This window comes from Somniosus microcephalus, chromosome 15, assembly GCF_052327205.1.
Source record: "Somniosus microcephalus isolate GS21.2 chromosome 15, FLI_Smic_1.0, whole genome shotgun sequence".
NCBI classification, from domain to species: Eukaryota; Metazoa; Chordata; class Chondrichthyes; order Squaliformes; family Somniosidae; genus Somniosus; species Somniosus microcephalus.
The window spans coordinates 103,625,457-103,697,545 of record NC_141001.1 but is presented as its reverse complement, the minus strand read 5'-3'; the positions used below and the strand labels follow the sequence as shown (position 1 = coordinate 103,697,545).

The 72,089-nt window shown below is 46.0% G+C and overlaps 1 protein-coding gene across 1 annotated transcript; it reads left to right on the top strand.

Annotated features, from left to right (window-relative positions):
• The first annotated feature begins 20,985 nt into the window (after positions 1 to 20,985).
• LOC147107124 (apoptosis regulator BAX) lies at positions 20,986 to 45,751 on the top strand. The gene is made up of 6 exons (XM_086008193.1): positions 20,986 to 21,273; positions 29,611 to 29,659; positions 30,835 to 30,996; positions 33,841 to 33,976; positions 40,336 to 40,437; positions 45,322 to 45,751. Exons 1-6 carry the CDS (start codon positions 21,207 to 21,209, stop codon positions 45,421 to 45,423), a joined length of 618 nt encoding a protein of 205 aa, XP_085864319.1. The 5' UTR covers positions 20,986 to 21,206; the 3' UTR covers positions 45,424 to 45,751.
• Positions 45,752 to 72,089: the final 26,338 nt, after the last annotated feature.

Sequence of the window (72,089 nt, the reverse complement as noted above, 5' to 3'; positions counted from 1 at the left end):
TGTCGAAAGGTAAAAAAAAATGCCTTTCCAAAATGTTGATTGTATAAACACTATCTTATGTTGGCGGTAGGTTAAAAAGTCAAGTAGTCTCTTGGCATTTTTTAGTATTCGAGTACTTGTTAGAAAAGCTTTATTTTCCACGAGTGACCCGTTAGGTTTTTTAATCCCCCTCCAGTTTTTCTCCCTCCCCTTCAATTCAGGTGGGGGTTTGGCTCCATTGTTAACACATGTGAATGATCATTATTCATGTGTGAGTGCTGGCAGGCTACTCGACTGAGGGATACATCTGAGCCTCGTGTAATCCTGTCCAACAAAAGTCACTGGGATAGTGATCAGGAGTGGGAAACCCCTCGCTGATTTTTCTCTTTCCCTGCCCGTGGGGTGCTGTTTTCAACTATGATGTCTCTGTCACCTTGACTGATTCTGCAGGGACTGATGATGAAATTTATGGCCTTGCTGGTCTCTCTGGCTCAGTTCCGCCTACCGACTGTCATCAGGACAGCCTAGGAGCCATTAGTTTCGATTCCATGTCACATTCACATCCAGCTACAGATAACTAAACACTTCCTAATCCAGGCAGGAATGTATGTGCAACCCTTTCTAAAATATTACGTGGTTAACCCAATAAAACATCCTATACAGGGTGAATTTATCCTCTGCGGGGTAGAATTTCTGACTGGTTAACCTCATTATTTGGACCTAACTGTAGAGAAAAATTTCATTGAACAGGTTTAGTACTGGTGCAAGAATTGCTCACCCGTTTGCAGTGTATCATATTAAAATTAGCTTCAATGCATGTTTATGGTGGTATGGTGCTTGGTCATCTGCCCACCCATATAAAATGAATGCCCAGGGTTGTTTGGTTGTGCTGTTTATGAAAGTGAATGTAAAGAGCCTTATACTATATATAATAACACAGTGAGTACTGACACCATTGTGTCAGCCAATGAGATGGAGGCGGGGCGGGAGTTACAGTCAACAGAATCTATTTTACAGCAAACAGTCTATTTACTCAGCAAACAGGTTTTTTTTTAAACAGAGTCTCTACAAACTACTGCAAACAGAATTCATGACCGAAACTACAGCAAAGTCTCCCGATAATAGCAGGATTATATCTCCAGCACAATGCAGTGAGTGGAGGATAGTTACATGATACAAATTATGTGCGTAAAATCAATCCCAGTCACTTACAGCAGTGCGGTGTCCAGGCATGATTGGGGGGGGGGGGTGGAAATTAACCAATCATCTCCATTTTGGCCGGGTTATGTGGTCTCACTGTATGCAGCCATATACTAATTAGACTCAGGCCAAGTGGGTAGGCTATTTGAGCTAGATAGTTTAGGAAGAACCAGGGACATAAGTATGAGTCAAAGAAGCATAGACCTAGGTTAGATGTTAGGAGGTACTTCTTTTTACAAAGAGCCGTTGACCTCTGAATAAGTTGCTGGTGGTTAAAGTGGTTAGCACAGTGGCATAGTGGTTAGCACTGTTGCCTCACAGTGCCAGGGACCCGGGTTCAAATCTGGCCTCGGGTGACTGTCTGTGTGGAGTTTGCACATTCTCCCTGTGTCTGCGTGGGTTTCCTCCGGGTGCTCCGGTTTCCTCCCACAATCCAAAGATGTGCGGGTTAGGTTGATTTGGCTATGATAAATTGACCCTTAGTGTTAGGGGATTAAATACGTGGGGTTACGGGGATAGGGTGGGATATGTGTCGGTGCAGGCTCGATGGGCCGAAATGGCCTCTATCTGCACTGTGGGGATTCTGTGTGATTCTGTGTGTGAAAGTCAGTGCCAATTCACTGTGGGCATTCAACAGGGAGCTGGACAAGTTCCTGTGAATGGCAAACACATCTACGTTTAAAGGGTACGTGGATCAGTGGGGGTTGTTTCACTTATCTTACACAAACATGCAAAGGTGATTGATAAGAAAAGACCAGCTGGTCCATCAAGACTTTCCCATACAGTCATGCTGCAATTAAGCATTATGACCCCCCCAATGTTCCTCACCTGCCATCAGCCATGTAATCTCCCGGGAGAGGCAAAAAAAACCTCGTCTCCTGGATCATCTTCAAGGGTTAGAAAGGATTGTTCCAATGTTTCTTTCCTAAATTGGGTTAAGGTTTTTTTCCCTGTTGCCTTTTTCTCTAATCCCGGGAGATTCCGTGACTGCGTGGGGGTGATGGTGTGTGGAAGTTACACCATGCCAGGTGGAACAGGCTTGATGGGCCAGCAGGTCATTTCCTGTCCCTTTTACTTATGTTTGTGTATTAAGATTTGTAGCAGCATTCTGAGGTTATTTTTGTACCTTGTTTCTTGCATCTATTGTCTCTATTCCAACACTCTCCTGGCCTCCCCCCCACTTTGCACCCTTCGTAAACTTGAGTTCATCCAAAACTCTGCTGTCTGTATCCTTATCTGCACCAAGTCCCGTTCACCCATCACCCCTGTGCTCGTTAACCCGCACTGGTTCCCAGTCCAACGACGCCTCAATTTTAAAATTCTCATCCTTTTGTTCAAATCCCTCCATGGCATTGCCCTGCCCTATCTCTGTAACCTCCTCCAGCTCTACAACCCTCCTAGATCGCTGCACTCCTCCAATTACATAAGAACATAAGAACATAAGAATTAGAAGGAGGAGTAGGGCATATGACCCCTCAAGCCTGCTCTGCCATTCAATAAGATCATGGCTGATCTTCGACCTCAACTCCACTTTCCTGCCCGATCCCCATATCCCTTGATTCCCCGAGAGCCCAAAAATCTATCAATCTCAGCCTTGAATATACTCAATGACTCAGCATCCACAGCCCCTCGGGGTAGAGAATTCCAAAGATTCACAACCCTCTGAGTGAGGAAATTCCTCTTCATCTCAGTCTTCTGGCTTCTTGCGCATCCCCGATTGTCGGCCATGTCTTTAGCTACCTAGGTTCTAGGCTCTCGAATTCCCTCCCTAAACTTCTCCCTGCCTCGCTACCATTCTCTCCTCCTTCAAGATGCTTCTTAAAAACTACCTCTTTGACCAAAATATCACCTTAAGCGGCTCTGTGTCAAATTCTGTTTGATAACGCTCCTGTGAAGCGCCTTGGCACATTTTGCTGCGTTAAAGGTACTATATAAATGCAATTTGTATTTATAAAGCGCCTTTCACGACCTCAAGACACCCCAAAGCTTCTTACAGCCAATAAGGTACTTTTTGAAGTGTAGTCACTGTTGTAATGCAGGAAAAGCGGCAGCCAATTTAAGCACAGCAATGTGATAATGACCAGACACTCTGCTTTAGTGATGTTGGTTAAAGGATAAATATTGGCCAGGATACCAGGGAGAACTCTCCAACTCTTCTTCAAAATAGTGCCATGGGATCTTTAATGCACTCCCTCAGTACTGCGCTGGAGTGTCTGCTTAGGTGTTGTACTCATGTACACAGCATGTAGTTGAGGCAACTAGGGATAAACAAATTCTAGATCTGGTTATTAATGGTGACCCTAGTGCTGTATCAAACCTTCATGTGGGGGAACATCTGGCCAGCTCTGATCATAATATGATTAGGTTTTATCTTACTGGCCAATCCAAAGCTGCAGCCAATCTAATGCTGGTCCCAGATTTTACGAGGGTTAACGTTACAAAAATGGCTGAAGATCTGGAAAAAGTTGATGGTGCCACCCTACTAGATAGGCAATTAAGGTACTGAGGACAAATGGGTTCTATTTAAAACCATTCTCAAACAGAATGAAACCATGTATGTCCCAATGATGAAAAGAAGGGCACATGGTAAAACAAAATGAGGAATATACAGATGCAAATTCAAGGATCATACAGGGCCACTAAAGGATACTGTAGGGCAGATTCAAAATGATTCTCAGGTTATGGCAGAGTATCAGTCTATCCTCCTGCAGATGATGCTTATGCTCCAGATGAGGGGTGCAGTGTTAAATAGCATTATTAATATTAAAATAGATAGTAATGTCATCTTGGATAGATTAGAAAATCTCACAATTGATAGGGTTCCAGCTCCAGATAATATCCATCCAAGGGTGATTAAAGAGATGGGACAGGTGCTGTGTGAGCCCCTTGCCCGTATCTTCAATAGTTCAATAGAGTCAGGGAGAGTTCCCTTAGACTAGAAGCTAGCCTAAGGGGACAAACCAGAGCCAGGGAACGACAGGCCCATCTGCCTGATATCCATTAGTGGGAAGATGCTCGAAGGAATCGTAAGAGATGCCTTTTATGATCACTGGGAAAGGGAAGGGCCTATTAGAAATTCATAACACGGGTTGTGATAAGGTACCTCACACTAGGTTACCTCCCAGAATAGAATCTTGTGGTATCAGCAGAAATTTGAAACGCTGGATTAGGAATTGGCTCCAATCCCGCAGCCAAAAAGTTGTAGTTAACAAATGTGGTTCAGCTTCGAGATGGGTTACCAGTGATGTTCCCCCAGGGGTCGGTCCTAGGCCCGCTACTCTTCACAGTCATAGAGTCATAGTCATAGAGTCATAGAGGCATAACGGCACAGAAGGAGGCCATTCAGCCCATCGAGTCCATGCTGGCTCTCTGTCAGTCCCATTCTTTATTAATGACCTCAACAGCAGTGTTGGGAGTACGGTAAGTAAGTTTGCAGATGATACCAAAATCTGTGCAAGGGTTAAGACAGTAGAGGAATGCAATCAAATCCAAAAAGATTTAGATGTGCTAGGGAAGTGGGCCACACAATGGCAAATGCTGTTTAATTTAGATAAATGTAGTGTCATGCATGTTGGTAGGGCCAACACAGAGTACACATATCATTTGCAGGGAACAATACTGAAAGAGGTTGAGAGAGAAAAAGGTCTTGGTGTTATTGTGCCCAGATCGCTGAAGGCTCATGACCAATGTAGAGAAACTGCAGCTAAAGCTAACAAGGTATTGGGTTGTATTAATAGAACCATTCAGTATGAATCAAACGTCACCATTTTGTCACTACACAGGTTGCTGGTCAGACTGCATCTAGAATACAGTGCCCAGTTTTAGTCCCCCCTCACAGGGGTTAATATAGTGGCCTTGGTAATGGTCCATAGGAGAACTACAAGAATGATCCCCAGCTTAAAGAACCTCAGCTGCTCGGATAGGCTCAAGGGCCTTGGTCTATTTACTGTAGAGCAGCATATAACCAGAGGTGGCCTGGTCGAGGTCTATAAGGTAAGTAAAGGGCTGGATAGCATCCCTATTGAAAGATTATTCCAGTTTAACAGACGTGGGAGGACCAGAGGACACAAGGTTAAACTATGTAAGAGTAGGAATAGACTGGGCATTAGGTCGTTCTTCTCCTCCCGGAGATTAGTGAGCTTCTGGAAATACATTTCCAGTTGGTGAGGTGAGTGCTGACTCTGTGCGTTTCCGTCAAGAGGGAGCTGGACTGGTCACAGATCGCATCATATATAAGTGTCCTTATTGGTAACACTGGGCTCATGTGATCTCCTGGACTGGTTTCGATTGCCTCAGAGGGTCAGTGAGGAATTTTACAGACATTTTTTTCCCTTTTTGGCCCTGAGGTTTTTTCACCTCTCCCAGGAGATCACATGACTATGGGGGTGGGTGAGAGGCCGGGGAGAGGTCAGAAGTGTTTAGCCATGACACTCCGGCCATCATGGTGCGCGGCAGCCTCGATGGACCAGCAGGTCTTCTGCTGCCTTTCAGTTTTGTAAGTCTTTGGAGTGGGACTATGAACCCACAACCTTCTGACCCAGGGCTGCGAGTGCTGCCAACTGAGCCACGGCTGACAATGAAGAGGACAATACAGGGTTGCTAACCAGGTTAGGCTCCACCAGAGGCACACTGCCCACCTGCCAGTACTTTCCCACCCACATTTGCAGGCAGAGACAGACAAAAACATTAAAAGGGATGAGAGAAGGAACACAGCATTTGGCATCAAACCTGTTACTTCCAGTAAACTCTTCAAAGCTTTCCGACCCAACCTTGTTCCAAAAAGATAAATTGCAAAATTTGGAGAAATGTGTTGTTGAGGGAATTCCTCGTCCACAGAATTCCTGCAGTGGTGACTAATAGAAGCCAAGTGCGTGAACCTTGTTAATGCCAGGAGTCCTGAATCTGAAGATTCCAAGCTGTTGCTAATTGTTTTCCTTTAGGTAAGTGACAGCAGCTAGCCTGCATCTGTAGAGTACCAACATGCTAAAGCCCATAACAGGAGAGAATTATTTTTTTTGTAAGTTTATGTGATTTCTTGGGGCTTCCTCCTACATTTACCATTCCGTTCTACAGCACTGGCAGGAAAGCTAAACACTGAGTGAACCATATATAGCCATTTTATATGCCATTATTATTATCAGCCGGCAATAAATTATGAGGATTATTCATTGCCAAAGCTTTTTTACTCAGACTAAATTTTGATATTACCACACAATGCGAGGCAGCTCTCCCCCCAGCCCATTCTGTCCTCCACTGATTCTACACCGAGACAGCTTGGAATCCGTCTTTCGACTGTGAAAGCTGCTGATATTTACTAGCTCTATTCAAGACACAGTAACGAATGGGAAGAATGAAGGTTAGAGGAGCGTTCAGGAAGCCGCGAACAAACCCTACTGTTACACTCAATCCATAATGATAGATTTAACATTCATTTTTGATCTTGAAATGACGTTCTAACTTCCCAGCGCAGTGTTTGAAAAAGAGTGAATGTAGAACAAATGTATTCTTAAGCAAATAATGGATGCTCCCAAATGGTACAATAATTTACAAAATGTTGAAAGAAAGTGAATTTGAGTATCTTTTGACTAACGTTACTTTTTAATTTAGTCCTATTTATATGTTTTTGCAGTGTTATTGCTGCATTACTGGTGCTTCATGTGTCAGCCTTGGCTCAGTGGTAACCTCTGAGTCAGAAGGTTGTGGGTATTATCTTGGCTGGCACTTCAGTGCAGTATTGAGGGAGTGCTGCACTGTTGGTGGTTGCCATCTTTCAGATGAGACATTACACCAGGTGTCTGCCCTCTCAGGTGAATGTAAAAGATCCCATGACACTATTCGAAGACGAGAAGGGGGGAGTTCCCGGTGTCCTGGCCAACATGTATCGCTCAACCAGTACCCAAAAAAAACAGATGGTCTGGTCACTTATTTCATTGCTGTTTCATAGAATGGCTGCAGCACAGAAGGAGGCCATGTCATCTGCCACAGGGTCCGCCCATTCCACCAGCCTGTCGATATCCTCTTGAAGTCTATCACTATCCTCCTCACTGTTCACTATACTTCCAAGTTTTGTGTTGTCTGCAAATTTTGAAATTGTGCCCCTTTACACCCAAGTCCAAGTCATTAATATATATCAAGAAAAGCAGTGGTCCTAGTACCGACTCCTGGGGAACAACACTGTATACCTTCCTCCAGTCTGATAAACCACCGTTCACCACTACTCTCTGTTTCCTGTCACTTAGCCAATTTCGTATCCATGCTGCCACTGTCCCTTTTATTTCATGGGCTTCAACTTTGCTGGCAAGCCTATTATGCGGCACTTTATCAAACGGGAACTTGCTGTGCACAAATTACCTGCCACGCTCCCTACGTTACAACAGTGACCAAAAGTACTTCATTGGCTGTAAAGCGCTTTGGGATGTCCTGAGGTTGTGAAAGACGCGATATGAATACAAGTTCTTTCTTTAATGTTCCCAGATACTGAGGACATCGAGTAGGATATGCGCATATAAGCCTGGAAGTTACTGTGAATTATGTTATTGTATAAATGCGAACACATTCATGTTTCTCTCTATTTTACTGGAGGTTTTAGCCTATTTAAAATAAACTGGTTAATGTCTCCATTAAACTGGCAGTGACAGCATCTTTTTAAGAGCACACAATGTGCAATAATGGTGCTCTCAGTAATTTCCAGGCTGCATTATTTTATAGTTCAGCTATGAAGTACTAATTAATAATTTATATTAGCATATTTAAAAACATAAATCTTGTTGGTGGAGAAATTTGCATAAAATATACCTAAAAAATGTGCCCAGTAAGATATGCTTCGAAATGATCAAAGGTTTTCCGATGACTTGATAAAGAATACTCAGAATGCATTGCCCAAGGATTTATAGACAGATTTTGTGGACTTATTCAACAAATGTTTTTGCATCTACTCCGTATTAACAGAAGGAAAGAAGGTTAGACTGGACACAGCAAAAGCACTTAATCAACAGTTTTGGACTCCTGTCTCGGGTTGGCAACTCTGGTTAGATGTATTCTGGGAGATGTTCATCACATGACCTCCCACCTCCAACTGCTCCGCCATTGGTCACTGGACATGTCCACCCGCGCAGCGCACTACCTTTCCACGCCAATTGGAAAGCGAACAGTCTCTTAGTTAAGCCTATTGGATGTTACATTGACTATCAGTCTAGCAGCCTTTTTATCCTCATCTCCAATATTTTTATAACATAAGGGTTAAAAAAAAATGAAAAAAACAATTTTTCTTTTGATGATTTTTCTCCCGAGTTGCTTGCAGCAGTTTCTGGAAGATTAATCTTTAATTCCTGGAGACTCCAGGACAACCCTATTCCTGTCATTATTTGCCTTATTCCAAAATGGCTGTCAGGTGTTTTCCACAATCTAAAATGGAGCCACCTAAAGTGTGCGTCACTCAAGTGAGCTCATGAACTGATTAATTGCTTGTGACACACATTGTGTTTCTTTAACATTTAACAAAATACCAGAGTAATTTTATTTCTATACTTTCTTTGGGTTGTTTTCACTCATGGGTGAATTCCAGAAAACAAGACAGAACAATGATCAAAGGCTTAAGAGGAAAATGTTTACAGTGCATGAGAAGTGCTTGCTCATGATCTGCAAGTATTGGTACAAATGACAGTGCTCTCAGAATTTCCGGTTTACCAAGCATATGATTGTTGATTGCATCAGAATTTAGAGTGTCAGAGCGACAGAACTTTTCCAATGGCCCCCTGTGGAGCAAACATTATTCGGGCTTTTCCATCAAATCGTATATCAAGCTTTGATGAAAATTTATGTTCAGTGTCCTCTTTGTTCCCTCTTTATTCTTTAGGCAGGTTTAATTTGGAAAGTATTAGGGGAATGCAAAAAAGGGAAGGCACTGTAGCCCCGAGCCTCTGACTTCAATGGATTGCGGAATTACCCCCAAAAAGTAAGTATGTTGTTTTGCAACTCTGTATTTTATGAATGAATGAACTTGCACTATATACCTTCAGTATATAAGAACATAAGAACATAAGAAATAAGAGCAGGAGTAGGCCATTCGGCCCCTCGAGCCTGCTCCGCCATTCAATAAGATCATGGCTGATCATCGACCTCAACTCCACTTTCCCGCCTGATCTCCATATCCCTTGATTCCCCTAGAGTCCAAAAATCTATCGATCTCAGCCTTGAATATACTCAACGATTCAGCATCCACAGCCCTTTGGGGTAGAGAACTCCAAAGATTCACAACCCTCTGAGTGAAGAAATTCCTCCTCAACTCAGCCTTAAATGGCCGACCCCTTATCCTGAGACTGTGACCCCTGGTTCTAGACACTCCAGCCAGGGGAAACAACCTCTCAGCATCTACCCTGTCAATCCCCTTCAGAATCTTGTATGTTTCAATGAGATCACCTCTATTATGTCCGTGTGTAATTGAGACACGGACTGCAGGAGTTGGTTACAACAAGTGTTTGCTGAGTGGAGACAAAACTGGAACTACTATGCAAAGTTACTATACAGGCTTATATACAGGGGTGGTCACTACTGGTACTGCAGTATACAGGGGCTGCAGAATATAGTTCCTTCTGCAAAGTACATACACTACAACCTCTCATTCTTCTAAACTCCAGAGAGTATAGGCCCAATCTACTCAATCTCTCCTCATAGGACAACCCTCTCATCCCAGGAATGAATATACACTGCCTTGTCACACCCTCAGGATATCTCAAAGTGCTGTGCAACCAACAAGTTACTTTTTGAAGTGCAGTTATTGTTGCTATGTAGGCAGATGCAGCAGTTAACTTGCATGCAGCAAATTCCCACAAACAGCAAAACAGACCTGATAATCTGTTTTTGGTGATGTTGGTTAGATCCCTGCTCTCCTTCTTTATAATAACGTTAGAGGTGTTCAAAATCATGAAGGGTTTTGATAGAGCAAATTAGCAGAAGCTGTTTCCATTGGCAGAAGGGTTGGTAACCAGAGGACACAGATATTGGCAAAAGAACCAGAGGTGACCTGAGGAGAATTTTTTTTACACAGCGAGTTGCTATGATCTGGAATGCGCTGCCTGAAAGGGCGGTGGAAGCAGATTCAATGATAACTTTCAAAAGGAAATTGGATAAATACTGGAAGGGGAATACATAGCCAGGCTATGGGGAAAGGACGGGGGAGTGGGACTAATTGGACAGCTCTTGTAAAGAACCGGCACAGGCACGATGGGGGCAAGTAGCCTCCTTCTGTGCTGTATTATTTTATGATTCTATGATATAGTGTTGTGAAATCTTTTACTTCCAGCTAAGCAAGCAGATGGTGCCTCAGTTTGAAGTTTCATTTAGAAGGCAGCACCTTGCAACAGTCCTTCAATATTGCACTGACGTCTCAGCCTGGATCATGTCCTCAAGTCTGTACTGGGACTTGAACCTACTACCTTGTGTCAGCCATGGCTCAGTGGGTAGCACTCTCATCTACTGAGTCAGAAGGTTGTGGGCTCCTAGTCTCACTCCAGAGACTTGAGCACAAAAATCTAGACTGACACAAGTTTAGCATTGGTGTTGGGTCGATACGCCTTAAAGGCTGTGATGGTGCGCCCTCCAGTGGCTGAATTCTAGCATTTCTTTTTACTTCGATGACAACCGCAACTTATATTTATTCACAACAAAAGACAATTACGGATGAGGGAGGCCGTTCAGCCCATCTTAATTCATCCATCTAGGAGATCCTAACTTCCCCCCCCACCCCCCATTTAAGCACCCAGCTGTTTCTTAGGTGCGTCCAGGGTTGTCACCTCTGCTGCTCTTCCTCATAGTCTATTTCATTCAGTGGTGTCAACCGTGGCTCTGTCGGTAGCACTCTCGCCTCAGAAGGTTGTGGGTTCAAGTCCCACTCCAGAGACTTGAGCACATAATCTCGGCTGACACTCCCAGTGCAGTACTGAGGGAGTGCTGCACTGTCGGAGGTGCCATCTTTCGGATGAGACGTTAAACCGAGACCCCCGTCTGCTCTCTCAAGTGGACGTAAAAGATCCCATGGCACCATTTCGAAGAAGAACAGCAGAATTATCCCCGGTGTCCTGGCCAATATTTATCCCTCAATCAACATCACTAAAAAACAGATGATCTGGTCATTATCACATTGCGTTTGTGGGAGCTTGCTGTGCGCAGATTGGCTGCCGCGTTTTCTACTTTACAACAGTGACTACACTTCAAAAAGTACTTCATTGGCTGTAAAGCGCTTTGGGACGTCCCGAGGTTGTGAAAGGCGCTATATAAATGCAAGTCTTTCTTTCTTTTTACCTTCTGACACTGAGGCAAGTTGATAATTACCATGTGGAAATAATAGTTATTAAGGTTATCGATATATTTTCATTAGCAGTTTAAAAAAAACACTACCGCACTCAATTCATGATATTGCCCCTGTCCTGCCCTGCCTCGACACCTAACCTCTCCCCACCTAACCTATTTAGGATGGAGTTCCTACCCGCAGTAGCTTTGGCTTGTTGTCTGGATTCTCGAGAGGTTTTGCTGGCAATTTCGCTTCAGGCTTGAACATATTCCACACCCACCCGAATGGCTGCGGCTAATCTGTTTCAAATACCCTTTCATCGTTTTTGCTGACTTTCCCAGCACAGCACAAATAGCACTTTTGTTCTGCTCTGCAAAGATAGTGCGAAACCACACAAGGCGCCTATTAGCATCAGAAAAAGAGTGAGGCTGAAATCAAGCACATGACGTCTTTGTGCAGTCATCGCAAACGCACTTTAATTGAAGAGGAAGCTAACGATATCGGTGAGCACCATCACAGTTATGCTTTTTTTTTGTTGCTGTTTTTCTCCGCCTCTTCTGAGGGTGGTGACTGCTTCTGGGGTTATGGTTCCACAGGCACTGGTCACTCAAAATGGTCCAGATAAGTTAAGGGGTCATTTTACTGCCCACCAACAGTGCAAATTGGACATTTAGGGTGGTCTGCCCACAATTGTTTGAATGAGCGGAAAATTGTGACTGGTAGCCCCTGAATTTCCGTGATATGTCACTGGCTCATGAGGCTTCTGCCAGCAGCTCATACTCGTAAAATGACCCTTTTAGTATCAGTAGGCTAGTTAAAGAAAGAAAGACTTGCATTTATACAGCGCCTTTCACGACCTCAGGACATCCGAAAGTGCTTTACAGTCAATTAAGTATTTTTGAAGTGTAGTCACTGTTGTAATGTAGGACCGTGGGTGGGTGGGGGGGGGTGGAAATCACCGCGGGGTCTGATTCCGTCTTGCTCCGACGCCTACAAACATGAACATCCAGTAGTGGTGATGACTGGATAGTGACTGCAAGCATGGATCCCGGGAATTTACCTCCTCCTGAGGCCAACATTGGCAGGCCAACAAAGAACAGATAATTCAACACAAACCAGCAATCAAATGTGGACCTAATGGACTGTATGGCTCTGCTGCATGTTCCCATCACCAACTGAGCCATCAGAGAGCCGGCAACACAGTTAAGTACGTGCAGAGTTCCTTCAAACTTAGTTCATAAAATTATGTCTTAATGCAGGTGAAATCTTCATTTACACAGCTCCTCTGTTGAGTCCTATAAAACTCCATCTCAGACGACTTGTATGAAATGTTTGTACTGGGTTGACAGCCAGATGGATCACCTTCAAATGTTCCAGTCCATAGAATGGGGATCTCCGTTTATTTAACTACGTTGGCTCCCGGTCTGGCAACGTCTCAATTTTAAAATTCTCATCATTGTTTTCTAATTCCCTCCATGATCTCTCTCCTCCCTATCTCTGTAACCTCCTCCAGCCCCACAAACCTTCAAGGTCTCTGCCCTCCTCCAATTCTGGCCTCTTGCACCTCCCGGTTTTCATCGCTCCAGAATTGACGGCCGTGCCTTCAGCTGCCTAGGCCCTAAGCTCTGGAATTCCCTCCCTAAACCTCTCTGCCTCTCTACCTCTCTCTCCTTTAAGATGCTCCTTAAAGCCTACCTCTTTGACCAAGTTCTTAGTCACCTGTCCTAATATCTCATGTGCCTCGGTGTCAAATTTTGTTTGATAATCGCTCCTGCAAAGCGCCTTGAGACATTTTACTACGTTAAAGGCACTATATAAATACAAGTTGTTACTGTTGTTATAGAGATGGACCTGTGTCAGTTGTGGCTCAGTGGGTAGCACTCTCTCATCTCTGAGTTCTAGAAGCTTTGTGGGTTCAAGTCCTACTCCAGGGACTTGAGCACATAAAGTTAGGCTGACACTCTCAGTGCAGTGCTGAGGGAGTGCTGCACTGTCGGAGGTGCTGTCTTTTAGATGAGACGTTAAACCGAGGCCCTGTCTGCTCTGTCAGGTGGATGTAAAAGATCCCATGGCACTATTTTGAAGACGAGCAGGGGAGTTATCCCCGGTGTCCTGGCCAATATTTATCCCTCAATCAACATAACAAAAACAGATTATCTGGTCATTATTACATTGCTGTTTGTGGGACCTTGCTGTGCGCAAATTGGCTGCTGCGTTCCCCACATTACAACAGCGACTCCACTTCAAAAGTACTTCATTCACTGTAAAGCACTTTGAGGCGTCTGGTTGTCGTGCAAGGCGCTATATAAATGCAAGTCTTTCTTTCAATATCTTATTGAAAAAATTACCTCTGTATACACAGGTCCAATAATCTCCCACCTTCTAACTCTGCTTCACAACTTCTCCTTTGACTCCACTCACTTCCTCCAAATTAAAGGTGTTGCTATGGGAACCCGCATGGGCCCTAGCTATGCCTGCCTGTTCATGGGATATGTGGAACATTCTTTGTTCCAGTCCTACTCAGGTCCCCTCCCTCACCTCTTTTTCCAATACATCGATGACTGTATTGGTGCCGTTTCCTGCTCTCGCCCTGAACTAGATAATTTCATTCACTTTACATCCAATTTCCACCCTTCCCTCACCTTCACATGGTCCATCTCCGACTCTTCCCTTCCCTTCCTTGACTTCTCTGTCTCCATTTCTGGCGATCGGCTTTCGACAAACATCCACTACAAGCCCACCGACTCCCACAGCTACCTGGACTACACTTCCTCCCACCCCGCTTCCTGTAAGGACTCTATTCCATTCTTCCAGTTTCTCTGTCTCCGCTGCGTCTGTTCTGATGATGCCACCTTCCATACTAGTGCTTCCGACATGTCTTCCTTTTTCCTCAACCGAGGATTCCCCTCTACTGTGGTTGACACGGCGCTTGACCGTGTCCGTTCTATTTCCCACACTTCTGCTCTCACCCCTTCCCCTCCCTCCCAGAACCATGATAGGGTTCCCCTTGTCCTCACCTTTCACCCCACCAGCCTCCACATTCAACGGATCATCCTCCGCCATTACCGCCACCTCCAACGTGGTCCCACCACCAAACACATCTTCCCCTCACCTCCCCTTTCAGCATTCCGAAGGGACCGCTCCCTCCGCGACACCCTGGTCCACTCCTCAATCACCCCCAACAGCCCTTCTCCTTCACCTGGCACCTTCCCGTGCAAGCGCAGGAGATGCAACACATACCCTTTTACCTCCTCCCTTCCCACTGTCCAGGGCCCCAAACACCCCTTCCAGGTGAAACAGCGATTTACTTGTACTTCTTGCAATTTAGTATACTGTATTCGCTGCTCACGATGCGGTCTCCTCTACATTGGGGAGACCAAACGCAGATTGGGCGACCGCTTTGCGGAACACCTCTGTTCAGTCCGTAAGGGTGACCCCGAGCTTCTGGTCGCTTGTCACTTTAATTCTCCACTTCTCTCCCACTCTGGTCTCTCTGTCCTCGGCCTATTACACTGTTCCAATGAAGCTCAACGTAAGCTCGAGGAACAGCAACTCATCTTTCGATTGGGCACTTTACAGCCTGCCGGACTCAACATAGAGTTCAACAATTTCAGATAATAACCCCTGCCCCCATTTTTCATGCAGTATGATTTTGCCATTCCCATTTGCAACATTTTCACAGCATGTTCTTTAAATTCCTTCCCCCCCCCGTCTCTGCACCTGCTTAATATCTGTTACATTTCCAGCTTTTTCCAGTTCTGATGAAGGGCCCCAGACCTGAAACGTTAACCCTGTTTCTCTCTCCACGGATGCTGCCTGACCTGCTGAGTATTTCCAGCATTTTCTGTTGTTATTTCTTGGTCTTGACTTCCTGTGAGCAATGCCATGGGTGATCAACTAGTGCATATATGAAGTAACGCCGTATGAAAGTACCCATCTGTGATAGTACTTGGTTGTAGAGCTGCCTTTTCTATGAAGGTTGCCATTTATCACAGTCCATAAAATCCTTTTTTTTTAAATTATGTCCATTGTACAGGATCTGGGTCTAGTGTTTACATAGGTGGCCAATCACGTTCTTTTTTGTGAATCGCGCCTAGCTGGAGTCAGAGATTTTCTAAGGGAGCCTGGGTGTAAATTGTTAGTTTCAGAAATAAAATTTACTGTAGGCTGGTCCAAAATAAGATATAAATTCAGAATATAATTGAGGGTATAATTGTGCATGTTGAGAGTGGGGAACAGATTTGGTAAAATGAAGCAACAGTGACATACTGTGGCAATAAGAAGTATTTCACAATATAATGTGCAAAGATTTGAACGAGTAGGATTACTAAACTGGGAATAATATAATATAATCTGTTTCACAATTGTTAACCCGACCACATAAATAAAAGAATTGCCAGTGTATTGAAAAAGGGCATTGATATAGCACCTTTTACGACCTTGAGATGTCCCAAAGCCTCCCCGTTATTTCTGCCGCACAACCCAGGTTATTGAAAGTTGGAAGCAAATGTTCAGACTGGTACCATAACAGGTCCTGAAATCAATTATCATGGGAATCAAACATTTTCAAGATAAGGAACAATCACACCAGGCGAAGGGCAGTTCCTGGAGACACAAAGGGATCTGAAGAAATTCCAGCTTTCAAAATGTACACCATTTTCTTTCCTATGTAATGATTATATTGATTTTGTACAAGTTTTCAAAGACTGATTTTTATGAAATACAATTCAGGAAATGCAGAGAACCAATTGTTGTATTTTTGATTTTGTTGGGAGTCCTCAAAGGGTTAAGCCAATCCATCCATGTCCAAGATCAAGAATCTCTTTCAGGTTCGGAGGGCAGTTGGATGGCTGTAATACTTGGAGAGTTGTGAATCTTTGGAATTCTCTGCCCCAGAGGGCTGCGGATGCTGAGCTGTGGACTATATTCAAGGCTGAGATCGATAGATTTTTGGACTCTAGACGAATCAAGGGTTATGGGGATCGGGCAGAATGGTGGAGTTGAGGTCGAAGATCAGCCATGATCTTATTGAATGGCGGAGCAGGCTCAAAGGGCCGTGTGGCCTACTCCTGCTCCTGTTTCTTATGCTCTTATATGACCTCCTCCCCCAGCCTTAGTTTTTTGCCTTGCAAGGTAAACCCTTTCCATCCTTCGGATCCAAAGTGACAAAAGTACATGGATTTCCTCTCCTTGCATTCAAATACCTTTTAGTTCCCAGTTGTTCTGAATCCAATTCTTTGGAATTCATGAATCATTAGTTCAGCCTACCCATGGAAACACATAACTTAGGCATCCCTGTCAATCAGGTAAAAGCCAATGATAACTTTTACTGTAGGGAACACAGATAATAATGGAGACCAATAAAATGTGATATGACATGGCTGAGAGAAGTTCCAAATATGAAGTTTAACGCTGGGGAAGTTGCTGAGCAGCTGAGACAAGCAAACCAGGAAAGATTTGCTCCCAGGTCTCACCGCCCCTGGATTAAGGAGGGGGGAAGACATTGGCCCAAGGTTCCAAGTGACCCTGATGCATAATGTCTGTGTGTGGACGTCCAGTGAAGACAGAACCTCCCTGAGGTCAAAAAGCTTGGGGAGAATCTGACGGCGCACACGTGACAAATAGCTACTTGGGTTAGGGGCTGGAATTGTGACTGGCGCCACTATAAGCCTGCCACCAGTCTAAAGAACCCAGATTTGAAAGTATAAGCATTGGGAACTGGCACCTCAAAAAGGAGGCCAAACTACTTAAAAAGTGGGCAACGTAAAATTTGCCTCCTATTGCCATTTTTGGGTACAACTGGGTGGAGCGTACGCACTCTGCCCACTTTCACCTGGTGGTCCTGCCCAAGGGGAGCCAAAAAGGTGCGTTTTTAATTGTTTTTGTTCTAGTGCTTCTCGGGCTCCACAAAAATAATGAGGGCACGCGGCACTGCTGGGTACCTGCCCCTCCCGCAGATGACCTTCCCACATCACCCCCACCCCCGTCCCCCCACCCCGAACCTAACTTGATTTTAAAATTCTCATCCTTGTTTTCAAATACCTCCATGGCTTTGTCCTTCCTATCTCTATAACCTCCTCCAGCCCTACACCTCCCACCGAGATCTCTGCACTTCTCCAATTTTCCCGCTTTTCATCGCTCCATTGGCGGCCGTGGCTTCAGCTGCCTGGGCCCGAAGCTCTGGAATTCCCTCCCTAAACCGCTGCGCATCTCTGCCTCTCTCTCCTCCTTTAAGCTGCTCCTTAAAACCAAGCTTTTGGTCATCTGTCCTAATATCTCCTTGTGTGGCACGGTGTCAAATTCTGTTTGATAATCGCTCCTGTGAAGCACCTTGGGACGTTTTATTAATTTAAAGGTGCTACATAAATGCAAGTTGTTGTTGTTGTTGAATGACTGTGTATAATGCGGGTAGGTTGTGTTAGAATGAGTCGCTGTCTGAAGACCTTTGAAGATGTCAATGTGCCGATCATTTCAGTTGCATGTCAAAACTTGTAGGTTGAATGTTAAAACTGAGGCGTTCCTGGACTGGGAGCTAATGTAGGCCAGCGAGCACAGTGGAGATGGGTGAAGGGGACTTGGTGTGAGTGAGGATACAGGCAGCAGAGTGGGTGGGTTGCAATTGGGGCACCTGTCTGTGCTCCTTCAAATTACAACCCAAGATTATGCTTGTTTGACAAGATAACACATTAGACATAGACATTGGAAAAAAGGCCTCGAAATTACAAGCTTCTGACTCCCATTGAGGAGGCCACACTGGACAACCATGCCTACAGGAGCATCGAGAGTGTAAGGGGAGGTGAAGATCCAGGCTTCACCCAAGCTCAGGACTACTACAATCCTGCTCTTGTTATCTCTTGTTCCCAGACTTCACTCACACCTAGGCAATAGCTCCACAAACCCTGGAATAGGTAGTTGGTTAGCCTGAGGAGGTAGCGCCAAGTGAATTACACCACACAGGTCAGGAGAAACAAGTGGTGGTGTCAAAGGGATGAGTGCAGCTCCAACAACACTCATGAAGCTCGACACCATCCAGGACAAATCAGCCCGCTTGGTTGGCACCCCATCCACCACCTTAAACATTCACTCCCTCCACCACCGGTGCACCGTGGCTGCAGTCAATGTTCCCTGTGTTTTTATTTGGCGCCGTGCAGCCCCTTTAAGGAGCTGCGCGGGCCGTTCAACATACCACGCATGTGCGGTTTTTGCATTGAAAAGCCGGCAAGCCGGCTGCGTAGGATCCCTGGCGCGTTGACAGGGGACATTGGTTGCAGTGTGTACCATCTACAAGATGCACTGTAGCAACTCGCCAAGGCTTCTTCAACAGCACCTCTCAATCCCGCAAACTCTACCACCTAGAAGGACAAGGGCAGCAGGCGCATAGAGAACACCACCACTTGCAGGTTCCCCTCCAAGTCACACACCCTCCTGACTTGGAAATATATCACCGTTCCTTCATTGCTGCCGAGTCAAAATTCTGGAACTCCCTCCCTAATAGCACTAATGGACAATGTTCTCCATAAGCCGCGTTGCCTGCTGCGTAGCCAGCCTCCCCCAATTCACGGCCCATTCAAATTTCTGCGCATGTGCGGTACCTACAATGCAGAAGCCAGTGAGCGGCCTGCACAGGACTTTGCAGATGACTGTGCGGCCCCGTGGCCATGCAGCTTAGCGGGTGATGTGCCTCAATAATCCCGAGACTCGATGTCAGCGAAACAAAACAAGGCTTTTATTAACTTAGAAGATAACACGCAGTGGAGAGAGGTATCTTCCCTGGAGGTCTGCAGTACTGGCTGTGAGGCCAGACTGAGCTGGCTTACATAGAGGCCAGGTATGGGCGGAGCCCTACACACAACACATTCCATACATTCCAATACACAATACAATGGTGAGGAGAAACCTGAAACCAACCACAGTCACAGGCAATACAATGGTAAGGGGGAACCTGAAACCAACCACAGTCACAGGCAGTGATGAATGGAATATTTCATCACAGCGGGAACATTGAGCACCTTCACCATAAGGACTGCAGTGTTCAAGAAGGCAACTCACCCTTTTCTCAAGGGCGATTAGGGATGGGCAATAAATGCCCACATCCCATGAGTGAATTTAAAAAAAGGACATAGGCACCCCGCCCACTAACGTTTCAAATTTAAAATTCTCATCCTTGTGTTCAAATCACGCCATGGCTTTAACCTCCCTAGCTCTGCGACCTCCTCCAGCCCTACAACCCTCCAAAAACTCTGCTTTCCTCCAACTCTGGCCTTTGCACATGCCCCACTCCCTTTGCCCCATCATTGGCAGCCGTGCCTTCAGCCATCCAGGCCCTAACCTCTGGAATTCCTTCCCTTGAGTGTCAGCTGGTGGCTCAGTTGGTAGCACCCTTGCCTGAGTCAGAAGGTCGTGGGTTCAAGTCCCACGCCAGAAACTTGAGCACAAAAAATCTAGGTTGACACTCCAGTGCAGTACTGAGGGAGTGCTGCACTGTTGGAGGTGCCATCTCTTGGACGAGATGTTAAACCGAGGCCCCGTCTGCTCTCTCAGGTAGATGTAAAAGATCCCATGGCACTATTTTGAAGAAGAGCAGGGGAGTTATTCCCCGGTGTCCTGGCCACTATTTATCCCTCAATCAACATCACTAAAACATATGATTTGGTCATTATCACATTGCAGTTTGTGGGAGCTTGCTGTGTGCAAATTGGCTGCTGTGTTTCCCACATTACAACAAGTGACTACACTTCAAAAACTACTTCATTGGCTGTAAAGTGCCTTGGGACGTCTGGTGGTTGTGAAATGTGCTATATAAATACAAGTCATTCTTTCTTTCCCTAAACCACTCTCCTGCTTTAAGACACGCCTTAAAACCTATCCTTTTGACCAAGCTTATAGTCCTGCCTCCAACATCTCCTTCTTTGGCTATGTGGCAATTTTCCTGTCTGCAAAAATACCCCCGGGCACTTTCCTACTTTAAAGGGGCAATTTCAATGCCGTTGGGCCCAACTCAGTTCTGTCTTGCGCTGTAGAAAATTCTCAATAAATCTCATTACCACAGGAACAGGAGTAGGCCATTCAACCCCTCCAGCCTGTTTCGCAAGGCACTGAGGTCGGAGAGCTTTGTAAATAGCTGGGCTAGTGATAAATTGGGTCAGTGGGCAAGTTGGTGATGAACACTTTTCCTGTCAAAGCTGGCTTAATCAGGCAAACTTTGGGGGGGGGGGAGATCTGGTGAAGGATCTCCACACCCATTTTATTTCCTTAGCAGTTGTCATGCCTGTTGTGTTTTTCGTCCCTTTAACGTTTCTTTGTCTCAGAAATCTGGCCTTTTTTTCTGGTGTGTGGGGGAATTCCCCCAAAGTCGAAACTCAAGCCTGCTAAGGCCAAGCTCGGGGGACTTCTCTTGACTTGTCTGAACACGAAACCCTGTGACTTTTCTGATTGACAGTTCCGTTGACCAATGCAAAAAGACCACCGCCTCAAGCGGAGCTGGGAGCCAATGGGAAGAGGAAGGGAGGGCCACGCCCCAAAAACAAAAGTTGGGAAGTGAAGTTTTGGGCTTGCAAAAAAAAAAATTCCCCTTCGGCACGATGACGCGAGAAGGGTGATTATAAGAAGTGACCTCACGGTATCATCAACGGCAGAACAGGCGGAAGTTAGTTTCTTCTTGCAAGGGCTTTTTTTTTTGTTGGTTTGTGTTTTCTGAAACATCGCTTTGGAGTCTTCCTGCGAGCACTTGTCAGTTTCAATGGCTAGTTTCGGTGGGAGAGACGGGCCTGGAGAGAAGACTCCCCGGAGAGGAAGGACGGGCGACGGTAAGTGTGGCAAACAAAGTGTACCGAGGGGGAGGAGATCTTTCCTTGTTTGTTCCTGCTTGGGGTTGTCTCGTTTAGCCGGCGCCGCCTGTTTGACCATTTCAGAGAATGATGCAGTACAGGGGGAGGCCATTCGACCCATCGTACCTGTGCCAGCTCTTAGAAAGAGCTAACCAATTAGTCCCCCCCCCCCATCACATTTCCCCCCCGTTCAAGTATATGTCCAATTCCCGTTTGAAAGTTTACTATTGAATCTGCTTCCACCTCCCTGTCAGGCAGTCCAGTCCCGTCCAGATCACAACAACATTTAAAACAAAAGGAATTGATCTTTTCGGGTTGCCTTTGAGAGGTGGGGCTAGTGAGATGAGACCTGGAGGCAGGAAAGTACTTGGGCGACGCGGCTGGGGACGACTAGCCTGCCCCGGAGAAGAAACTCCGGGAGGGAAGACAGCCAAGGAAGAGGAAATCAGGATAATTAGGGCCAAATTGCCTCTTGAGATTCTAAATAGTGGGTGAAATAGGAGGGGTGGGGAGAGAGAGAGAGCGAAAGGATTTGATCAAATGAAACTGTGAGTCTGTCAATAAAGTAGTATTGGAGAAAGAAAGTAACAGCCAGTCACCGATTACTTTGCGATTCAGTCCCAGTCTGGACTTTGTGCTTCTCGCCCAGGTTACATTTCCACTCTTTCTGCCTTCTGACGTCTCCATTTGGCTCACTTCCATCCTTCCTACTAGCGTCCTTCATCATTAGTGTGAGGAGATTATGCATGCTGACCCAAAGAAGGAAAGATTCGCAAACATGTCCCGCCACAAGTCGAAAATCAATATAATTGTTACGTAGGAAAGAAAAATAGTGTACATTTTGAAAGCTGGAATTTCTTCAGTGCCCGAAGTGTTAATATTGCCCTTTGTGCCTCATGAACTGCCTGGTATGATTGTTCAATATCTTGAAAATGTTTGATTCCCATGATAATTAATTTCAGGACCTTTTTAGTCTTCAGTCTGGGTTCTGCCTTGCCCAAGACGGCACTGGTATCTTAAGTGACCGTAACACACTATCCTTTCTCGTGTTCTTGTAATGCCTTTGAATATTTTTAAGGCAGAGGTAGATAGATTCTTGATAAGCAAGACGGCGAAAGGTTATCGGGGGTAAGCGGAAATGTGGAGTAATCAGATCAGCCATGATCTTATTGAATGGCGGACAGGCTCGAGGGGCCGAGTGGCCTACTCCTGCTCCTAATTCGCATGTATAATGTTTGACACAGTCAATCATGGCGTAAAACAGAAAAGTTTGGTTTTTTAACAATATCGAGACGTCCTCCACAATCTGGGACACTTGAGAGGGTCCCTGATTTTGGCCATTAGTTCCTGATTTTGTAGGGGATGTCCCTGATTGCAGCTATCAGGAGGGAGGCTGGCATTCTGAAGGCAGCCTCTAGCCATGCCACTTGTGGTGGATCCTGGGTCTAAGTGCCCACTGATCAGTCGGAGGACAGACCTGCTGCTATCTGTTAGATCCCGCAGACCCTGACAGATGATGCTCCAAAAGGCCAGGATTCAAAACATCCACTTTTGAATGCACTGTCTCATCTGGAGGCCTCTTTTTGTTAAGGGGGAGGGAGTCAGGGATGGATGCAGATGTGTGTGGTGCCACCACCCTCTTCAGGTAGTGCTGCATGGTGCCTTCTTGGATATTGCCACTGAGGGTGGCATTGGACTTCGCTGGAACCTTTTCCATAGCGCCATGAGATCTTTTACATCCACCTGAGAGGGCAGACGGGGCCTCGGTTTAATGTCTCATCTGAAAGACGGCACCTCCAACAGTGCAGCACTGCACTGTCAGTCCCTGGAGTGGGACTTGAACCCACAACCTTCTGACGCAGAGGTGAGTGTGCTACCCGCTGAGCCACGGCTGGCACTAAGCCCATCTTAATGTCTGCTGCTATCTTGCATTAAGTTCCACTCACCCATTACCCCTTTGCTCGCTGATCTACATTGGCTCCCGGTACCCGAATGCCTCAAATTTAATATTCTCATCCTCATGTCTATAATCTGCTCCAGCCCTACAACCGCTCAAAACTCACCATTCCTCTGACTCTGCCTTTTGGTGCATCCCTCCCATCCCTTCGTCCCAATATTGGTGGCCGTGCCTTTGGTCGTCTAGGCCCCACAGTCTGGAATTCCCTCCCTAAACATCTCCGACTCACCGCCTCCCTCTCCTCCTTTAAGACCCTCCTTAAAATCAACCCCTTGGTCAAGCTTTTGGTCACCCTGCCTAATATCACCACCTTTGGCTCGCCGTCCATTTTTGTCTGATTTATATCTCTGTGAAGTACCTTGAGATGTTTTTCTATGTTAAAGGTGCTGTATAAATACAAGGTGTTGAAGTAAATGGCATGTGACATTATTATTATAGATATATAGTTGTATTGAACACTCGACAGATTTAACACAGCTGGAGACCCAGATTTGTGCATTTCTTGGTGAGGTGGTGCTGGTTTATGGTTGCCATCTCTGGTTAGAGGCATTCCTGGAGGCTTGATGATCTGACCACGTGAAATGATCACGCGGCATCTGATCACATATGACGTCTACAAATGTTATTGCAGTTACCTTATAAAGGTTAGGTCCCTATAGTTGAATATCTTTGCCCTCTCATGTAACCCCATTCCGTAACTCTCACCAGAGCCTTCTATATTCCTCCGTTTCAAATATTTATCCCATTCCCTTTTTAAAATTATTTTTAGTCTCTACCTCGATAGCCATGTGGTGAAGCATCCCATAATCTTTCACAGAATCACAGAATCCCCACAGTGCAGATAGAGGCCATTTCGGCCCATCGAGCCTGCACCGACACATATCCCACCCGATCCCTGTAACCCCTGCACCAACACATATCCCACCCTATCCCCGTAACCCCATGTATTTAATCCCCCTAACACTAAGGGTCAATTTATCATAGCCAATCAACCTAACCTGCACATCTTTGGACTGTGGGAGGAAACCGGAGCACCCGGAGGAAACCCACGCAAACACGGGGAGAATGTCTGTGTGGAGTTTGCACAGTCACCCGAGGCCGGATTCGAACCCGGGTCCCTGGCGCTGTGAGACAACAGTGCTAACCACTATGCCACCGTGCTAAATAACTTTCCTCCTCCCTTCCCCCCCTTGGTTCTTCCAATGAAAATCCTCAGACTCTGTCCCCTTGTTCCCCATTCGCCCGACAATCTTTCACTGTTTACAATGGTACATTTTTCACTCACCCCTTTACTTATTGCTCCTCTTTCTGCCCCAATCCTACTCTCCTAGATTACTGCTGCTGCTCCTGGCTTTGCAGTAAATGCTGGTCCCCACTGTAGTGTATGTACCCGTCTACCTTTTAAGGAAACTATTGTATGTAACCGTTCGCCTTTAAGAGAACTACTTTAGGTGTGGCACTACTTGTTTGGCTTCTGTATACTGTAATACTGACAGTAACCACACCAGTATATAAGTGTTGTGGCAGGATTGCTGGGGCAGATTCGCCCTGACCTTCGAATAGTAAAGACCTGTTTGTTTGTTACTCCTGAAGTCTGTGTCGTTATTAACAGTACAACCCACAGACTTTACAGTGGCGACGAGTCCGATTGTACCCTGCGGCAAGACTACCAAAGTAACTAAAGAGCGTCGAAGAGAGGCAACCGCCCTCGTCGTTATGCTGGGAGAAAACACGAGGCTGCAGCAATAGAAAGGAGGAAGACTTTAGCAACAAAAGCTTCCATCAGCAACAGGCACTGACTACCCTTCTACCACGGTGCGGAGTGAGCCGATCAGCAGGAAACAAGGCGGCCACGGAGACTGTGAGTAGGGGAAAGTGTAACGAAATCTGGAGGATAAGGGCTGTGCACTCGACCACGGTCGAGGGGGAGCAGAGCTGGTCAGGAAGTCGGGTCCAACGGCGTCGTGAGATAGCCGGACCGCGATCGGCGGGAAAAGCCGGGCAGCGACCGAAGCCACGAAGCGCTGAGACCGGGAGCAGGCGCGGGAAGAGAGAAACTCAGCCGCAGCCGGGGAGGGAAGCACCGGACTGCGCGAGGGCTGGGAGGCGAACGGGAGCCGAGCGTGTGGGAGAGGCAGAGCCGACCAAAGGAGGCTGCGCGAGAGCCAGTCCAGCGGCTGAACTGTTCTCCGCCAACGGGGTACCCAGCGCCGGTAGAGCCGAACGTGTGGGAGAGAGAGACAGAGCCGAGCAAGGGGAGAGAGACTGCGCGAGAGCCAGTCCAGCGGCTGAACTGTTATCCGTGAACGGGGTGTACCCAGCGCCGGTAGAGCCGTGCGAGCGGGAGAGAAAGACAGAGCTGAGTAAGGGGAGCTGTGCGGAAGCCAGCCAGCGGCTGAACCTGTCCACTGGGGAAAGCGTACCCCTTCCACCAGGGAAGAAACGCGGGAAGCCGCCATTAGGCGGAGAAGACGACAGAAGCGGGAAACCGCCATTGAAGTGGGCGGGGAGAGAAGGAAAGAGCGGGAAACCGCCATTTTTGTGGGAAAAACCGCCATCTTAGAAATAAGCAAATAAATAAGAATACTTAAAGAAATACTTGTGCTGCTCCCAAGGAAAGAAAGATGCCTAAGCGAGGGAATAGTAACGATTTTAATTCTGAGATAGAAGACTGGGCCACGTACGTGGAACGCATAGAGATTTATTGTGAAGCCAACAAAATAGAGGAAGACGACAAGGCGATAACATTGCTAAACTCGATGGGGGCAAAAACATACGGGCTCTTGAAGCATCTAATAGCACCAGATAAACCGCCGGATCAGACTTTCGAAGAGATTGTGGCTGTGCTGAAGGACCACTTGAACCCCACACCGTTGATGCTGGCTGAACGTTTCAAATTCTATGTAAGAACGCAGAGGAAAGACGAAAGTAACGCGGAATACTTGGTCGAACTGCGTAGGCTGGCGAAATACTGCCAGTTCGGAGGGAATCTGACAGAGGCACTGCGAGACAAGTTCGTATGTGGATTGTCCAAAGAAGGGACGCAAAAGCGACTACTGGAAGAGAACGACCTCACACTAGACAGGGCTGTTCTTATAGCTGCATCGCACGAAGCCGCAGCGAAAGGAACGGCAGAAATGCAGCTGAAGGCGGCGGCACTCTGGGTGGACCAAATTACCTCGCATACAACAAAATGCTATCGTTGTGGGAAGACAACGCACGACCAGAATCAATGCTGGTTTAAGAACCAAGAATGTAGGAAATGTGGCAAACTGGGTCACATCGCAAAGGTATGCCGGTCAGGGAAGAAGACCAACAACCAAAGGAAGCCACCACAAGAAAAGTACAGCAAGGTACACAAGGTGGCTGAGAAGAGTTCAGACGAACAGAATTCAGACTCGGACCCAAACAACCAGGAGCTGGGTAGTCTGAGAATTCACAATGTGGGGAGGGAAGCTGATCTACAAACTATCTGGGTCATGCTAAGAATAGCTGGAGTCCAAGTAAGAATGGAGTTGGACACTGGATCAGCTCTATCAGTCATCAATCGAAGGGACTACCACCGGCTATTCTCTCACATACCCTTAAGGAATACCAAGTTCGTATTACAGACATACACGGGGCATAAAGTATACCCCATGGGGAAGATAAGAGTCAAGGTGAGAGAGAGGGGTAAAGAACACCCAAGAATGAACTTGTACGTATTACCTGAGGGAGGACTACCACTTCTAGGACGGGAGTGGATTAAGAAAATAGACATGGAATGGCACTATCTAAAAGCCATCACGAGTGAGGACTCGGTACGAGCAATCAGCTCAGATTCTGGAACGGATGACGATAAGACTAACTCAAATATGGAAGACAAGGCTGAAATGGACTTGCCGACTATGGTGGAGAAAACGAAGACAGGCATAAAGGCTTATGCTACCGAGAAGGATAAAGCTTCAGAGCAGAACTCCAGGTTGACAGAGAATTCTGAGCCTGTCCAAGTTAAGGACTTATCCACGACGGAAGAACACAGAGCCCGGACTCGAACGTATCGCAAAATACAACAACAATTAGAACAGTTGAGTTACCGTCTCGTACAAGAGATGAAAACAATGGAACAATTCTGGGACACCGAATGGGAGAACCTGGAAAGACAACAGAGGCAGCTAGCTCAAGCTGAGAGCGACCATAGGGCCATCATGGCTAAGTATCAATCACATCTCCCTGATGCTGTTCAAGAGTTAGAATATTTGCAGAACGAAACAAATGAAGAGGAATCTTCAGGCAGCCAGGATTTTATCCCAGTTCCTCTCTACGACTCCTTACAAGCAGAGTGTAAGAAGTTGAAAGAACAGTATGCACAGGCCCAGGCTACAATTCTGGAGGGGGTTAACTCGGCAACCTCCGAAAAGCTAGTTTTACTGAAAGCATATGAGCAACTAAAGGTTGAACATGAGCAAGAAGTCCAAAGGATGCAGGAAATGTTTGAGGAGCTCCAGGCCAAGACAGACTCATCGGTAGAGATTCCATCCATCGATGAAAAATTGGAGGTGGAAGACATGGCAGAACATGGAATCCAAGAGGTTCAAGAACTTATAAAAGTACTGAAGGAAACCCAAGACAAATATGAGGCGGAAATGACCAGGGTTCAACAACTTGAAGAACATAGTCAACTGGGAATCCGGGCAGTGGAAGGAAAGGCAACTGGAAGAGAAACAGAGACTGGAAGAATGGCCCCTGAACTGGAGCTAGAGAGCATCAAGGCGCAACTTCTTCGAGCGCCTAAAACCCAAGCACCAGAGGGAAAGGTGGATGAAATAGAGAAGAAGCTGATCCACAGTGTCCCCGGGGAAGAGTTAACGACCAGCCAACTCCTTCACAGGCGGAGTGACAAGACTCCACAAGGGGAACACGAGCTTCAGGCTTCAAAGGGAAGGAATTCGGAGCTTCCAAAAGGGATGGAGATAGGTGGCAACACCGCTTTTACAAGGATGCCAAAAGGACGCTGAATTACGTCAAATTGAACAGAAGAATGGGGAAACAGCTACTCCAGTAGAAGGAGTAAATAGCCGGATAACGCAATCCCCGATGGAAGGGAAGGTATTGAACTCACAAATGAGGACAGTAGTGAAGGAATGGCAGACAACCCAGTAAGAGCGTGATGAATATGAATGTATGAGGAAGTCTTTTCAAGAAAGATGTCTAGGGAAGGAACCACAGTCGGCTAACGTCCAGATGGGTAAGGAGGAAGTAGAAGGCCCTCTCGCTGGCCTAACTCGGGACGACCCCGAATATTATCATGACCTGTTGAGTGACACTGAATATTACGAGGATCTGGTCTGCCCAGTTTGTGAGGAAAACTCCCAAAGTGCTGAAATCAGGATGAAACACTTAAGGTCTAAGGAACATAGAGAGTTGGTGGCGCTACAGCTGGCAGCCGAGAAAGGAGCCCCGAGAGTCTCAAAGGCAGAAAAGAAAAAGAGGCAGAAGACAATAACTATCTCAAATATTATCACTTCTACCAGCTCCGGAGGGGACCTACGAAAGGAGCTAAATTAGTTGAAAAGTGGGAAATTATCAAGACAGCCAGTTGGTTATAAAAGTCGGCACTGCCGGTTCAACAGGACGAAAGTTCAAGCTGTTACGTCAAGGAAAAGGCTATGGAGGAGTCACACTATCCATGTGAACCGGCTACACCAAAGAGATGTTGTTCGGACCAAGTCAAGATCGGAGACTGAATCTGTGAACTGTTCCCGCAGAGACTGACTTTGTGAACTGTTTCCCACCGAGATTATATCTGTAAAGTGTTTTATATGAAGTTGAAGATATGTATGTTAATGGGACTCTAAGTAATAAGCTAAAAAGGGAGGATTGTAGTGTATGTACCCGTCTACCTTTAAGGAAACTATTGTATGTAACCGTTCACTTTTAAGAGAACTACTTTAGGTGTGGCACTACTTGTTTGGCTTCTGTATACTGTAATACCGACAGTGACCACACCAGTATATAAGTGTTGTGGCAGGATTGCTGGGGCAGATTCGCCCTGACCTTCGAATAGTAAAGACCTGTTTGTTTGTTACTCCTGAAGTCTGTGTCGTTATTAACAGTACAACCCACAGACTTTACGACCACCTGATTCCCCAGTCTACCTCTTGCCTTGACCCACATTCCCCAGTCTCCCTCTCTTCTCATCCCCAATTGCCAAGCTTGTCTCGGTCTCTCCCTCAGTCCCCAGCCCCTCTCCCTCTCTCCCCAGCCCCTAGTCTCCCTCTCCAGCAAGAAATGTATTGCTTTTATTTAAAATGGACATAATCGAAATACGTTATGTAACTATAGAGTTTATAATTAATTTTGATGTGTTTTTTTTTCAGATTCACTAAACGAGACTCTAACTAGACAATCTGGAGCACTCCTCCGTAGGTTGGTAACTTCCTTTGCTTTACACTCAACTTTCTGTATATCTTTGCTGAGTCAGTTGATAAAACAATATTACTGTTAAAATGTTGCTCCTCTCTGTATTCTACTGGATGCCTTAAAATGCATCATATTCTTGCCAAAAGCCACCTTTTTAGTGGGGCAGCCTGTACATTTGAGATACAATCTCTTCACAGCCTAAACTGTCCCTTTTATTTCATTTTAAGTGACGATAACATGTTGGGCAACTGACTTTTTTTCCAGTCACTGATGCATGAAGACTTCAATTTAACTGTAAACCTTCAGATTATTAGAAGTAAAAGTAATTCATGATCTGTTTCCTGCAATGTTCTCATTGTTAAAATGTGTTCGTAAATCCGTTGTTATCGCACTTTTCATGACACAGACCCGGAAGGTGCAAGAAAAAGAAAGACTTTTTTTTATATAGCTGTGGCTCAGTGGGTAACACACTCGCCTCTGAGTCAGAAGGTTGTGGGTTCAAGTACCACTCCAGGGACCCGAGTACATAAAGCTAGGCTGACACTGTAGTGCAGTATTGAGGGAGTGCCGCACTGTCGGAGGCGCCGTCTTTCGGATGAGGTGTTAAACCGAGGCCCCGTCTCAGGTGGACGTTAAAGATCCCAAGGCATTAATTTGAAGAAGAGCAGGGGAGTTCTCCCCGGTGTCCTGGCCAATATTTATTCCTCAATCAACGTAATAAAAACAGATTATCTGGTCATTATCACATTGCTGTTTGTGGGAGCTTGCTGTGCGCAAATTGGCTGCCGTGTGTCCTATATTACAACAGTGACTACACTCCAAAAATACTTCATTGGCTGTAAAGCGCTTTGACACGACTGGTGGTCGTAAAAGGCGCTATATAAAGGCAAGTCTTTCTTTTAGCACCTTATTCACGACTTTGGGATGCAAGTGTTTTCAGCCAATGAAGGACTTCTGAAGTGTAGTCATTGTTGCAATGTAGGAAACCACATGAAACACACACTAATTATTCCAAAATGTATTTTGCAATAAGCCAAGCCATTCCATTACTTAAAAAAAAATAAACATTGTATTTATGTGGGAGGATGCATCTAAATCTATGGAATAACCTAGATTTTAGAATGACATCTTTCTAATTTAGAATGATGTCTTTCCAATTTTCTTTTTAAATTGTTGTGCAGGTTTGTACTGGAGACAATCCACGAAGAAGATCCACAAGTCCCACTTGGCCCAGAGGATCTTGGTGGTACTGAGAATGAGATTGATGATCCTACAATCAAGGAAATATGCAAGAGTTTGAAGAAAATTGGGGATGAGCTGAACAGAAATGCTGAACTGCAACAGTATGTTACTGGGCAATATTTTAAGCGTTTTCTTTATCCCAGTGTAGTAACTGACTTAGCAATTATTATAGTACAGTATTTGATTGGAGTCTCCCAGTAGCACCAATGATAGAATGCTGGAGTCTCGGGTTGAGGATCTACTTTTCAAACTATCAACTTTAATTTACGTTTGAAGTCTGCTACCTCCCAGCGGGTGAGTTGGTCTGATTCTGACAGGGCCACTGCGTGCCTCACATGATGTGCAATCTTTGGTGTGCTCGCCTGGTTGGCCTCCCACCACGTACCCTCCGTAAACTTGAGCTCATCCCAAATTCTGTTGCCTGTATCCTAACGCTTACCGAGTCTCGTTCACCCATCACCCCTGTGCTGCTGACCTACATTGCCTAAATTCTCATCCTTGTTTTCAAACACCTCCACGGCTTCGCCGCTCCCTATCTCTGTAACCTCCTCCAGTCCGACAACCCTCTGAGACCTCGGTGCTCCTCCAATTCTGGCCTCTTGCGCATCCCCGATTTTAATTGCTCCACCATTGGTGGCAATGCCTTCAGAAGTCGAGGGCCTAATCTCTGGAATTCCCTCCCTAAATCTCTCCGCCTCTCTACCTCTCTCTTTAAGATGCTCCTTTAAAACCTATTTTTTACCAAGCTTTTGGTCACCTGTCCTTATAGTCAAATTTTATTTGATAATGTCCTGTGAAGCACATTTGGATGCTTTACTACCTTAAAGGCCCTATAAAAATGCAAGTTGTTGTTTGATCTTGTTGGGAAAGGAAAAAGACAAACAAATTATCATGATTCTTGGCCTAAATTTTCATCCTTGTTTTCCAATCCCTCCATGGCTTCACCCCTCCTGAGCGCTGTAACCTCCTCCAGCCCAACAATCTTCCGAGATCTCTGCTTCTCCAATTCTGACTTGAACAACTGTGATTTTAATTGCTCCACCATTGGCACCAATGTCTTCACCATCACAGCTCGCATGCAATTATTGGCTATTTGGGTGAACATAAGAAATAGGAGCAGGAGTAGGCCATACGGCCCCTCGGGCCTGCTCTGCCATTCAATAGGATCATGGCTGATCCGAATCTAGACTCACGTCCACTTCCCTGCCCTCTCCCCATAACCCCTAATTCCCTTATCTGCTAGGAAAATGTCTATCTCCATTTTAAATGTATTTAATGTTGCAGCTTCCACAGCTCTCTGGGGTAGCAAATTCCATAGATTTACTACCCTCTGAGTGAAGACGTTTCTCCTCATCTCAGTTTTGAAAGGGCAGCCCCTTATTCTAAGATTATGCCCCCTAGTTCTAATCTCACCCATCAGTGGAAACATCCTCACCGCATCCACCCGATCAAGCCCCCTCACAATCTTATATGTTTTCATAAGATCGCCTCTCATTCTTCTAAACTCCAATGAGTAGAGTCCCAACCTACTCAACCTTTCCTCATACGTCAACCCCCTCATCTCCGGAATCAACCGAGTGAACCTTCTCTGAACCGCCTCGAGAGCAAGTATATCTTTTCTTAAATATGGAAACCAAAACTGCACGCAGTATTCCAGTTGTGGCCTCACCAATACCCTGTACAACTGCAGCAAGACTTCCCTGTTTTTATACTCCATCCCCCTTGCAATAAAAGCCAAGATTCCATTGGCCTTCCTGATCACCTGCATACTAACTTTTTGTGTTTCATGCACCAGGACCCCCAGATCCCTTTGTACTGTAGCACTTTGCAGTTTCTCTCCATTTAGATAATAACTTGCTCTTTGATTTTTTTCTGCCAAAGTGCATAACCTCCCACTTTCCAACATTATATTGCATCTGCCAAATCTCTGCCCACTCACTTAGCCTGTCTATGTCCTTTTGCAGGTTTTTTATGTCCTCCTCACTCACTGCTTTCCCTCCCATCTTTGTATCGTCGGCAAACTTGGATACGTTGCACTCGGTCCCTTCCTCCAAATCGTTAATATAGATTGTAACGAGTTGGGGTCCCAGCACTGACCCCTGCGGAACACCACTAGTTACTGATTGCCAGCCCGAGAACGAACCATTTATCCCAACTCTTTGTTTTCTGTTAGATAGCCAATCTTCCACCCATGCCAGTATATTACCCCCAATCCCGTGATTTTTTTATCTTGATCAGTAATCTTTTGTGTGGAACCTTGTCAAATGCCTTTTGGAAGTCCAAATACACTACATCCACTGGTTCCCCTTTATCCACCCAGTATGTTACATCCTCAAAGAATTCGAGCAAATTTGTCAAACATGACTTCCCCTTCGTAAAACCATGCTGACTCTGTCCTATTAAATTATGTTTATCCAAATGCTCTGTTACTGTATCCTTAATAATGGACTCCAACATTTTGCCAACCACAGATGTTAGGCTAACTGGTCTATAGTTTCCAGCTTTTTGTCTACTTCCCTTCTTAAATAAGGGTGTTACATTAGCAGTTTTCCAATCTGCCGGGATCTTTCCTGAGTCCAGGGAGTTCTGGAAAATGATCACCAATGCATCCACAATCCCTACCGCCACTTCTCTCAAGACCCCAGGATGTAGGCCATCAGGAATTACCAGAGGGCATTTATGGAACTTTTACCCCAACATTAGACCACACTTTTTCAGGAGTGGAGGCAAAGTAAATGGATTATTGTTTATCTTAGTTCAATCTCGCAAGCTCGGACTGCATTCGCCTTCAAAACTAACAGATGACGTGTTAGCATTTTCAAGGCTACTGAAGTTTAGCAAAAATTCTTCTATGCATTTACTGTTTATCTTTTGGAGATATTAGAAAACATTGAACCACGACAGGTAACTAAAACTCTCTTGACTTAAATGTTTTCTGATAACAGTGTAATTGAGGCTGTTCCTATTGAAGAGATCCGAGAAGTATTATACAAAGTGGCTGAGCAGATATTAGTTGCTGATGGCTTGAACTGGGGACGAATTGTAACCTTCTTCTATTTTGCTGGCAAACTTGTTTCTAAGGTAAGGTGAAATATCCGTATTATTAGATAAAATGTGCTATATCAATGTCTCGGCGCGGGTGCAGAACATTCTGGAGGGGGAGGGGGAACAGCCAGTTGTCGTGATACATGTTGGTACCAACGACGTAGCTAAAAAAAGGGAAGAGGTCCTACAAGTAGAATTTAGGGAGTTAGGAGCCAAGCTAAAAAGTAGGACCTCGAAGGTAGTAATCTCTGGATTACTACCAGTGCCACGTGCTAGTAAGAGTACAGAGAACAGGATAGTTAGGCTAAATACGTGGCTTGAGCAGTGGTGTAAGAGGGAGGGTTTTAAATTTTTGAGGCATTGGAACCAGTTTTGTGGTAGGTGTGACCTATACAAAAGGGACGGTCTACACCTGTGCAGAGATGGAACTGATGTTCTCGGGGTAATTTTTGATAAAGCAGTTCGGGAGCATTTAAACTAGTATGGCAGGGGGCTAGAAACCTATGTAGTGAAATAGAGGAAAGTGAAAGGCAGACAGAAATAAATGGTAAAAGGGTGAGGAACAAAAAACGAAGGGCCAAACTAATTCATAAAAATTGTGAGCATAAAAAAAGCCTGAGGGTTTTATACCTTAATGCGAGAAGCATCAGGAACAAGGTAGATGAATTAGCTGTGGAAATAGAGGTTAATAATTATGATCTAATTGGGATTACGGAAACATGGTTGCAGGGTGAGCAGGGCTGGGAGCTTAACATACAGGGGTATTCAGTATTTAGGAAGGATCGACAAAAAAGAAAGGGAGGAGGGGTAGCATTGCTAGTAAAAGAGGGGATAAATGCAATTGAAAGGAAGGATATTAACTCAGTTAATACAGAATCTATATGGGTGGAGCTAAGAAATAGCGAGGGGCGAAAAACATTAATAGGAGTGGTATATAGGCCTCCAAATAGTAAAATAGAGGTTAGGGAGGGCATCACGAGGGAAATTAGAGAAGCGTGCAATAAGAGCACAGCTGTCATCATAGGTGACTTTAACTTACATATAGATTGGACTAGCCTAATCAGTAAAAATAATGAGGAGGAGGAATTCCTTGAGTGTTTGAGGGATGGTTATCTGGATCAATATGTCGAGGAACCAACTCGGGAACAGGCTATATTGGACTGGGTGCTGTGCAATGAGAAGGGACTAATCAGTAATCTTGTTGTACGGGGACCCTTGGGTCAGAGCGATCATAACATGATCGATTTCTCACTCGAAATGGAGAGCGAAGAAATTGACTCAGAGACTAAGGTCCTGAATTTAAACAAGGGGAATTATGATGCCATGAGACGGGAACTGAGTAGGTCTGATTGGACAACGTTCCTGGGAGGACTGGAGGTAGATAAACAATGGCAAACATTTAAAGATAGAATGACAAAATTGCAAAAATTGTTTATACCAATCTGGCATAAAAGGAAATCTAAAAAGGTGACTCAACCGTGGATAACAGGGGAAATTAGAGACAGCATAAAATCCAAAGATAGGGCGTATAAAATAGCCAAAAAAAGCGCCAGAGCGGAAGATTGGGAACAGTTTAAGATAGAGCAAAGGAGGGCAAAGGGCATAATCAAGAGGGGCAAAATAGCTTACGAAAACAAGCTGGCGGAAAATATAAAAACTAACTCCAAAAGCTTTTATAAGTATATCAAAAGGAAAAGACTGGTGAAAACCAAAGTTGGTCCATTGCAGTCAGATACGGGGGAATATATAATGGGAAATAAGGAAATGGCAGATCAACTAAATGCATACTTTGGGTCAGTCTTTACGAAGGAAGACACAAAAAACCTCCCTGGGATATCGGGAAAAATAGGGACATTGGCAAAGGAGGAACTGACGCAAATCAATATCTCTAAGGATATGGTGTTAAGGAAGCTAAAGGGATTGAAGGTGGACAAATCCCCAGGGCCTGATAACATGCATCCTAGGGTACTGAAGGAGGTGGCCCTAGAGATAGCGGATGCACTAAGGATGATTTTTCAGAATTCATTAGACTCGGGAACAGTGCCGATGGATTGGAGGGTAGCTAACGTTACCCCACTATTCAAAAAGGGGGGTAGGGAAAAAGCAGGTAATTACAGACCTGTAAGCCTTACATCAGTTGTGGGCAAAATGCTGGAGTCCATCATTAAGGATGAAATAGCGGAGCACTTAGCAAATGGGGACAGGATAGGACAGAGTCAACATGGATTTACAAAGGGTAAATCGTGCTTGACTAATCTATTGGAATTTTTTGAGGGAGTAACTGGTAGAATAGATGGGGGAGAGCCAGTAGATGTGGTGTACCTGGACTTCCAAAAGGCCTTCGATAAGGTCCCACATAAAAGATTAGCATGGAAAATTGAGGCTCATGGGATAAAGGGGAAAGTTTTGGCGTGGATAGGGAACTGGCTGTCAGATAGAAAACAGAGAGTTGGAATAAACGGCTCATTTTCTGAATGGCAGGCAGTAACAAGTGGGGTACCACAGGGATCTGTCCTGGGCCCCCAGCTGTTCACAATTTACATTAATGACCTGGATCAGGGAGTCGGATGCAGCATTTCCAAATTTGCAGACGACACTAAACTAGGAGGGGGGGTGGGCTCAGAGGAAGAGACCAGGAAGCTCCAGAGCGATTTGGACAGACTGGGCGATTGGGCGGATAAATGGCAGATGCACTATAATGTGGACAAGTGCGAAGTTATCCACCTTGGGTGCAGGAACGGGAGGGCAAATTATTATTTAAATGGCAATAGATTGGGAGAGGGGGAAGTACAGAGAGACCTGGGTGTTCTTGTACACCAGTCACTGAAGGCGAGCATGCAGGTGCAACAGGCGGTCAAGAAGGCAAACGGTATGCTGGCCTTCATAGCAAAAGGGTTAGAATACAGGAACAGGGATACCTTGCTGCAGCTGTACAGGGCACTGGTGAGACCACACCTCGAGTACTGTGTACAGTTTTGGTCGCCTCATCTGAGGAAGGATGTTCTTGCCATGGAGGGGGTGCAGCGGCGATTCACCAGGCTGATACCAGGAATGGCGGGAATGACCTATGAGGAGAGACTATGTAGTTTAGGGATGTACACACTGGAGTTTAGAAGATTGAGAGGGGACCTCATAGAAGTGTATAAAATTCTGACAGGTCTAGACAGACTGGATGCAGAAGGAATGTTTCCCTTGGCGGGTGAGAACAGAACTAGAGGACATAATTTAAGGATAAGGGCTAAACCATTTAGGACAGAGATGAGGGGGAATTTCTTCACTCAGAGAGTGGTGAACCTGTGGAACTCATTGCCACAGAGGGCAGTGTACGCCAGCTCATTAAATATATTTAAGAGGGAATTAGATATATTTCTACGGGCAAAAGGGGTTAAGGGTTACGGAGAGAAGGCGGGGACGGGATACTGAATTAAAGGATCAGCCATGATCTCATCGAATGGCGGAGCAGGCACGAAGGGCCGAATGGCCTACTCCTGCTCCTATCTTCTCTGTATCTATGTATCATATTTGTAGGTGATAAACAAATCTTTAATTTCACTCTCTGTTTCTGCACCCTACAATGGTCACATTGTTTTTCACTAATAATGGCTGTGTGCAAGACTGTCCAAGCAGAATCAACTTTGAAGCAAAGTGGGTTCCATTCCATCATTTTATTATTTCAATAATTATGGAAATAAATATGAACCTGGTTAAAATGAAATCATTTCTGTTTGCATTTTGAGACACCGACCTCGAATTGTATTCATATTGGGAGAATAAACTGCAATTGGGACTGAGCTCAGAACATAATTTAAAGTGATTCTTCTCCCCTATGCCAACCTGTAGCCTAATGAATAAATTTAAGCTATACAGTCCAGAAAGTGCTGTCACGACCCTCAGTCCGATGCTGTGCTAAGTTAGTTTGACTTGAGTGCGGTAACTGTTGTGGTGCTACAAGACTAGAGAGGTAATCTCATTATAACATCCAAAATTCTTGACAGGGTAGATGCTGGGAGACTGTTTCCCCTGGCTGGGGAGTCTAGAACCAGGGGTCACAGTCTCAGAATAAGGGGTCAGCCATCTAGGACTGAGATGAGGAAACATTTCTTCACTCAGAGGGTGGTGAACCTTTGGAATTCTCTACCCCCAGAGGGCTGTGGAGGCTCAGTCGCTGAGTATATTCAAGACTGAGATCGATAGATTCTTGGATATGGGGATAGTGCAGGAAAGTGGAGTTGAGGTAGCAGATCAGCCATGATCTTGTTGAATGGTGGAGCAGGCTCGAGGGGCCAAATGGCTGACTCCTGCTCCTATTCCTTATGTAATTAGTCTTAAGTGTTCATTAGTATAATCATCATTTTCCATTTTCCCCCCTGCTGCAAAGTCTCTTGAGGGAGGCAATTTTAACCATGTGATGTGGTTTACATAGATTTCAGTAAGGCTTTTGATAAAGTCCCGCATAGGAGACTGGTCAGGAAGGTAAGAGCCCATGGGATCCAGGGTGCCTTGGCACGTTGGATCCAAAACTGGCTTAGTGGCAGAAGGCAGAGGGTGATGGTGGAAGGTTGTTTTTGTGACTGGAAGCCTGTGGCCAGTGGGGTACCGCAGGGATCGGTGCTGGGTCCCTTGCTGTTTGTGGCCTACATTAATGATTTGGATGTGAATGTAAAAGGTATGATCAGTAAGTTCGCAGATGACATGAAAATTGGTGGGGTGGTAAATAGCGAGGAGGGAAGCCTCAGGCTACAGGACGATATAGATGGGTTGGTCAGATGGGCGGAACAGTGGCAAATGGAATTTAACCCTGAAAAGTGTGAGGTGATGCATTTTGGATGGACTAACAAGGCAAGGGAATACACAATGAATGGTAAGACCCTAGGAAAGACAGGATCAGAGGGACCTTGGTGTGCATGTACATAGATCCCTGAAGGCAGCAGAACAGGTGGATAAGGTGGTTAAAAAGGCATATGGGATACTTGCCTTCATTAGCCGAGGCATAGAATACAAGAGCAGGGAGGTTCTGATGGAGCTGTACAAAATGCTTGTAAGGCCACAGCTGGAGTACTGTGTGCAGTTCTGGTCGCCACACTATAGGAAGGATGTGATTGCTTTGGAGAGGGTGCAGAGGAGATTTACCAGGATGTTACCTGGGCTGGAGCGCTTCAGCTATGAAGAAAGATTGGACAGGCTGGAGTTGTTTTCCTTGGCGCAGAGAAGGCTGAGGGGGGACCTGATTGAGGTATACAAAATTATGAGGGGCATAGATAGGGTAGATAGAAAGGAACTTTTCCCCTTAGTAGAGGGGTCAATAACAAGGGTGCATAGATTCAAGGTAAGGGGCAGGAGGTTTAGAGGGGATTTGAGGAAAAACTTTTTCACCCAGAGGGTGGTTGGAATCTGGAACTCACTGCCTGAAAGGGTGGTAGAAGCAGGAACCCTCACAACATTCAAGAAGCATTTGGATGAGCACTTGAAATGCCATAGCATACAAGGCTACGGACCAAATGCTGGAAAATGGGATTAGATTAGACAGGGCTTGATGGCCGGTGCGGACGCGATGGGCCGAAGGGCCTTTTTCTGTGCTGTATGATTCTAACCCACCCCACCCGGCAGGCACGGAGCGAGCGTGCATTAAAATAGCTGCGCAAAGACTTGCTGCCCTATTCCTGCTGGAATCCACCCCCTCCCCGCCATCTTAACTAGGCCCTTTTTTCTTTTAGGTGGCCGAGTCATCTGCCTGACCAGGCGGTAGTCTTATTATGTGTGCTAGTCGAGGTCCGACGATGTCATTAGAACCCCAATGACATTTTAATGGCCTAGTACTCCGTAAAGCCTACCCAGGAAGAAGAAGAGGTTCTTTGAGGCAAGTCAAAAACTGTCCTTTAATCGGGCCAGGGAGAGCAGGCAGGTGGGGGAGGAGGGGGCTTCCGGGCCCCACAATTTGACTTGCCCGAAGCCTCTTTTTCTGCCCGTTTTTAGACTGGCAGCTAGCTGGGCGATGGGATGTAACTGAGGCTCGGGAGTTTATAATAAAAGCCCAGCACTCAAACTAATGATGTTGGGCGGGTTAGATGCTCGCTTCACCTCCCGCCCACCTCGTGAAACCTGCTCACAGTTAGAATTACGTGTAAACATCATGCCAAAAGAGAGTCAGACTTGGCGATGATGCCACCCGTGGACTGCCTGCCGACACTCTGTAGCTGTGCTTGTCAATAATAACACAAGGTACTGAAGAGTGGGTTGCGCCTAATGAGCTGTATCCAGCAAAAATCAACAACTTCAGGAGCGAACGGGAAGAGAGAACAGGAGGATGGGTGCCCTCCTCTTTGTAGATTTGAAATAATAGATAGAGGGATAAGTAGATAATGTTGCTTTTCATTAATTTTGCCATTCTTTTGCAGGCACTGAAAAATCTGAAAGCAATGATTCAACCTATAATAAATTGGTCTTTAGATTTGATTCAAACCCGTGTTATCCCATGGATCGAGCAACAAGGAGGATGGGTAAGTTAAAATGTTGACAGTTTCTTTGTTGCGTAAAACTGGGTCAAAATTATGGGAGTGTGGAACCGTGGAGGGAGAGGTTTCCAACACAGAAAGTGGCCATTCGGCCCATTATATCTGTGCCAGCTCTTTGCCAGCGCAATTCAAATTTCTCATAGCCTTATATTTCCCTCCGCTTCAAATACTGTTCTTTTTAAAAAGGTACATAAAGCACATGGGATTGGGGGTAAGGTACTGACTTGGATAGAAAACTGGTTGGCAGACAGGAAGCAAAGAGTTGGAATAAACTGATCTTTTTCCGAGTGGAAGGCAGTGACTAGTGGGGTACCGCAGGGATCGGTGCTAGGACCCCAGTTATTCACAATATATATTAATGATCTAGACGAGGGAACTAGATGTAATATCTCCAAGTTTGCAAACGACACAAAGCTGGGTGGGCGTGTGTGCTGTGAGGAGGGTGCCGAGAAACTCCAGTATGATTTGGACAGGTTGGGCGATATGGCAGATGCAGTATAATGTGGATAAATGCGAGGTTATCCACTTTGGTGGCAAAAACAGGAAGGCAGATTATTATCTGAACAGCAATAGATTGGGAAAAGGGGAAGTGCAACGAGACCTGGGTGTCCTTGTGCACCAGTCGCTGAAGGTAAGCATGCAGGTGCAACAGGCGGTTAAGAAGGCAAATGGTATGCTGGCCTTCATAGCGAGAGGATTCGAGTACAGGAGCGAGGATGACTTGCTGCAGTTGTACAGGGATTTGGTGAGACCGCACCTTGAGTATTGTGTGCAGTTTTGGTTGCCTTATCTGAGGAAGGATGTTCTTGCCATGGAGGGAGTGCAGCGAAGATTCACCAGACTGATACCTGGGATGGCAGGAATGACATATGAAGAGCGATTGGGTCGATTAGGATTATATTCCCTAGAGTTTAGAAGAATGAGAGGGGATCTCATTGAAACTTATAATATTCTAACAGGACTAGACAGACTAGATGCAGGAAGGATGTTCCTGATGGCGGGGGAGTCCAGAACCAGGGGTCACAGTCTAAGGATAAGGGGTAAGCCATTTAGGACTGAGATGAGGAGGAATTTCTTCACCCAGAGAGTGGTGAGCCTGTGGAATTCTCTACCACAGAAGGCAGTTGAGGCCAATTCATTAAATATATTCAAGAAGGAGTTAGATATATTTCTTAAGGCTAAGGCGATCAAGGGATATGGGGCGAAGGCAGGGACAAGGTACTGAATTTGGATGATCAGCCATGACCAGCACGGTGGCATAGTGGTTAGCACTGTTGCCTCACAGCGCCAGAGACCCGGGTTCGAATCTGGCCTCGGGCGACTGTCTGTGTGGAGTTTGCACATTCTCCCCGTGTTTGCGTGGGTTTTCTCCGGGTGCTCCGGTTTCCTCCCACAGTCCAAAGATGTGCGGGTTAGGTTGATTGGCTATGATAAATTGACCCTTAGTGTTAGGGGGATTAAATAGGTGGGGTTACAGGGATAGGGTGGGATATGTGTTGGGGTTACGGGGATCGGGTGGGATATGTGTCGGTGCAGGCTCGATGGGCCGAAATGGCTTCTATCTGCACTGTGGGGTTTCTGTGATTCTGTGATCTCATTAAATGGCGCAACAGGCTCGAGGGGCTGAATGGCCTACTCCTGCTCCTATCTTCTATGTTTCTATGTTTTCCTGCCTCAACTAGTTCTTGTGGCAAAGGATTCTAAAATCTTTTTAATAGAAAAACTTTTTAATCTTTCACTCCCTTTTGTATTTTAAATTGATGGCTCCCCAACTAAAGGAAATAGTATTTTCCTATTAATTCTATCAAAAATCTTCAGCTGTAATATATTAAACAAAATGGCCGTATTTTCTGATCGGAGGCTTCCCGCGTGTGGAGGCCTCTGATCTGGAAAAAATCTACGGACTTACCTGAGGGCTCCCGAGGTGCGTATAGTTCCGCTCCCGGGCCTCTCCAACTCCAAATGCGCAGGGCCCACGTATCCCAGGGGCGCAGGTGGTTCGCAAGCGTCCCTAGGATCACGTGGGCCATGGGGAGCCAACAGGAGAAGGGAATCTCCCTTCATACACTTGACAGATAGACCTGTCAAATATATGAATGGAGATCACCCCAAAAACACTTTAAAACATTAAAAAAAAATTTTAACATATTTTTAAAATGAGTTGAAGTAACAATAAATTAAATATTTTAAACAAAAATTAAATTTTTTGAAAAAAATAAAGTTTTTTACGGGGCTAAAAATAAACTTTATTTAAATGAGTGAAAAATATATATTAAACTTTTTTTCAACTCTTATGCTGGTAAAAGCAGACCTTGCGCCTGCGTTTACCAGGCATAAGATTTCTAAGGGTTCTCTGCGGGCGGAGGGTCTCCAGAAAGCGGAACTCTCCACCTGCGGAGGCCCTTCTCCAGGGCAGGCGTCCGATCTGTCAAGAGCATTCTTGACAGATCGAAAATGCTGGTTTTCAGCGTATGCGCTTGGCATGCCTGAAACTGGCATTTTTGATGTCCCTACGGGTGTGTACACAGCACGTACCCACCCATAGGTATCAGAATATACGGCCCCCTGTGTATAGTGTGCACTTGCTTGTCATTCAACACTTTCCCAGTTAAAACTATCCTGATGACTCCTATTGTTATGAACAATGTCATGGGAGAGCACATGGACTACTCAAAATGCCCTTTTAAATTTTCTCTTAGCCTGCTTTGTTCCTTAAGTCTTTTCCTCATATTTGAAGTTTTCCAACCCTGGCAACTGTCCGGTAAATCTACAGTGTACGCTTTCTGTGTTAAGAGTACTGCGTTCAGTTCTTGGCACTGCATCTCAGGAAGGTTATATTGTCCTTTGGAGGGGGTGCAGCGCAGATTCACCAGAATAATACTTGGGCGAAAAGGGTTAAATTATGAGACTAGGGGCTTGTGTTCCTTTTGAGTATGGAAGATTTAAGAGGTGATCTAATTGACATGGCTAAGATGATTAAAGGAGTTGATATGGTAGATATAGAGAAGCTATTTCCTCTGGTGGGGGAATCCAGGACAAAGAGTCATAATGTTTTTTATTCGTTCACGGGATGTGGGCGTCGCTGGTAAGGCCAGCATTTATTGCCCATCCCTAATTGCCCTTGAGAAGGTGGTGGTGAGCCACCTTCTTGAACCGCTGCAGTCCGTGTGGTGAAGGTACTCCCACAGTGCTGTTAGGTAGGGAGTTCCAGGATCTTGACCCAGTGACGATGAAGGATTGGCGATATACTTCTAAGTCAGGATGGTGTGTGACTTGGAGGGGAACTTGGAGGTGATGGTGTTCCTATGCGCCTGCTGCCCTTGTCCTTCTAGGTGGAAGAGGTTGTGGGTTTGGGAGGTGCTGCCGAAGAATCCTTGGCGAGTTGCTGCAGTGCATCTTGTAGATTGTACACACTGCAGCCACGGTGTGCCGGTGGTGGAGGGAGTGAATGTTTGTTTAAGGTGGTGGATTGGGTGCCAATCAAGCGGGCTGCTTTGTCCTGGATGGTGTCGAGCTGCTTGAGTGTTGTTGGAGCTGCACTCATCCAGGCAAGTGGAGAGTATTCTATCACAAGCCTTACTTGTGCCTTGTAGATGGAGAGGCTTTGGGGTGTCAGGAGGTGAGACACTCGTCGCAGAATACCCAGCCTCTGACCTCTTGTTGCCACAGTATTTATGTGGCTGGTCCAGTTAAGGGTGATGTCAGAAAGCCCTTGTTTACACAAAGGGTAGTGGAAATCCCGAACACTCCCCCCACAAAAAGCTGTTGAGGCTGGGGGGTCAAATGACAATTTCAAAACTGAGATTGATAGATTTTTGTTAGGTAAGGTTTTAAAGGTTATGGAACCAAAGCAGGTAGATGGAGTTAAGATGCAGATCAGCCATGACCTCATTGAGAGGCTAGATGGCCTACTCCTGTTCCTATGTTCTATGGTTTTACTGTGTTTCTGTATAATGGGGCACCCAAAACTGCCAATGGTACTTTTAACTGTGACATAGCTAATGTTTTTCAATTAAATTTATTACAGTTTTACCCTGTACTCTCTGCCCCTATTTTTATATAACCCAAGTTTTTATAAAATCACAATTAGAGAAAGGATATGGCAGGGCGCTGCCTTGAGAAGATGCAGATTTGGACCTATGATTCTCACCCTGAAAGAATGCCAATCTTGGCCTGTTTGTCAACAACAACTTGCATTCATATAGCGCCTTTAACATCGTGAAATGTCCCAAGGCGCTGCACAGGAGCGTTATCAGACAAAATTTGACACCGAGCCACATAAGGAAATACTAGGACAGGTGACCAAAAGCTTGGTCAAAGAGGTAGGGTTTAAGAATCAACTTAAAGGAGGAGAGAGAGGTTTAAGGGAGGGAATTACAGAGCTTGCGGCCTAGGCGGCTGAAGGCATCGTGCCAATGGTGGAGTGATGACAATCGGGGATACTGAGGAGCGCAGAGATCTCGGAGGGTTGTAGGGCTGGAGGAGGTTACATAGCTAGGGAGGGGTGATGCCATGGAGGAGCCTTTGAGAGAAGTCGAGCATCTTCGTAAAGGAAAATTTAGAAGATGAATCAACCCAGGCTGCCCTTGTGTGCATAGTGTACAAGCAGAAACTTAGGAGGTGGTCATTTGCCTAGTCTCTCAGCTAGACAATATATACGTGTAAAGAACGTTATTGAAGTATAACTTTTAATACAAAAATGTTTTTTTTTAATGGCGTTGCTTCCATTCTTGTACATCTGACTTTTTTAAATTTTGCCTTTAACCGATCCTGTTCATATTTTGCAATATTAATGCTGATTGCTTTGACATTATGTTGTGGGTTTGCAATTATGAATTAATTTGTTCATTTTTTTTCCTGTTTTTTTAGGAGATGATCTTTTCTTATTTTGGAACTCCAACCTGGCAGACCTTTGCAGTCTTTTCAGCGGGCCTAATTACTAGTGTTTTGGCATTAATGAGACTGACCTAATGGCACCCTTCCTTAGGTTTAAGCTCTTGACTTTCTCTACACAGACTGTAGTCCAGTGGTTTATTCTCCAAGTCTCTTGCACCTGAACCTACAAGGAATCTTCTGCACAGATCTGTTATACTTGAAATAGTGGGATTGTTAATAATGAACTTGTGAAACATTGGACAGTTTTGCATTTATCCTCATTACTTGATTTTGGTTTTTTACATACTTTTTTAGAATTAGTTTTTATTTGTTTGAAGTGGATTTGTTTATCCAACTTGCTGACTTTTTAAAACTTGTAGCAGATGTTCCTGATAAAACCCTTGCTAATAAAACAGTAAGTGTCCGTGCTGTCTGTATAACAATGCTGGTGCCAAAAAAAAAGTAAAACTGTTGGTTTGGTATCTGAAGAAGCTAGGTTACCTTCAAAAACCAGTTTAATTTATTATACCTTTTTTTAAGGTCCTCGCCTTAATACTCCTGATAGTACAGCAGACGACTTTGTTAAATTTCTACTGATTTTTAAAAATAACTGACAGCCTCACCCACCCTTGAACTGGCCACAGTCAGAGGCAGTAACGTAGCATTCATAGGAACAGGAGGAGGCCATTCAGCCCCTCGAGCCTGTTCCGTCATTTAAATTAGATCATGGCTGATCTGTATCTTAACTCCATGGTTTGTAACCCTTAATACCCTCGCCTAACACACAGCTATCGATCTCCATTTTTAAATTTTCAATTGACCCCCACCCAGCCTCGGCAGCTTTTTGGGGGGGAGGGGGGGAAGGGAGTTCTAGATTTCCACTACCCTTTGTACAAAAGTGCTTTCTGACATCACCGCTGAACGGCCTAGCTCTAATTTTAAGGTTACAGCCCCTTTGTTCTGGACTCTCCCCACCAGAGGAAAGAGTTTCTCTCTACCCTATCAAATCCTTTAGTCACCTTAAACACCTCAATTAGATCACCCCTTAATAGAAACATAGAAGATAGGAGCAGGAGTAGGCCATTCGGCCCCTCGAGCCTGCTCCGCCATTCAATGAGATCATGGCTGATCATCCAAACTCAGTACCCTGTCCCTGCTTTCTCACCATATCCCTTGATCCTGTTAGCCTTAAGAAATATATCCAACTCCGTCTTGAATATATTTAATGTTCTATACTCAAGGGAATACAAGCCTAGTCTATGCAACCTCTCCTCATAATTTAGCCCTGGCATCATTCTGGTGAATCTATGCTGCTCCCCCTCCCCTGGGCAATACATCCTTCCTGAGGTGCGGTGTACTCTAAATGGGGTCTAACCAGAGCTTTATATAACTGTAACACAACTTCCACCCCTTCCTATTCCAGCCTCCAGCCCCCCCCCCCCGCCCCCTCCAGAGATAAAGACCAGCATTCTATTAGCCTTTTTAATTCAATCCGTACATGTGTTGGGGCTCCGCCAGACCCTTCACTCCACAGTGCTGCAAATGAGCAGTGGAACTGGGCTCCCCTTCGCAGCACCGTTGAACTGACTAGCAATGGATATTTGTGTTGGGTTCAGTGAATGGGGAAAATCTTGTGTGTCATTCTTAATATCGTCAAAATACATGTTATCTGAGTTGGAAGGTTGTGGTTTCACTGCATGTTTACTTGTTGGAATTTTATTTCATGTACTGTGGAGAAGCTACACCTTGAATTATGTTTGTGCATTGATTGTAGCGATAGCATTGTTTTTTTTTAAAGTTCTCTATTTGAATTCAGCGTATACTGTATAACGTAGCATACAAGACTAGAAATTTAGGTCGCTGGAGATTAATTGCAGCATTTAATGTGAGTAACCGCTGCCTCTTCTCCATGGGACTGTCCTCAATTGGTTCCACTCCTACCTGTGCCCCTCCACATTCACCTCGAGTACCTGAAGGCCCCTGTCCTTTTCCTCTTTTTAAAAAAAAAAAAAAATATATATATATATTTTGCCCCATGGCACCATTGTAGGTTGGCAGCTTCCACGTGTGCATACAATGACACTCCGCTCTACTTCACCTCCCTTGACCTCACAAGCTCCTCCCAATTGTCAGAACTGCACATGACGTCAAGTCGTACCAGAACCTCCTCCACTTGAACGCTGGGGGAAAACCCAAAGACGTCATATTCGGCTCCCATACAACCTCTGCTGCCTCCCCCATTACGTCCCTTGCTGGGTGCTCACTCGGGCTGAAGCAGACAGTGTTGTGTCTTGGTGTCCTGTTTGACCCCGAGCTCCGTTTCAAACCCCATACCCTATCCATGACCAAAACCACTCGCTTCCACCACAGCAACATTGCCTGCCTCTGCCTCTACCCCACCCCCACTGCTGCTGAAACTTTAATTCATGCTTTTGTTATCTGCTTGTCTTCACCCCCACTCCCCATGCCCTTCTTTTCTGGCTTTCTGACTCTGCCCTGCTCAAACCTGCTCTTGTTCAAAACTCTGCCGCCCATATCCTTTTCTGCTTAATTGGCACGCCTCTCCTCAACTTGCTTTCTGTCCTCCGCTGCACTGAATTCAGAATCCTTGACTTTGTCTACTGATCACTCTGTAGATTTGCCTCACCTCCCACTATCTCTGCAACCAACGCCAGCCCCAAGTCCCGCCACATGGCCTACAGTTCTGAGACTGTCGCTTCTATGCATCAACCCCTGCCCCACAGAACTTACTTTCTCTTATCTCGATTCTATTTATTTCTTCCCTCGTCCACCAACCTCCGCAACTCTTCTGGCGCCCTCCGCCACTTTAACCAATTCTAGTCCTTGGCCCTAAGTGTCTCTCGCTCTGACGTTCATCCACTCTACACCTCCATCCCCACCAAGACAGCCTGCGGGCCACTTTGTCTCTGAACAGCCACTCAACCAGTCTCCCTCCGCCTGACTGAACTTGGTCTCACCTTGAAGAACTTTTCCTTTAGTTCCAGTGACTTCCTCCAAATAAAAGGTGTCGCTATGTGAATCCACATCGGCCCTAGCAATGCCTGACTCTTTGTAGGATATGTTGAACACACTTTGTTCTAGTCCTACTACAATCCCTTCCCTGACCTCCTCTTCCAGTACATAAATGACTGTGTGTTGGTTCTGCTTCCCATTCTTGCCACAAGCTGGGGAATTTTATTAATTTTGCTTCGAACTTCCATTCCTCCCTTGCCTTCGCAAGGTCCATCTCTGACTCTTCCCTTCCCGTCATTGACTTCTCTCACTCGGGATAAACTGTCCACTGATATCTACTACAAGCCCACTGACTCCCATAGTTACCTTGATGTACTTCTTCCCACCTCGCTTCCTGTAAAGATTCCATTCCAGTATCTCCGTCTCTGTCGCATCTGCTCTGACGATGACATCTTCCATACGAAAGGTTCCAAAATGTCGTCTTTCCTCAGCCGAGGATTCCCTTTCACCGTAGTAGATACCTTAACTGTGTGTCTGTTCCATTTCCATCCTCACCCCTTCTACACTGTCCCAGAATCCCCCCCTGCCCCTCCCCACCAACCTTCATCTTCCAGCCCATCAGCTTCTCTATTCGATGGATCATCCTCCACCTCCAACGCAAGGTCCCACCAGCAAACTCACCTTCCCCTCCCCTCCCCATTCTGAAGGGACCGTTTCCTCTGACACCCTGGTCCAGTCCTCCATCAATCCTCACCACTGCTCTGCATGCCCCTGGCACCTTCCCATGCAGGCTCGGGAGATGCAGCACCTTCCATATCACTGTCCAGGGTCTCACTGGAAATAACCCAGGTACATGCATCATCTTGCTCATTGCTTACACTGAGTATTCCAATTTCTGGACCCTTCTGCACACAGGCCAGCACTTGGCATGCTGCATCATGTAAGTGCCAGGATATTATGTGGTACTTTCTATTTGAGGACATGGGAATACCCAGTGTGTATAACCTGCTTCTTGTCAGTGAGGTGACTACTTAATGCATTCTTTCAATCCAATGGGCAGATATAATATTGTAAACCTCCCTCTGGTTGTTCCAATAATGTAGTAACCATAACCTCAGAAGGCCATCCTCTACTGCATTAGTAGGAATTTGTCATTGCCCACCATGACTTTTATGACCTTTTGAGTGAGATTGCTAGGTTTTAGTTAAGGTATGAAACGTTTTGTTCTCTGGTTCTACAGTTACTTAAAAAAACATTTTGACTTGGATCATTGCATCTGGCACAAAGAGGAAGCTCTAATCCATCACTTTGGCCAAGATCCTGAGATGAACAAATAGTGAGCCAACCTATGCCCTTTTTGGACTCTTCTCTTCGCCCCGCCCCGCACCCCCCCTTGTCCGAAGCTGAAGCCGTATTGGTAACGGTGATTTTTATTTGGTGTAAGTAAGACTTAATGGCCTGGAATTTGCAATCCTGGTGACGGCGAACTGGCAGTGTTCGCCTTTTGAGACTGACCGCAACTTCAGGATTTAGCGCATGCGCAGGCTAACGCAGAAATCCTGAAGTTGTGGTTTGTCACTCACTGCTCCTCCACAGGCTGCGACCCCGCCCCCCCCCCCCCCCCCCCCCCCCAACACACAGCCGGCAATCGGTGCAATCACTCAAATGAGGGAAACTGCTGAAAACTTCGGCTCTTCCGCAGTCAGTACGCTGTTAAAAACCCCATTAAAAGTTAGACCCTAAGGGATTAGGTGTAACTGGGGTTTGAACAGCGTGTTGACTGCTAAACAAAGGTTATGGCCCTGAAAAACTCATGTTAATTTTGTGCAGTGTCAAATTTATCCATTTTAACAATTAAAAATTTTAAGAAACTTCGCCCAAAAAAAAAAAAGTTTTTTCATCTTTATTTCAGGTTTACCTTTTCCCCACGAGAGCCCCAATCTTTGTTTTGCTCCCTAACACAGAGATCACGGGATCTTTGCGCGAAGCTTAGTACAGGGCCAGCGGCGAATGCATAAGAGATTAGCGTGCAAAATTAAGGCACATGGGATTGGGGGCAAGGTATTCACTTGGATAGAGAACTGGTTGGCGGACAGAAAGCAAAGAGTTGGAACAAACGGGTCGTTTTCCAAGTGGCAGGCAGTAACTAGTGGGGTACCGCAAGGATCGGTCCTAGGACCCCAGCTGTTCACAATATATATTAATGATCTGACGAGGGAATTGGATGTAATATCTCCAAATTTGCAGATGACACAAAGCTGGGTGGGAGGGTATGCTGTGAGGAGGATGTCGTGAAACTCCAGTACGATTTGGACAGGTTGGGTGATTGGGCAGAAACATGGCAGATGCACTATAATATGGATAAATGTGAAGTTATCCACTTTGGCAAAAACAGGAAAGATTATTATTTGAATGGCAATAGATTGGGAGAAGGGGAAGTGCAAAGAGACCTGGGTGTTCTTGTGCACCAGTCGCTGAAGGTATGCATGCAGGTGCAGCAGGCGGTTAAGAAGGCAAATGGTATGTTGGCCTTCGTAGCAAGAGGGTTCGAGTACAGGAACAAGGATGTCTTGCTGCAGTTGTACAGGGCCGTGGTGAGACCGCACCTTGAGTACTGTGTGCAGTTTTGGTCGCCTTATCTGAGGAAGGACGTTCTTGCCATGGAAGGAGTGCAGCGAAGATTCACCAGGCTGATACCTGGGATGGCAGGAATGACATATGAGGAGAGATTGTGTCGAATTGGGCTTATACTCACTGGAGTTTAGAAGATTGATGGGGGATCTCATCGAAACCTATAAAATTCTGTCAGGCCTGGACAGACTAGATGCAGGAAGGATGTTTCTGATGGCTGGGGAGTCCAGAACCAGGGGTCATAGTCTAAGGATAAGGGGTAAGCCATTTAGGACTGAAATGAGGGAATTTCTTCACCCAGAGAGTGGTGAACCTGTGGAATTCTCTGCCACAGAGGGTGGTGGAGGCCAGTTCATTAAATATATTCAAGAAGGAGTTGGATATATTTCTTAAGGCTAAAGGGATCAAGGAATATGGGGAGAAGGCAGGGACAGGGTACTGAATTTGTATGATCAACCATGATCTCATTGAATGGTGGAGCAGGCTCGAAGGGCCGAATGGCCTACTCCTGCTCCTATCTTCTATGTTTCTATGACTGCAAATTCTGGACCAATACATTACAGTAACATAGAAACATAGAAGATAGGAGCAGGAGTAGGCCATTCGGTCCCTCGAGCCTGCTCCGCCATTCAATTCGATCATGGCTGATCATCCAAATTCAGTACCCTGTCCCTGCTTTCTCCCCATATCCATTTAGCCTTAAGAAAGATATCTTACTCCTTCTTGAATATATTTAATGAATTGGCCTCAACTGCCTTTTGTGGTAGAGAATTCCACAGGTTCACCACTCTGGGTGAAGAAATTCCTCCTAATCTCTGTCCTAAATGGCTTACCCCTTATCCTTAGACTGTGACCCCTGGTTCTGGACTCCTCCGCCATCAGGAACATCCTCCCTGCATCTAGTCTGTCTAGTCCTGTTAGAATTTTATAAGTTTCAATGAGATCCCCTCTCATTCTTCTAAACTCCAGCGACGATAAGCCCAATCGACCCAATCTCTCCTCGTATGCCATTCCTGCCATCCCAGGTATCAGTCTGGTGAATCTTCGCTGCACTCCCGCCATGGCAAGAACATCCTTCCTCAGATAAGGCGATCAAAACTGCACACAATACTCAAGGTGCGGTCTCGCCAAGGCCATGTACAACTGCAGCAAGACATCCTTGCTCCTGTACTCGAATCCTCTCGCTATGAAGGCCAACATACCATTTGCCGCCTTAACCGCCTGCTGCACCTGCATGCTTACCTTCAGCGACTGGTGCACAAGGGCACCCAGGTCTTGTTGCACTTCCCTTCTCCCAATCTATTGCCGTTCAGATAATAATCTGCCTTCCTGTTTTTGCCACCAAAGTATTTGAGCCGCTGTTTTACAGTTGAGAATTATATTACCCTCGTGGTCCTGGGCTAGAAGCTGTGACCCTCTGTTCCACATTCCTTCTACAGTTTGTCCTCGTTTACCCTCCAGGTGTTCGCTGTTGAATCTTCTACACCTACACCGAGCGTGCTTCCACTGGTTATACCTCACAAACAGGCACTTGCAGCCAAATTCGTCCGATCACGTTTTCTCTCATACTCCCTATCCCAATCATATTGATGATAAAGATGGTGGGCCCCTCTTATCCCTGCCTCCAGCCTCCTCCTCACGAGCTTCTATTGCCTTTCGATTAATGGCCCACCCTGCAGACCCTGAAACTAACAGCCTTACCGACTGTAATCGAGTCTCGAAACGTTGTCCTTGTTCCTATTTTAATTTAGAGGAATGAATGTAACTGTGGCCTATCAAAGCTAAGAGAGTAATGTCTACCAAGGCCCAATGTTATAAAGTAATCAGTGGTTGTAGATTGGGCAAAGAAATAGACAGCATACTCGTTAGATTGAAAAAGCCTATTATCAACTGTCACAGTTTAAGGTTAACCTGCTGTTACAAGCAAACTGCAATTCTTAAATTCTTTCGGACTGGTTTCACCAAATACCTTTTGTGGGCAGCACAGTGCATTGGAGCAGGTAATTCCAGAGTAGGATTATGGGGCAGAAGTTCAAAGTAGTAAAATGCAAATTTAGGATTGCTGTCAGGAAATTCTTCACACACAGAGTGATCAGTAGAAAGATTTGCATTTATATAGCGCCTTTTGTGACCTCTCACCTCCCAAAGCGGTTTATGACAACAACAACTTATATTTATATAGTGCTTTTAACATAGTAAAATGTCCCAAGGTGCTGCACAGGAGTATTTTACGACAAAAATTTTTGACACCGAGCCACATGAGAAATTAGGGCAGGCAACCAAAAGCTTGGTTAACGCGATAGGTTTTACGGAGCATCTTAAAGGTGGAAAAAGAGATTTAGGCAGAGCTTCGGGCCTAAGCAACAGACAGCACGGCCACCAAAGGTTGAGCGATTATAATCAGGGATGCTCAAGAGGACATAATTAGAGGGTGGTGGCGGATGGTTGTTGGGCTGAAGGAGATTACAGAGATAGGGAGGGGCGAGGCCATGGAGGGATTTGAAAGCAAGGATGAGAATTTTAAAATCGAGGCGCTGCTTAACCGGGAGCCAATGTCGGGCAGCGAGCACAGGGAAGATGGGACTAGGGTGGAATGTGGGAGGCCAGCCAGGAGTGCATTGGAATAGTCAAGTCCAGAGGTAACAAATGCATTGATGAGGGTTTCAGCAGTGGATGAGCTGAGGCAAGGGCGGAGACGGGCAATGTTATGGAAGTGGAAATAGGCGGTCTTAGTTATGTTGTGGATATGTGGTTGGAAGCTCATTTCAGGGTCAAATATGACACCAAGGGTGCGAACAGTGTGGTTCAGCCTCAGACAAATGTTAGGGAGAGGATGGAGTCAGTGGCTGGGGAACGGAGTTTGTGGCGGAGACCGAAAACAATGGCTTCGGTCTTCCCAATATTTAATTGGAGAAAATTTTTGCTCAATGAAGTACTTTTGAAGAGTAGTCACTGTTGTGACGTAGGAAACGCACCAGCTAATATGCACACAGCAAGATCCCACAAACAGCAATGACCAGATAACGTTTTTCATTGATGTCGATTGAGAGAGAAATATTGACCAGGACACGGGGGGTAGAACTCCCCTGCTGTGCTTAGAAATAGTGCCATGCGACCTTTTACGCCCACCTGAGAGAGCAGATGGGGCCTCGGTTTACCGTCATATCCGAAAGGCGGCACCTCGGACAGTGCAGCACTCCCTGATCACTACACTGGAATGTCAGCCGAGATTATGACTTGAACCCACAACCTTCTGAGGTGAGAGTGCTACCGACAGAGCCATGGTTGACACCACTGAATGAAATAGACTATGAGGAAGAGCAGCGGAGGTGACAACCCTGGACGCACCTAAGAAACAGCTGGGTGCTTAAATGGGGTGTGGGGGGGGGTGGAAGTTAGGATCTCCTAGATGGATGAATTAAGATGGGCTGAACGGCCTCCCTCATCCGGAATTGTCTTTTGTTGTGAACAAATATAAGTTGCGGTTGTCATCGAAGTAAAAAGAAATGTTAGAATTCAGCCACTGGAGGGCGCGCCATCACAGCCTTTAAGGTGTATCGACCCAACACCAATGTTAAACTTGTGTGATTTAAATCATTGGGCGTAGATTTTCTGTCTTGGGTGTAATTGAGAAATTGGGCACAAATTGTACTTGAAATTGCACTCACTAGGTTACGGCTCAGATTTCCGTTAAAATTAATTGGCATAATCACAAACTTAAAATCTTCCATGACCCAGCATAATCAGTCAACATAATCGAACGGAATTGTTTATTATTGCATAAAAAATATTCATTGATGTATTTAAGAGTGGTAACATGGTGCAGTTTTATTAATACAGCTGACAATGGGTTCATCATAAAAAGTAAGCATTTTTAATAAGAGTGTCTCGTCCAAGTGATACACTTTGGTAGGCAATATAAACTAAAGGGTACAATTCTAAAGAGGTTGCAGGAACAGAGAGACCTGGGGGTATCTGTGCACAAATCGCTGAAGGTGGCAAGACAGGTTGAGAAAGCGATTAAAAATGCATACGGGAACCTGGGCTTCATAAATACAGAGGAGTTTCCCTGCTATCTGCTACAGGGAAAGTCATCACAAGAATCCTCCTCAATCGCCTTCTCCCAGTGGCCGAAGAGCTCCTCCCAGAGTCGCAATGTGGATTCCGCCCACTAAGGGGCACAATGGACATGATCTTCACCGCACGTCAATTACAAGAGAAATGCAGGGAACAGCACCAACCACTGTACATGGCCTTCTTTGATCTCACTAAGGCCTTCGACACTGTCAACCGTGAGGGATTATGGAGTGTCCTCCTCAAATTTGGCTGCCCTCAAAAGTTTGTCACTATCCTCCGCCTGCTTCACGATGGCATGCAAGCCGTGATCCTGACCAACGGTTCCATCACAGACCCAATTCACATACGAACCGGGGTCAAGCAAGGCTGTGTCATCGCACCAACACTCTTCTCAATCTTCCTTGCTGCAATGCTCCATCTCACCCTCAGTAAGCTCCCCACTGGAGTGGAGCTAATTTACAGAACAAACGGGAAACTGTTCAACCTCCGTCACCTCCAGTCCTGATCCAAGGTCGTCCCATCCTCTGTCGTCGAATTACAGTATGCAGACGATGCTTGCGTCTGCGCTCACTTGGAGGTCAAACTCCAAACCATCGTAAACACCTTCACCGAAGCATACGACAGCATAGGCCTTACACTAAACATCTGTAAGACAAAGGTCCTCTACGAACCTGCCCCCGCCACACAGTGCTGCCCCCAGATTATCAAAATCCACGACAAGGCCTTGGACAACGTGGACCACTTTCCATACCTCGGGAGCTTACTGTCAACAAGGGCAGACGTCGACAACGAAGTCCAACACCGCCTTCAGTGTGCCAGTGCAGCCTTCAGTCATCTGAGGAAGAGAGTGTTTGAAGACTAGGACCACAAACCCGGCACTAAGCTCATGGTCTACAGGGCAGCAGTGATACCTGCCCTGCTGTATGCATCAGAGACATGGACCATGTACAGCAGGCACCTCAAAGCACTGGAGAGGTACCACCAACGCTGCCTCCGCAAGGTCCTGCAAATCCATTGGCAGGATAGGCGCACCAACGTCAGTGTTCTTGCTCAGGCCAACATCCCCAGCATCGAAGCTCTGACCACGCTCAATCAGCTCCGATGGACGGGTCACATTGTCCGCATGCCTGATACGAGACTCCCAAAACAAGCGCTCTACTCGGAGCTCCGGCACGGCAAGAGAGCCCCAGGTGGGCAGAGGAAACGCTTCAAGGACACCCTCAAAGCCTCCTTGAAAAAGTGCAACATCCCCACCGACACCTGGGAATCCCTGGCCCAAGACCGCACAAAGTGGAGGAGAAGCATTCGGGAAGGCGCCGAACAGCTCGAGTCTCTTCGCCGGGAGCAAGCAGAAGCCACGTGCAGGCAGCGCAAGGAGCGCACATCAACCCAAGCACCCCACCCACCCGCCCCTTCAACCACCGTCTGCCCCACCTGTGACAGAGACTGTAGGTCCTGCATTGGACTAATCAGCCACCTGCGAACTCATTTTTAATGTGGAAGCAAGTCATCCTCAGTTCCGAGGGACTGCCTAAGAAGATATGGGATCCTGGGCTTCATAAATAGAGGCATTGGCTGCGATTTTGCCTTCCAAGGTGGGGTCGGTGGCGGGGAGCAACCCCACTGCTGGCTCCATCCCGCTCTGTGAAAAGAATTTTACGCTGATTGTGCTTGTTAAGCCTGCCCAGCATGTTTCCTGGCCAATTGAAGGAAGCGGGTCTGATGACTTCATTTGATGACGTCTCATCAGCCGGTTTCCTTAAAGGGACCATGCGTGAATTGTTTTTGACAGTTCTGCTGTCCGTGTTCTACAGCATTGAGTTGCTGCAAACACTGACGAGCACTGCACAGGGCTGTACCCAGGCTCTCTCATAACTCCCTCCATATGCTTATGGAGGAAGTCACAGCACGCAGGGAAGACCTCTCCCCTTCCCATGGGCAAAAGAGACCTCCCCAGGATACCAACGCAGCCTGGTTGCACATTGCACAGGAGGGCACAAAAAGGGATGTCGTCAGGAGGACCAGGCTGCAGTGGCACAAACCTTTCAATGATCTCAGTAGATCAAAACGTTACTGCAAAGCCACACTCAACCTCATCCTGCTGTGCCACTCTTCACATCCCCATCACGCTGCCCTCCCTACCCTACTCCTGCACATACTTACTCACACCAACTTACCTTGCACCTCCACCCATCCCTCTCTATCTATATTATCACATCCCCATCTCACTGGCCACCCCTCACACTCACCCTCATCCTAGTCCAATCATACCAACTAACAACACACAAGGGTAGGCACTTGGGTGTTTATGAAATGTTCATGTAAACTTTCTGTTAATGTGGTGTCAAACATTGAAATCCTTATTTTCAACACTTTGCATTCTTGGACAGATTTGTGTACACCTTTGGAAGTGGTTTAGTGAGTTGCAGTGAATGGTGAGACATAATGGTACCCCCACAATGGCGATGAGTGTGAAAGGAATGGCTTGGGCATTGTAGGGATGCTTTATGGTGTTGGTGTGGGGTGGTGTCAACCTGGTGCATCATGTGTCAGCCAGGGTGTACAGCATGAAGTGAAGTAAATCTGGCCATGGTGAGGCCATCCCTGGCTACCCAGGCAGCAATGAGGTCAGGTGCTAATGCCCTGTGTCCTATGCAGCATCAGGTGATTGCAGAGCTGCTGGTGTGCCTGGTGCTGCTGGTGTTGGGGCTGATCATGGTGGGATTCTGAAGACCAAGGTGAGATTTTTTCAAGGGCACCGATGCTGATGGAATAGATGGCAGGTGAGGTTGAGATGACCGAAGGGATCTGTCAGTGGTGAGAGAGGTTGTTCCAATGAGGTGACACTGGATAGAGAGTTAGTTTCAAAAACTTGCAAGCTGCATAAAGCTCAATCTGTCTTCCAAATGCAGTAAGTAACTGCTTCTAACCTGGGAAAGTGAACAGCTATGAAATGGAAGCTTTCATAGACGATTTGCAGCTGTCAAGTTAAGAAATCATCCCATGCTGACACAACTCCCAACCTCCTTACCTGACGTGATCCCCGAGAAGCAGGGAAGCCGTGGGCTAAAAATCTAAAGATAAGCATAAAATACCAGTTAATTGGCACTTAACAATGTATCTAATTATATAAATTACCTCCCCTGCCACTTGGTGTCGGGTTTGTTCAGCGATGACAGACCCGACATCTGGGAGACTAGCATGGAGGCGGCTTGACAGCGAGTTCCCTACCCGCTGTCAAAAAAAATTCCCAGCTGACCCGCCTCCAAACACCCCCACTGACAGCCCCACCCCCGAAAAATTCCCCCCATAGAGTACAAGAGCAAGGAAGTTATGATGACCCTGTATAACACACTGGTTCGGCCACAACTGGCGTATTGTGTCCAATTCTGAGCACCACACTTTAGGAAGGATGTGAAGGCCTCACAGAGGGTGCAGAAAAGATTTACAAGAATGGTTCCAGGGGTGAGGGACTTCAGTTACATGGATAGACTGGAGAAGCTGGGGTTGTTCTGTTTAGAGCAGAGAAGATTGAGAGGAGATTTGATAGAGGTGTTCAAAATCATGAGGGGTCTGGACAGAGTAGATAGAGAGAAACTGTTCCCATTGGTGGAAGGGTTGAGAACCAGAGGACACAGATTTAAGGTGATTGGCAGAAGAACCAAAGGCAACATAAGGAGAAATGTTTTTACGCAGTGAGTGGTTAGGATCTGGAATGCACAGCCTGAGAGGGCGGTGGAGGCAGATTCAATTGTGGCTTTCAAAAGGGAGTTGGATAAGTACCTGAGGGGGAAAAAATTTTCAGGGCTACGGAGAAAGGGCGGGGGAGTGGGACTAACTGAAGTGCTCTTGCAGAGAGCCGGCACGGGCTCGATGGGCCGAATGGCCACCTTCTGTGCTGTAATGATTCTTGTCCTCCACATGAGTAACCTGATTTTAAATCCCTGAAAATTATTTTAAGAAGCTCTATTGAACCATTTACTAGTTTCATTGGTGTACAGTAATCAGTTCCTTAGTAAATTAAATAATTTTAAACATGTAGAAACTTTTAAAACGTGCCGACGAGCATCTGTGCGCCTAAAAATAAAACAAGCTTAATTTGAAAAGCCACCTCGAAATGGGTGCAATCTGCGGAAATTTGCCATCCTCATTATTTTGATCTATGGGCGGGCTGGCTATGGGCGAAATTATTTTTAAACCAGCATTAAAAATCACGGAAACTCGATTTACACTTGATGCAATTTATGATTAAAATTCCCCGTTCTTTTGCCCTGGTTCGGCTGATTTCACCTATTTTGCGCTGATAATACTAGCGCAAACTCGAGCCACATGTCAAGCTCCAACATGAAGCAGAATGAGGTTCCCCCCTCTAGAGAGTCTTGCTCTCATTTCTCCTGTGCCAGGTTGAGCCCTGACCAATGTCCCCTTTAATGTTTTTTTCCGGATGCGTGGCCCCTTTAACGGGCTGGACGGCCCCTTCAAAATACCGCGCATGCACGCTTTTTCCCCCCCCCTGTTTAAAAGTTGGTGAGCCGGCTGCGCGGGACCTCCCGGGTGCTGTGCAAGCGTGCAGCTTAAAGGGAACATAGGCCCTGCCTAAGGTTTAGGCTGTATTTATAGTAAAACTGCCGTGTTGGTGCGAAGCGGAAACTGGTCGCTGGAATAAAAACACCCATTTAGCCAATTGTTCGGTGCGGGACAGTGAACCGAAATAATATCCCACACCGGGTGCTCCGGTTTCCTCCCACAGTCCAAAGATGTGTGGGTTAGGTTGATTGGCTATGATAAATTGACCCTTAGTGTTAGGGGGATTAAATACGTGGGGTTACGGGGATAGGGTGGGATATGTGTTGGTGTAGGGGTTACGGGGATCGGGTGGGATATGTGTCGGTGCAGGCTCGATGGGCCGAAATGGCCTCTATCTGCACTGTGGGGTTTCTGTGATTCTGTGATTCTGTGAAGGAGCCTCTGCACTTTGATTTGGTTCCTAATGTGCCGTATTTGCCCATTGGCACTGTGGGTGGATTTAGTTCACTGGAACTGTAGTGAGTGCACAGACTGCGTTGTCACGTGACTGGCGCATGAAATGAATGTGGTGCAAATAAGACATTCACATTCTGCCTTTTTCTCCTTTCTCAAAACAAAATGGCCCGGAACTTGCGGTCCTGATGACGGCGAACTGGCGGCATTCGTCGCCATTCCGCCTCTGAAACTGACCGCAACTTCAGGATTTGGCGCACGCGCAGCCTAACGCGGCAATCCTGAAGGTGCGGCCTGCTGAGTCTCAAATGCTTGGTCTTGAAGAAAGCGGCTTTTTAATTCTTTAATCGAAAACCAAGAAACAAAAGGAAAGATGTTCACGTCTGGGAGCTGGATTTGAATCCAATCTGGCTGCAATGAAAGTTTCCTCCCTTTTTATGTTTTATATTTTCCCGTTTTGTTCATTTTGGACCAGAAGGTAAATGTGAGTATGATGTGAAGGGAGAAAAATATGCCCCCTCTGGATGTAAGGATTCTACAGGAAATTAATTTCGGATCATGTTAACCCAGGCATTATATGCACACGCCCAGACCCATAAAATTAACCAGAATCTGGTACGAATTTTGCAGCCTCGTCGGAGGCCACAAGAATTACTGCTGTGGAAAACTGGCTTATATTCATGCAGTGTGGGGTAATCCTCTGATTGAATCCACATTGATTGGGGGGGGGCGGGGAGAGGGGGTGGAAACAATCAAATGTACAGAATGAGTAAAGTCTATTTGATATTCTAGTCCATTCACAGACCTTGTCCACTCACCAGAGGTCCTTTTATCCCTGTTACCAAAAGTAAATCAAGCAAAGCTTCCAAATGTTGTTGCGGCTTGACATTATTCATCCGAGACCAGGTGCCTGCCTTCTTTGGCATGACAGTTCCATGGTTCCAGCAGTTCGGGAAACATTTAATTGTACTGATCCTTGTAACGCTCAATTCCATTACTAATCCGATATTTTCAAATATCTCTGTACCCTCACCAGACTCCAACATCTGCCTAACCTCTGTCTCTGGCTGAACGAGACTGTCTGCAACCTCAGCTTCCTATTGGACCATGAGATGAGCGTCCGAACCCATATCCACTCCGTTACAAAGATCTTCATAACCTCTATTCATTATATTCGCTAGAGTTTAGAAGAATGAGAGGGGATCTCATTGAAACTTATAAAATTCTAACAGGACTAGACAGACTAGATGCAGGAAGGATGTTCCCGATGGCGGGGGAGTCCAGAACCAGGGGTCACAGTCTAAGGATAAGGGGTAAGCCATTTAGGACTGAGATGAGGAGGAATTTCTTCACCCAAAGAGTGGTGAACCTGTGGAATTCTCCACCACAAAAGGCAGTTGAAGCCAATTCATTAAATATATTCAAGAAGGAGTTAGATATATTTCTTAAGACTAAAGGGATAAAGGGCGAAAGCAGGGACAGGGTACTGAATTTGGATGATCAGCCATGATCTCATTGAATGGCGGAGCAGACTCGAGGGGCCGAATGGCCTACTCCTGCTCCTATCTTCTATGTCTATGTTTCTATGTGACATATGGTCACATGACGTTTGACCCATGCGACATTTGATCATGTGCCATTTGGGATGGGAGGCAAGGAGAATGAGAGACCAAATCTTTATGACTTAGAGTTTGATGGGGGGGGGTGGCGGGGGGGAAAGCCACAAACACTGGTGTAAGAACAGGAGCCTGAAAATCAAGCCTCCCCTCAGCCTTCTCTGTTCCAAAGAAAACAACCCCAACCTATCCAATCATTCCTCATAGCAAAAATTCTCCGGTCCTGGCAACATCCTTGTAAATCTCCTCTGCACCATCTCTAGTGCAATCACATCCTTCCTGTAATGTGGTGACGAGAACTGCACGCAGTACTCTAGCTGTGGCCTAACTAGTGTTTTATACAGTTCTAGCACAATCTCCCTGCTCTTATATTCTATGCCTTGGCTAATAAAGGAAAGTATTCCGTATGCCTTCTTAACCACCTTATCCACCTGTCCTGCTACCTTCAGGGATCTGCGGACATGAAGTCCAAGGTCCCTCTGTTCCTCTACATTTCTCAGTATGCTACCATTTACTGTGTATTCCCTTGCCTTGTTAGCCCTCCCCAAATGCATTACCTCACACTTCCCGGATTGAATTCCATTTGCCACTTTTCTGTCTACCTGACCAGTCCATTGATATCTTCCTGCTGTCTACAGCTATCTTCCTCACTATCAACCACACACACAGCCAATTTTTGTATCATCTCCAAATTCTTAATCATGCCCCCTACATTGAAGTTTTGCCTGCGGCTTGTTAATCTTACACTACTCTCGTTCTCAAAGTCCTGCTTGCAACCACAATATTGACTCCATTTAGTTCAGTACAACAGTGACTACACTTAAAAAGTACTTCATTGGCTGTAAAGCGCTTTGGGACATCCTGAGTCCATGAAAGGCGCTATAGAAATGCCAGTTCTTTCTTTTTACTTCAAAAACCTTGATCATGCCCCATCTTAACTGCCTTTTCTCAAAAACAATTTTATTTTTGCGAGTTGAACATTGAAGCTGAAGTCCTTATTGAATGGCAGAGCAGGCTCGAGGGGCCGTACGGCCTACTCCTGCTCCTAAACCTTACGTTCACACTAGCAAGAGACTCCTGTTGACCAGTTTGAAGTTTCTATTTGTTGAGAAGAAGATTTCGAGAAGAAGGGTTGCCAAAAATTCAGGAAAGAGTTGTTATTTAAGATTGGTCTTCCTGATCAAGGAACTTCAAGTAGGACTGCAGGTTTTTGTTTTGGTGATGACTGCTGGTGCTGGAATTATTTTACTGGTGGTATTTCCCAGACAAGTACACTTGTCATCAATTATCTAGAATAACAAATTGCCTGGAAAGGATGTAAAAGCTATTGATGTTCACCAGAAAGCTGATGGCGAGTTGTCGTGCCAGCTTCTTGATCATCAGTATGTCACCTTGACCACTAGGTGGCACTCTGTACACAAAAAAAACCGATTGTGTGAGGCTCTCGCCCTCCTGGAACCAGAGGATGGAACTTATCAGATCAACTGCTGCTGCGCCAGGCTAGATGATTGATTACAAATTGCCGCAGCACTCCTGACTCGCGATTTCATCCCATTGTAATGCACCAAAGTCAGTCTTGGCGAATGGAGGGGCGTCCAGAATGTCCACTCCCAACCAAGAAGCACTCAATTCCTTTGGCACCTCATTACCACTCACAGGACCAATTTATAGCTTTCAGTTTTTGTTTTTTCCCCTGTGATTTTTCTCCCAGTTCTGCTCTCCTAAAGGCTGTGGCTTGGGATGCCAATGTTGGTTGGATGTATTCCTGGAAGTTTGATCATGTGATATTTGCTCACCTGATATTTCGTGCAGGGAGGATGTTCCCGATGGCCGGGGAGTCCAGAACCAGGGGTCACAGTCTAAGGATAAGGGGTAAGCCATTTAGGACAGAAATGAGGAGGAATTTCTTCACCCAGTCCGTGGTGAACCTGTGGAATTCTCTACCACAGAAGGCAGTAGAGGCCAATTCATTAAATATATTCAAGAAGGAGTTGGATACATTTCTTAAGGCTAAAGGGATCAAGGGATATGGGGAGAAAGCAGGGACCGGGTACTGAATTTGGATGATCAGCCATGATCGCATTGAATGGCGGAGCAGGCTCAAGGGGCCAAATGGCCTACTCCTGCTCCTATCTTCTATGTCTATGTTTCTATGTGACATATGGTCACATGACGTTTGACCCATGCGACATTTGATCACGTGCCATTTGAGATGGGAGGCAAGGAGAATGAGAGACCAAACCTTTATGACTTAGAGTTTGATGGGGGGGGGGGGGGGGGAAGCCACAAACACTGGAGTAAGAACAGGAGCCTGAAAATTGATGCTGTTTCAAAAGATTCAGTAATAAATATATTATTCTTTACCAGGACACACTCCCTCTGGGTCAGAAGCTTGTGGGTTCAAGTCCCACTCCAGGGACTTGAGCACATAAATCTAGGCTGACACTCCAGTGCAGTGCTGAGGGAGTGCTGCACGGTCGGAAGTGCCGTCTTTCAGATGAGACATTAAACCGTCTGCTCTTTCAGGTGGACGTAAAAGATCCCACGGCACTATTTCGAAGAAGAGCAGGGGAGTCCTCCCCGGTGTCCTGGCCGATATTTATCTCTCAATCAACATAACAAAAAAACAGATTATCTGGTCATTATCACATTGCTGTTTGTGGGAGCTGCTGTGCGCAAATTGGCTGCCGCCATCCCTGCATTGCAACAGTGACAACACTCCAAAAGTACTTCATTGGCTGTAAATCGCTTTGTGGTCGTGAAAGGCGCTATATAAATGCAAGTCTTTCTTTTTTCTCCTCTTTCCTTCTCGGAATGAGCCTCAGCTACGCCTGCGTATTGAACTCCACCAATAGAGATAGGGCGTATTCTGCTGTGCAGGGCAGCCTGGGTACAGCACATCTCCATTGAAAGGGGAATGTGCAGAATGCAAAAATGAGTTGGCCGGGTTCAGACTAGGGAATGGAGAGAAGGACATCTGGAAAAAGGGGGTGCGAGCTGAGTGATAATGTATTAAGAAAATTATTCCTGAGAGTCCGGGACCTCAGCCGCTACTTTAGTAAGCTTAAGAAAATGATTGATTTTAACATTGAAATAGTGATTCATTCTGTTGTATTTTAACTACAGTATAACTGAAACATTGGATTTATAATAATGAACTGATAGTCAGGCCTGTGATTCTGGGCTAAACTGACCCGGGCCTCCTGGACCAGTGGGTCTTTTCCAGTCCATCATTGTGTGTTTATATGATTGGATGATTCCCCCCCTCACCCAGCAGAAATCCCGACATGTTTCACCTTCCCTGCGGCCAGGGGAAAGCATGCTTGCATGGTGCAGCAGTGCTGATATGGATAGGGAACCTAATCGATTGTTGTTAGCAAAGGGACTCCGGACAAATTGCCAGCATTTTTATTTCTACTAATTTGACTCTTCAGCCGAAATGGCCAACGCCCTCTGGAGGGAACGGCAAGGTGCTGCTGTGATGTTGCTGATCCTCTGTGGGGTGGACCCTCCAGGGATAACTATAAATAGTTCAGGCGCCAGCTCCTTTACGTAAATGACCCCGAAAGAAAGACTTGCATTTCTATAGCGACTTTCACTACCTCAGGCTGGCCCAAAGCGCTTTACAACCAATGAAATACTTTTGAAGTGTAGTCACTGCTGCAATGTAGGAAACACAGCAGCCAACTTGTGCACAGCAACCTCCCACAAACGGCAACCAGGTAATGACGAGATAATCTGGGTTTTTTTCAGTGATGCAGAGAGATAAATATTGACCAGGACACCAGGGGTGGGGGTTGTGGGCGGGGGGAGGGGTGCAGGAGGTGGGTGTGGACGAACTCCCCTGCTCTTCTTCAACTACAGCCATGGGAACTTTTATGCCCACCTGAGAGGGCAGACAGGGCCTCAGTTTAACTTCTCATCCGAAAGATGCCACCTCCGACAGTGAAGCACTCCTGTACTGCACTGAAATGTCAGTCTAGATTATGTGCTCAAGTCTCTGAAGTGGGACTTGAACCCACAATCTTTAGACTCAGAGGTGAGAGTGCTACCAACTGAGCCATGGCTGACCCTGTTCCCCAGATCCGGCCAGACTGGTGGCTGGTAGTTCTACCCCATTGCACTTCCAGTGGCTGAGCGAGGCTCCAGGAACTTCAGAGCAACGTGTCTCTACGTTGAGAGTGCCCCTGTTTAAATTCTGGCAAAGTTACTCGATTACTGGCCGATGGGGAGAGAGTGGGGCAGTGGGATTCATTTTGGATTGCTCCTGAAAAGAGTTGGCACAGGCACAATGGGCCAAACGACCTCCTTCTGTGCTGTAAACTTCGATCATTCTAATATCAGTTTACAGGTGGAAAGGTCCGTCACACTGCAAAGAACATCAGGAATATTACACCACACAGAAGGATTACACGCAGATTACACCACATGGAATAGGAATGGAAAATCCTGGAACTCCCTCCCTAACAATACTGTGGGAGTACCTTCACCACACGGACTGCAGTGGTTCAAGAAGGCAGCTCACCACCACCTTCTCGAGGGCAACTAGGGGTGGGCAATAAATGCTGGCCTTGCCAGCGACGCCCACATCCCAGGAACAAATTTAAAAAAAGGTTGGGGCAAGTTTGGTGTACAGTGCACACAGCGAGGAGACATGTACCATCCTCCTGATGACTGTTGTGTAGCCCACCTTTGGGATCCAGGCAAAGGACTGTAACCTAAACCTCTGAAGATAAAGTTGAGACATATTGCAGGTGATTTTCACTCAGAAGTTGGGAAGGAGGCGGGACTACAACTTTCGGGGCTGTAGTCCCGCCTCCATCGAGATGCGGCCAATCCACACGATTTTAACTTGATTGACCTTGTTGAGCCCGCCCAGCAGGCTCAGCAGGCCAATTAAGGGCCACCCGGCAACAGGTGACGTCACAGACTGAAATTTCATCTGTCAAGACGCTTTGACAGATGAAATATCAGTATTTCACAGCTGTTTGAAGCTGTCAAACACTGACAGACTCAGTTAGAAATCTCTCCGGCACAGAAAGCTGCAGGCTGTCACTTTTGATAGTTCGCAGCCGTTCTGCTTTCTGTGCCGGTTAGATGATGGACTCCCGAAACATAGAGGAAGGAAGGCTAAAAAGGTAAGTACAGGTGATTTAAACTTCTTTACACACTTTAGACACACCAAACACACTTACCTTTGCACTCATGCACCCATCACTCACCTGAACACTGACATCTCGACCCCTCCAAGTCCTCAATCATCAGATTCGCACATTTAGGACACATTTTATTGTACGGGATGGATTTATACTAAACATATGGGCTATGGATGGGCCCCGAAAACCTGTGGGCTCATGATCCCGGCAACTGCACCCCTATCGCGGCCGCCGGTGATGTCCACAGCTGACCTCACCAGAATATGTGGGGGTCAGGGGGAAGTCACCTAATTTAAATGTCCCTGGTGGTCCACTATGGGTGCATCTCGAGTGGGCCACCTTTCTCCCCCACCCACCCCAAGGCTGCATACTGTAGTGACCCTGGTAAGGAGAAGCGTTGCTTGCCCCAACCTGGAAAGAGCAAAGTAAGGACAAGGGTGGTGGTGGATATAATGGCCTCGATTTTAACTGATCTGTGGAGTCGGGATTGGAGGCATGCGGAGGGTTAAAGTCCCGAATTCGGGGGTCCCGACTCCTCTAACTTGGCGTGGTTTGGGGCCATCGGGAATCCCACACTTCAAGCTTTAAAATAGGGATTACATAAGAACATAAGAACATAAGAAGTAGGAGCAGGAGTAGGCCATACAGCCCCTTGGGCCTGCTCCGCCATTCAATAAGATCATGGCTGATCCGAACCTAGACTCACGTCCACTTCCCTGCCCGCTCCCCGTAACCCCTAATTCCCTTATCCGTTAGGAAACTGTCTATCTCCGTTTTAAATGTATTTAATGTCGCAGCTTCCACAGCTCTCTGAGGTAGCAAATTCCATAGATTTACTACCCTCTGAGTGAAGAAGTTTCTCCTCATCTCAGTTTTGAAAGGGCTGCCCCTTATTCTAAGATTATGCCCCCTAGTTCTAGTCTCACCCATCAGTGGAAACATCCTCACCGCATCCACCCGATCAAGCCCCCTCACAATGTTATATGTTTCGATAAGATCGCCTCTCATTCTTCTGAATTCCAATGAGTAGAGGCCCAACCTACTCAACCTTTCCTCATACGTCAACCCCCTCATCTCTGGAATCAACCGAGTGAACCTTCTCTGAACTGCCTCGAGAGCAAGTATATCTTTTCTTAAATATGGAAACCAAAACTGTACACAGTATTCCAGGTGTGGCCTCACCAGTACCCTGTATAACTGAAGCAAGACTTCCCTGCTTTTATACTCCATCCCCCTTGCAATAAAAGCCAAGATTCCATTGGCCTTCCTGATCACCTGCTGTACCTGCATACTAACCACCTGTGTTTCATGCACCAGGACCCCCAGATCCCTTTGTACTGTAGCACTTTGCAGTTTCTCTCCATTTAGATAATAACTTGCTCTTTGATTTTTTCTGCCAAAGTGCATAACCTCACACTTTCCAACATTATATTCCACCTGCCAAATTTCTGCCCACTCACTTAGCCTGTCTATGTCCTTTTGCAGGTTTTTTATGTCCTCCTCACTCACTGCTTTCCCTCCCATCTTTGTATCGTCGGCAAACTTGGATACGTTGCACTCGGTCCCTTCCTCCAAATCGTTAATATAGATTGTAAAGAGTTGGGGTCCCAGCACTGACCCCTGCGGAACACCACTAGTCACTGATTGCCAACCCGAGAATGAACCATTTATCCCAACTCTCTGTTTTCTGTTAGATAGCCAATCTTCCACCCATGCCAGTATATTACCCCCAATCCCGTGATTTTTTATCTTGTGCAGCAATCTTTTGTGTGGCACCTTGTCAAATGCCTTTTGGAAGTCCAAATGCACCACATCCACTGGTTCCCCTTTATCCACCCTGTTTGTTATGTTTTCAAAGAATTCAAGCAAATTTGTCAAACATGACTTCCCCTTCATAAAACCATGCTGACTCTGTCCGATTAAGTTATCCTTATCCAAATGTCCTGTTACTGCTTCCTTAATAATGGACTCCAACATTTTACCAACCACAGATGTTAGGCTAACTGGTCTATAGTTTCCAGCCTTTTGTCTACTTCCCTTTTTAAATAAGGGCGTTACAGTAGCAGTTTTCCAATCTGCTGGGACCTTTCCTGAATCCAGGGAGTTTTGGAAAATTACCACTAATGCATCCACAATCCCTACCGCTACTTCTCTCAAGACCCTAGGATGTAAGCCATCAGGTCCAGGGGATTTATCCGCCTTTAATCCCATTATCTTGCTGAGTTCCACCTCCTTAGTGATTTTAATCGTGTTTAGCTCCTCCCCCCCTATAGCCCCCTGTTTGTCCAGTGTTGGGATATTGTTAGTGTCCTCTACCGTAAAGACTGATACAAAATATTTGTTCAGTGTTTTTGCCATCTCCATGTTTCCCACCACTAATTTCCTGGTCTTGTCCTCTAAGGGACCAACATTCACTTTAGCCACCCTTTTTCTTTTTATATAACTGTAGAAACTCTTGCTATCTGTTTTTATATTTTTTGCTAGTTTACTTTCATAATCTATCTTCCCTTTCTTAATTAATCTTTTAGTTATTCTTTGCTGGCTTTTAAATGCTTGCCAATCTTCTATCCTCCCACTAGATTTGGCTACTTTATATGCCCTTGTTTTCAGTCGGATACTATCCTTTATTACTTTACTTAGCCACGGATGGTTGTCTTTTCTTTTACGCCCCTTTTTCCACAGTGGAATATATTTTTCTTGAAAGTTGTGAAATATCTCCTTGAATGTATACCACTGCTCATGTACCATCTTACACTTTAATCTGTTTTCCCAGTCCACTTTAGTCAACTCTGCTCTCATACCTTCATAGTCTCCTTTATTTAAGCTTAGTACACTGGTTTGAGATCCAACTCTCTCACCCTCCAACTGAATTTGGAATTCAACCATGTTATCATCACTCATTCCAAGGGGATCCTTTACTAGGACATTTTTTATTAATCCTGTCTCATTACACAGGACCAGATCTAAGATTGCCTGCCCCCTGGTTGGTTCAGTAACATACTGCTCAAGGAACCCATCCCTAATGCACTCTGTGAACTCTTCCTCAAGGCTGCCCTGCCCAATTTGATTTGTCCAGTCAATATGAAAGTTAAAATCCCCCATGATTATAGCTGTTCCCTTATTACAAGCCCCAACTATTTCCTGATTTATACTCTGACCAACAGAGTTGCAACTGTTAGGAGGCCTATAGACTATGCCCACTAGTGACTTTTTCCCCTTATTATTCCTTATCTCCAACCAAACTGTTTCACTATCCTGATCCTTTGACCCAATATCATTTCTCACTATTGCAGTGATTCCATCCTTTATTAACATAGCCACCCCACCTCCCTTTCCTTCCTGTCTGTCCTTCTTAATTGTCAAATACCCCTGGATGTTTAGTTCCCAGTCATGGTCACCTTGCAGCCATGTTTCTGTAATGGCCACCAGATCATACCCACGTGTAGTTATTTGTACCATCAACTCATCTATTTTGTTACGAATGCTGCATGCATTCAGATAAAGAACTTTTAAATATGTTTTGTGACAATTTATTCCTGCTTTTACCCCCTTTACAACTTTACCTTTATCTTTATACATTCTGTCCCTTCCTGACATGCTCTGGTTTTTAATTCCCCCACTGCTACCTTGCTCTATTGCCTTCTCTGCTGACATTTTTATTTTTTGCTCTCTTGAAACCTCCCCCCGACTAATTAGTTTAAAGCCCTCTCTACAGCCCTAGTTATTTGATTCGCCAGGATTCTAGTCCCAGCACTGGCCAAGTGAAGTCCGTCCCAACGGAACATCTCTCTCCTGTCCCAGTACTGGTGCCAGTGTCCCAAGAAGCAAAACCCATTTCTCCCACACCAGTCTTTGAGCCACGCATTTAACTCTCTGATTTTATTTACCCTAGCCAAATTTGCTCGTGGCTCAGGTAGTAATCCAAAGATTATTACCCTAGTGGTTCTGTTTTTTAATTTGGCCCCTAGCTGCTCATACTCCCTCAGCAGAACCTCTTTCCTTGTCCTATCTATGTCGTTGGTACCAACATGGACCTGGACAACTGGATCCTCCCCCTCCCACTCCAAGTTTCTCTCCAGCCCAGAGGAGATGTCCTTAACCCTGGCACCGGGCAGGCAACACAACCTTCGGGACTCTCGCTCTCGGCTGCAAAGAACCCTATCTATCCCCCTAATGATACTATCCCCTACCACTGCAACATTTCTTTTTACTCCCCCCACTTGAATGGCCCCTCGTTCCATGGTGCTGTGGCCAGGTTGCTCATCCTCCCTGCAGTCCCCGCTCACGTCCCCACAGGGAGTAAGAGCCTCGAACCTGTTGGACAAGAGCGAGGGCTATGGCTCCTCCAACACTACCTCCTAGATCCCCATACCTGCCTCACTCATAGTCACACCCTCCTGTCCCTGACCACGGACTACATCTGAATTAGTTAATCTAATTGGTGTGACTACTTCCTGGAACACAGAGTTCAGGTAACTCTCCCCCTCCCTGATGTGTCACAGTGTTTGAAGCTCGGACTCCAGCTCATCAACACGAAGCCGGAGTTCCTCGAGCAGCCAACACTTACTGCAAATGTGATCACTGTGAACATCAATGGTGTCCACCAGCTCCCACATATTGCAGCAGTAACACATCACCTGCCCTGCCATTCTATGTAATTAATTAAATGTATTATTATTTTTAAATGATATATTTAAGGGCCCTGGTTTACAAACTGTCCCGCTACACCACAGAGACCTTAAAAACTATAAACCACAGAGTTAAAGTTTAAAAAAAGAGAGAAATACTCCCAACCAATCACTTACCTGCTTTGTGGTGACGTCACACTTCGATTACTTTTTACTTCTCTCCCTCTGAGATTGGAGATTGGTACGCCTACCCGCGCCTCGGGCTTACCTTTTATAGGTCGCTGCCGCTCGGATTCCCGCCGCCGCCGCTCTGAGGCCTACCCGCGCCTCAGGCTTACCTTTTATAGGTCGCTGCCGCTCGGATTCCCGCCGCTGCTCTGAGGCCTACTCGCGCCTCGGGCTTACCTTTTATAGGTCGCTGCCGCTTGGATTCCCGCCGCCGCCGCTCTGAGGCCTACCTGCGCCTCGGGCTTACCTTTTATAGGTTGCTGCCGCTCGGATTCCCGCCGCCGCCGCTCTGAGGCCTACTTGCGCCTCGGGCTTACCTTTTATTGGTCGCTGCCGCTCGGATTCCCGCCACCGCCGCTCTGAGGCCTACTCGCGCCTCGGGCTTACCTTTTATAGGTTGCTGCCGCTTGGATTCCCGCCGCCGCCGCTCTGAAGCCTATCTGCGCCTCGGGCTTACCTTTTATAGGTTGCTG

Excerpts from the sequence above, each read along its gene's own strand:
- LOC147107124 (XM_086008193.1), top strand. The coding sequence starts at position 21,207 with ATGGCTAGTTTCGGTGGGAGAGACGGGCCTGGAGAGAAGACTCCCCGG. Across the intron at positions 30,997-33,840 it reads AGAAATGCTGAACTGCAACA|TGTAATTGAGGCTGTTCCTA; the intron begins GTATGTTACTGG and ends TTCTGATAACAG. Across the intron at positions 33,977-40,335 it reads CTGGCAAACTTGTTTCTAAG|GCACTGAAAAATCTGAAAGC; the intron begins GTAAGGTGAAAT and ends ATTCTTTTGCAG.